General features: G+C 48.0%; 2 protein-coding genes across 10 annotated transcripts; both read left to right on the forward strand.

Annotated features, from left to right (window-relative positions):
* Nucleotides 1–5,679: 5,679 nt before the first annotated feature.
* LOC112435719 (B-type lectin plumieribetin-like) lies at nucleotides 5,680–7,297 on the forward strand. The gene is made up of 3 exons (XM_024804624.2): nucleotides 5,680–5,738; nucleotides 5,948–6,041; nucleotides 6,944–7,297. The coding sequence occupies exons 2-3, from the start codon at nucleotides 5,952–5,954 to the stop codon at nucleotides 7,184–7,186; spliced, it is 333 nt and encodes a 110-aa protein (XP_024660392.1). The 5' UTR covers nucleotides 5,680–5,738; nucleotides 5,948–5,951; the 3' UTR covers nucleotides 7,187–7,297.
* A 7,385-nt stretch (nucleotides 7,298–14,682) lies between these two features.
* Nucleotides 14,683–60,424, forward strand: psda (pleckstrin and Sec7 domain containing a). 9 transcript variants are annotated; one of them, XM_076891380.1, is made up of 21 exons: nucleotides 14,683–14,853; nucleotides 14,947–15,603; nucleotides 22,233–24,731; nucleotides 25,139–25,241; nucleotides 27,220–27,494; nucleotides 27,572–27,840; nucleotides 28,683–28,917; nucleotides 28,994–29,253; nucleotides 37,443–37,613; nucleotides 43,576–43,773; nucleotides 45,179–45,259; nucleotides 45,683–45,795; nucleotides 45,871–45,929; nucleotides 46,987–47,076; nucleotides 53,321–53,364; nucleotides 54,101–54,291; nucleotides 54,387–54,457; nucleotides 54,987–55,144; nucleotides 55,286–55,430; nucleotides 55,513–55,656; nucleotides 56,495–60,424. In XM_076891380.1, the coding sequence occupies exons 3-21, from the start codon at nucleotides 22,401–22,403 to the stop codon at nucleotides 56,816–56,818; spliced, it is 5,262 nt and encodes a 1,753-aa protein (XP_076747495.1). In that variant the 5' UTR covers nucleotides 14,683–14,853; nucleotides 14,947–15,603; nucleotides 22,233–22,400; the 3' UTR covers nucleotides 56,819–60,424. The 9 variants fall into 9 exon arrangements, with proteins under 9 accessions (XP_076747495.1, XP_014269274.2, XP_014269275.2 ...); XM_014413788.3 differs by having other exon boundaries at nucleotides 37,443–37,580; XM_014413789.3 differs by lacking the exon at nucleotides 37,443–37,613.
* The last annotated feature ends 524 nt before the right edge of the window (nucleotides 60,425–60,948 follow it).

Consider the following 60,948-nt stretch of genomic DNA (forward strand, 5'->3'; position numbering starts at 1 on the left):
TTTGATCAGTGGTTGTTGATCAAAGGTCATGGAAATTTGCATATTCATGATGAGCTGACCTCTCAGCCCGTTGTTCTTTCACTGCGCTGGTTTCAGTCATTGTGCAAATGTCCTGTTTGTAAGGTTGGAAACCTGCAGTCAGCTGAGACTGAAGAACTTGGATGAGTGACAAAATGTTTCTCCCACTGAAAACATCCAGATGAACAGAATCAACTCTTTGGGATTTACTTACCTGGATGATGCATCAAGGTGATGGCTTTGTCCAAACGGTTTCACGCTGACAGCCAGATGCTTAAGATTGTTCCGGGGTTTCATTGGTTCTCCAAACTAACATCAGTTTGACTTTCAAAACTGCAAAGCTCCTTCCAACAACCGAACACAAGTCAAGTTTAGCATCTAAAGTGCAGACAACAGTCAGAACCTGTGCTCAAGTCAAATACCAGGAAAGTGACCCCTTCATTCACTGGAGTAAACCCCAACATACAAGCACTGAACCAGTCGATGCAAGTCTGTTTGAACTCAACCAGGGGTGAATTTCTATCAATAACAAAGAGCCAAGGATCAATCGGTCACACAAACTCTTCCACCAGGATAAGGTGGAGGAGTGATACATCAAGTAAAGTCTGCCTAAAGCTGAGTGCACTGCTGGTCAGTCTGCTAAGCAGCAAACATAGAGCCTGTGTTTCTGCTCCGTTCATCAATGTGTTTACTGTATCCAAGCTTAGTGTACATAAAGTCAATTCTTCTTTTGGTCATCTTTTATGGAAATATTTTGATTTGCTGGCATCTCCTGGTCTCCTGATGTGGAATTGATGACTGTGAAATGCTGGCCTTTCTGTCTACCACGCGAGCTATGACAAAGCATCATTACCGCAGTGCAAATTCTGCCGAGTCCAGATGTAAAGCAGGCGATGAGAGAACTACAGCACTGTCCTCAAATCACAGATGCATTTCACATCTTTGCAAGGAGTTTCAACAAGGCTTAAGTCTGTTTGCTCTCAACATGCAACAGCGTGTTATGTGTGCAAACAGAGGGACTCATAAATATCAACAATGAATACACTGCAGCCCCCTTACCTCACACTGGAAGCTCCAACCATCTCACTTTGCTGATGAACACAGTGTACACGCCCAGAGTGAGAAAAGAGCCGCCTGTGGTCGTGGACGTTGTAGTGTGGGCACAGGAGGCTGTTCCAATGCTATGGGCTGCTTGGAGTGCACACCATGGAGCATTTTCAGACAACATCTGGGGACTGTGTGGACATAGAGGAATATACTGAGGGTGTGATGTTCGTTTATCAAATCAGGACTGCTTGGCAGTAAATGTCTTGTATTACAACCGGACAGAGTTCGACTCTGTTCTTTTGGCAGTTTCTGATCATACTAATCAGTCACGCTGAGTATGAGGATGTTTTTGGCAGCCTTGAAAACTTGCCATCTGAAGTTTTGTGCACTGATGTCTCTTTTTCAGTTAATCAGAGATATCCTTCATACTAAGCCAGGCAGTTTACCTGCAGTGCAGGTGTGACAACAACCTCGGGATGAGGAAGAACAATGCAGTTTCCATCCTGGTCACAGACACTGGATCAGTTAATTTTCCAGCCATCTATCCCTTCTCCTCCACTTATCCTTGTCAGGGTTGTGGGGGTGCTGGAGCCTTTCCCAGCTGAACTTTCAGTTTGATTGGATTTAGTTAGTTTGTATATTATTTAGCTGGAGTGTGTTTGTGATCAGATATGTGTGAGGTGTGTTAGAATAACTGAAGTATTTCACCGTATAGGTTTTTTGTAGCTGGGCCGTGTCGGGGGGAAGTCTTTTATTGGTGGTGGTATGACCGGCATCTATTTAAGGAGGTTTTTTTGAGAGGCTGGGTTGTTCGTCTTTAGATGTGTCGCTGTTGAGAGTGTTAAACCTCTGTATTTGTTTAAGACAAACATATTCAGAGCTCTGAAAGGCGTTTGAAGGCTCGTGTGGTTGTTTTCTCCCATCTGGTCCCCTTCACATTACCTTGCGACCGTTACAGCACCATTCTTAGGAGCTGTGACAGACTCTGAAATCACAAAAACAGACAGGCCTGGAGCTCATGGTGACTGGTGTGTAGCATTGCCAGTGAATGACAATCCAGTTAAGTCCAAGATAGACAGAGAATTTCTCACAATCACTCTCAGACGGAAGAAGTAGTCATTCGGGTGACGTGCGCCATTTTCCCAAAGCCTCCTGGGAAGAAATGTCAATAAGAAAATAGAACATGTCACAAAAGCACCGATAGAAGTTAATGAAACCCCTGCAGCTGTTTGAGGCTAGTTGGTTGCAGCCACTGAGCAACAGCTTGAACCTTCTGCGAATCCATGGGTAAACCATAGAAGAGTGTGGCAGGGGGGTGGTCTCTGGCCTGCTGGCAGTGGAGGGGTGGTGCGGTGAGACTAGTGACTCTCTCCTTATATATAGTGTTGGCAGAAACTGTGTGTGTGCAGTGGAGGACGCTGCGAGACGAGCAGACTCCTGGCTCGAGTTGTGCCTAAAAGAGCTGTTGAACAAAATAAAGGAACCCAAACACGCCGATATGCACTGTCGGTCCGATCATTGCCACAAAGAGTTAATGAAGCCGAAGAAGGGGGTGGAGCTTTGATGGCGGGCACATTTCTCCAGCTCACAGACTAGCTGGTGTTCGAACTGTCTGTTAAGCACCACCCTAAGATGACTAACATGGTCTTCTTGGGACCAGAGTAGATCAAAATGTAATCCAAATATGCCAACGGCCACCAGCCTAGCATGTCACGAAAGACATTGTTAATCAGATGTTGCAAGACAGCAGGGTATTAAATCCAGTTCTTTGTATTCTTTACGGCAAAGAAAGACACGGCTCAAAGTGGTCATAGCTCAAAAAACGATCTTTAATTTGACATATTCCAGAATATGGAGACTGTTTTCACCCCCTCTACGGGTAACATATATCCGGTCTTAACACTATTCTTGGGCAATTTAAATAACACAGATATCCTGCAAACTATTCCTAAAGTCCTTCTCATTACTCTTCATTACTTTTATGCTCACATTTAACGTGTGTCCAACGAGCTTTTAGTCTCCTAAGCAACATTTCCTGGAGCTGTGGTTCTCTGTGCTTCTTGTGAGTTCCCCTTTCTGATGGTTGGTTTCTGGATTCTCACCAACCCCTCCGTGGTTTCGCTCTGGTTCTGGAATCTTCTCCTGTAAAGTCAGAAAACAAAACGCCTCCCTCTGCTACGCCTCAATAATCTACTGTGTTCATCTAATGTTCCCTTAATTATTCAAAGTTGGTTCAAAATATCCCGTTCTGGGCTCTATCCTTTATATTAACTTTACTTAATCTCAATGCTCTTTATGTGTGTGAGCAACACTTTTAATTGTATTAAACCCACCCAGGGTCAGATATACACCATCACCATATCAGCATAAATCTCCACTAGAAAGCACACTCCAAAATTTTTGTCTATCAGGGTTTACGCCCCTTTTTGCTTCAAGCAAAAACGTGCAAAAGTTACAGCTAATGACAGTTAGACAAGTTTCCGTTATCTGCAACATTTTGTTTCAGCCGTCGCACCCCAACACGTTTCCTGTTGACTTATTCATGGCTTATCTTTAACACCTTCTGCATCACTAGTTGCTAAGCAAAGACAAAGCAAGACGTGTTCCACCTTTACCCTAGAAAATAAATCTATGTGATGTTTGTGTATGTAAGCCTGTTATGCATCCATTCACTACACTCCACGCCATCCCTGCAGCATATCAGTTCAGACGGTCACGCTGAATGAAGCTTTTGACCTTCTTAGGGCTGAGTTACAACTCATATGAGCACGATTGCAATATGTGTGTAAAACATCATTTATATACTCTTCAATGTTTAACCTTTGCCACCCTCATAAGAAATAGGTGTTTCCTGTTTTTGGCTCGCTCCTCTCTTATCCGTTCATGGACTACAGTTCAGCATTCAGCACAAGAGAGTGGACAGCTTCCAGTACCTGGGTGTCCACATCACTCAGGACCTGTCATGGTCCTGTCACATTAACACCCTGGTTACGAAAACCTGTCAGCGTCTCGGTACATATAGGGGGTCATAGGGGTGAGCGGGGGTAGGTTAGAGTGTATCTCCGAACCTCGGAGAGATCATGGAAGACTTGAGGAATCTTCTCCAGATCAATGGGCTCTGAAGGGGGTAGTTTTGCGGGATCCATTCTGGTCTCAGGGTTGAAACAGCTTTGTAAACAGCGGGGACCCCAGCCCAGGATCTGACACGATGACCAGGAGATATGGGGGTTGTGCCGACAGAACCAGGGATAGCCCAGGATGGGCGTGCGTATGGGCTGCGTTTGGTACTGGAGCGGGTAGGGTTGAAGGGGGGTCGACTGAGGCTAATGGGATATGAAGTTGAGAAGCGAGATTCTGAAGTTTTAAAAGTAGAGATCGTGTCTGTCTCCTGAATCCAAACTGGAAGCTGGTTCCACAGAAGAGGGGCCTGAAAACTGAAGGCTCTGCCTCCCATTCTACTTTTAAATACTCTAGGAACAACAAGTAGGCCTGCAGAGCGAGAGCGAAGTGCTCTAATAGGGTGATATGGTACTACAAGGTCATTAAGACAAGATGGGGCCTGATTATTTAAGACCTTGTATGTGAGGAGCAGGATTTTGAATTCTGGATTTAACAGGAAGCCAAAACAGGAGAAATCTGCTCTCTCTTTCTAGTCCCTGTCAGGACTCTTGCTGCAGCATTTTGGATCAGCTGAAGGCTTTTCAGGGAGTTTTTAGGACTTCCTGATAATAATGAATTACAGTCGTCCAGCCTGGAAGTAATAAATGCATGAACTAGTTTTTCAGCGTCACTCTGAGACAGGATATTTCTAACTTTAGAGATGTTGCACAAATGGAAGAAAGCAGTCTTACATATTTGTTTAATATGTGCGTTGAAGGACATGTCCTGGTCAAACATGACTCCAAGGTTCCTCACAGCGTTACTGGAGGCCAAGGTGATGCCAAATGTATTCTGCAGCAGGACAACGACCCCAAACACACAGCCAAAGTCATTAAGAACTATCTTCAGTGTAAAGAAGAACAAGAAGTACTGGAAGTGATGCTCTGGCCCCCACAGAGCCCTGATCTCAACATCATTGTGTGTGTCTGGGATTACATGAAGGATGTGAGGAAGCCTACATCCACAGAATATCTGTGCTTAGTTCTCTGAGATGTTTGGATCAACTCACCAGCCGAGTTTCTTCAAAAACTGTGTGCAAATGTACTTAGAAGAAGGCAAAGGGTGGTCACACCAGGTACTGGTTTGATTTAGATTTCTCTTTTGTTCATTTACTGTATTTTGTTGACTGATGAAAATACACGATGAACACTTCCATTATTGAAAGCATGTTTACAACTTTTCTTTCTCACCTGCCTAAAACTTTTGCCCAGTAATGTAAATTTAGAGTGTGTGAAAGATTTTCAGTGTCCTGTATAAAAGTGTGTGGACGTGTGGGTTTCAGCATGAAGAAATCTGTTGTCAGAGGTAATTCTAGGTAACATATCCTCATATTTTACTTTCTTTTAAAAGAATTTCCAAGGAAGAAGGAATAAAAAAACCTGACTTTCTTGATGTCCCCATCTCCCCTCCCATCACCCTTTGCTGCTATCAAACAGTATAAATGAGGCTCTGCTCTGTCGCTGCAGCACGTTCAGCATCTGATTCTCCCACTGACGTTTCTGCGTTCATAGCCGGTGAGTTACAGCTTTGTACATAAATGCAGCAGCTGTAAGAATTAATCTTGCCTGGGGTTTGTAGCTGCAGGCATTAGATCTTTTGGTAAAATAAACTGAAATATGGTGCAGGCTCATTTACACGCATTAAAATTCACAGAGTTTCTGATTTGAACTGAAATCTGTAAAATGTCTCTTAAATGAAAATAACTGTAACTTCTGTCCTTTAGAATCATGAGTAAGAACTCCATCAGCACTAACCAGGAGATGCGTAAAGGCGAGTCCCTCGTCAGTGTAAATGGAGACTTCAAAGCCATCCTACAGGTGGGAAAATGTGACCTTGTCCTCATCAGTTTATGATTACATGGCCCAAAAACACAGCTGATAACATTAAAAGTTGACAGCTGGTCTTTAACGTGCAGATATAGAAAGAGATCAGCTTTACTGGCCACTTTTTCCTGGCTAGAAAACTTTTCTTTTGATAATGATTTTTTAGTGAAGTTTATGAAAACCCTTCCTGAGAAAATGGCAATAAAACGAATCTATGAATAAAAGAGCCCTAATGATGAGATTTCACCAAAACAAAGAGATTTATTTATTTATTTATTTATTGTCATTGTCAGAGAACAATGAAATTGCGTTTGGAGCTTCCGTACAACCCGTAAATAAAATAATGAAGAAAATAATAAATACCTCTTAAAACCCAAGTGTAAATATTTAACCCAGTGTGACTCCAGTGCAATAAGACAATCCTTAACAACAACATGAGAACATGACAGTAATGTTCATAAGAAATTCAGACAAAGACATGAGAAAACATGACAAAAACAACAATGCAACCCGTTCAATATTTGATGTCAGATAGATAGTTATCTATTTAAGAAAGATGCACCAATGCAGACCAGTTCAGTACTATTAAGAAGTTGGATATGATTATTGTCCATGAGAGGGGGGCAGAGAGTTCAGGAGCCTCACAGCCTGTGGATACAGGCTGTTGGCCAATCTGGATGTTCTGGATGATCAGGAAGTTAGGAATAAAGAAATAAAGAGAAGTGGGAAGTCTCAGACGCTGACAATTACATCTGAATATTCACTTAACACCTGATTTGCTGAAAGCTGCACAGCTATTCTACCTTGTTTTAACGAATCGTATCGTCGTCCATATGATTTGTAGCTCACAGTATAAACGTTCAAACTGATCCGCTCTCTTTGCTTCCACTTTGCAGGAAGATGGCAACTTTGTCGTCTACAAGTGGTCTCCTATCTGGGCCACAGGCACAAACGGCAAAAACCCTGCGCGGCTCCTCCTGCAGTCGGATTCCAACCTGGTCCTGTACACCCAGGACGATAAACCAGTTTGGAGCTCTGGAACCGCCATTAACGCCGACATCAGGACGATGCGCCTGACCCTGACCAACGATGGTCGTCTGGTTGTTACAAGGAATGGAGCACAAATCTGGTGCTCTTAAAGCTCACGATGTCATTCAGAGATCCAGACTAAAGGCGTGATGTCCTGAGAGCCGCGCGCTCTGTTTCACATCCGAATAAAAGCTCTGTGATGTTTCTGCTGTGTGTGTGTTACTGTCTCAGTCAGATGAACTCTCAGCACGTTATCATCGTCTGTTTAAAACAAGCGTCCAGTAAAGCTCACAGAATAGACGTAGTATTAAATCTGTGTTACCTGCTGACTGGAAAACGTCTGTTTCCAGGACAGCAACAAAAATCTAACTGTTCTCTGTGTGGACCCACAGCGGGCAGGTGTGGGCGGGGCCAACCTGCAGGCTCCAGGTGTGCGTGTGCTGACACATACAGGCAACTGAGAAGGAGTTCTGTGGGCTCATTGGAAGCTTTTAAAATCTCAAATCTGACCGTGTGGTGGCGTTCTCACCTGTACTGTAGATAACACAGGTGAGTTTTACAAATTTCTCTTCCATCCAGTCGGGGGAGCCAAACGTCTGCCTGTCAGAGCCCCTGAAACTCAGATGTGTGTCAGTGAATCTGCACGTCTTCTTGCTTTGGTCACATTTAGTTTCCAGTGGTTGTAAACACATGCGTCACTAACAGGTAACTTCCTGCACTGCTGAGATTAGTGTAACAGCAGCACCGCATGTGGTGGATGTTTCTGAGGCCGTGTGCACCATCCCTGCTGGAGGTGACATCATCCTCCTTCTTATAGTTTGTTTCTGTCTTCCTGAAAAGGACACACACGGTATCACACACATGTGATCAGTCATGACAGCTCAGAGCTCAGCGTTCACAAGTGTGATTTGATTGATTTCACACAATAAACTGAACTGGTGGATTCGTGCAGTCACGTAGATCAGACTACAGCAGCACTACAACCTGCCTCTCACAGGTAGTTTTTCACAGACATGAAACTTTTAGTTTCCTGTGTAAATCTGCTGACGGCTCATGAAGTCCTCGGGCCTCAAAGATTCTGCAAAAACAATAAAAACCTCCCAATCAGGACGCAATGGGTCTGTGAGGAAGGTCTGTGACTGACGAGCTTCACAGTCAGAAGGCGAAGCTTTGCACGGCTTCATGAGACACATGAAGGTTACTGCAGATGAAAAACAGCTGAGTGTGGGGGGCAGGTGGGAGTTTTAATGATGTGTTTCGCTCGTCAGCCTGAACACTTTGAGTTCATCAGGTTTCATCAGCACCTGAAATGATTTCACTCTCATTTTGTTCCAAAGTCAAAAATGTTTCTGGGAGGACAAAACCACAGAAGAAGAGTCCAGATGTGCACAGGTGGGTGTCAGACTTACACAGGTAAACGTGCACAGCTAACAAACCAGGAGAGAGTCCATGAAGACCTCATCACACAGCAAATCCAGCATGTCCAAATTAACACTGTCGGATTTGATTTCAAGACTATTAAAGTGTCTATATGGGTCCACACCAGAGAGTGTTAATTTAACTCTTTTTGGAGAGTTGGTACGTTAACTCTGATTTAGTGTTAAACACCAAATCTGTCTGGAGTTGATAATTTAACACTTGGTGTTAAGAGTTTATATATTAACTCTCAAAGAGTATTTTAGTTTAACTACGTAAGAGTTATCTTCTAATTCACTCTAAAAAGTGGGAATTTTACTGTTCTGAACTTCTAGAAATTTCTTTTGGAAATAAACATTTACTAAAAAGATGCAATGGTTTTTGAAAAACATTTATTCTGAACTGTGCACCACAATTTCAAAACATTTTCTGAAAGATGTAACAGTGTACATGTTCTCACTTTCATTAGAATTTTGTTTATCAAAAGGTCTGACATGGTAAATGCAAATAACAGCATTCTCATCACTTATTGCTTCAATACAATATGCATGTCCTTCATTCATCCCTTTGTGGAACTTCAACGCACTTCTGCTCTCCCCCATATTCCATCTTCACAAGCATATCCTGTGTGGAGATTGAATAAAAATTAGTTGACACTAATTAATGGCACAAATAATCCAGTAAACAATTGCAGCACAGTAAAAAAAAAAAGGAATCCTCTTTGAGCCATTACTTGTGTAAAGTATTTTCCCAAAAGACAAGGACACAGGCAACAGGTAATACTGAACTAAATGTAAAACCTCAACCTTTTTCATTTTTACCTAAACCGTGTGCACAAAACTCTGGAGGGATCTATGCTAACGTAGAATCGAGTCAGGACGTCAGCTACTGCTGTTTGCTCGGTTTTTTTATGGGCGATCGTTTTCAGGCTTCAAGTAGGACCATTATACCAACATTTCACATTCTACACATTGTTTTAGGCGTATTTGACCAAAAGTTTGACTGAAAATTCACATGCAAGCTTTTTTCAAGGCTGTGGTATTTGCCTGCAAACAATACCTTTCAGCTAGCTAAAACAGAATATTATGCTATCAGCGAGCAACATGGCTAATGCCTTTCACACAGCTTTGTCTCAACTCCAAAGAGCCACAGAAGTAAAAGCTCATAATAATTGAAACAATCTTTGAAAAAATGACTTACCAAGCATGGCAAACAACTCAAATATGTAGAGCAAAATGTTCTGAAACGGCTTCACTTCAGCTTCGATTGGAGCCGTGCTGGGGGCGGAGTCTGTGAATTTACTCTGTTGGTGTCATAGCCCCTGTAGGAGTTCAGAGTTAAGAGGTCAAGAGTTAATGTTTCCATTGTAACACCTCCAGATTTGACAGAGAAACACTCATTTTTAACACTCGATTTTAACTACTATCATTTTACACCTCAGAGTTACATTAAAAGAATGTGACTCTGCTTAGAGTAAAATTAACTCTACTTTTGCAAGAAGACTATTAACACCAAAACATTTAACACTTTTGAATTTGCTGTGCACAAGCTGGTTCTCTGATTGGCTGGCTGTCCATTTAGGTCTTCCACAGCAGACACGCTCTGCCGGCGCTGTGTCCATTAAACCAGCTGAAGTGGCGCGCTAAGGACTGATGATGTCATTCAGAGAAGCATTGCTGTGGATTCCTGCTGTTTCCATCTTTTATCTACAGTCTGTGGAAGTCTCTGTTGATTTCTGGAAGCTTCAGTGTCACTATGGAAACGGTGATGAGCCACAGCATGGTAGAGAGTCAAAGGTTAATAATAAGTATTGATTGCATGCACAGTGGTGAGTGAAGAAGAAACACTGAGTGCATCATGTGTAAGCTGGGTCAGGGTCACCTGTCCCACCTGCATGCTTTATCAAAAGGGAACGTTTTCATCTGAAAAGCAGCCTGATGTGCTGCATGAGCGCAGTCACTGCTGCAGTTTCTTCTTCATCCCAGCAGAGGGCGTCATTTCTCTGCTGGGACAGAGGACAGGGAGAAATCAGCAGAAGCCTTCATCCTGATGGCCGTGACGCTCAGCAGCAGCCGGCTGTGATCAGCCTGTGATCGATTTATTTATTGATGGCAAAAACTTTATACATTTTAATGATCGTAAGACGGAAGCGATCCTATTTGTTCAAAATCGTTTTTCTGACGCTCCAGATGTTGATCTTCCCGCTTTGACTTTACATTTAAAGAGTTCGATCACAAATCTCGGAGTAAAAATTGATTCTGCACTTGCCTTTGATGGTCACGTATACGCGGTGGTGAAATCAGCGTTCTGTCACCTCAGACGTTTAAGCCTCTTCTTTCCAAGCCTGACTTGGAAATTGTTATTCACGCCTTTATTACTTCACGTTTGGATTATTGCAATTCTCTTTTAATAGGGGTTGGGCAGGGCACTTTGTCACGCTTGCAACTAGTGCAAAATGCCGCGGCATGATTTTTAACTGGCAGGAGGAAATTCTACCACATGACTCCGGTTTTGGCCTCTTTACATTGGCTTCCAATTGAATCTAGGATCCGTTTTAGAGTCCTTTAATTGGTTTTTAAATCTCTAAATGGTCCTGCACCTGTTTATTTGTCTGATTTGTTGAATGTTGGGCTAGTTAATAGGTATGTCTTCATTGTCATCTGTTGGAATTTTATTTTGAAATGATGCTTCCTGTAATGCTACGGAGAGAGTTCACATTGGTGTGAATGTTCCGGTAAAAAGCCGATGCTCCACGTGTGAGTATTCCTCCGTCTAAATAATAAGTATCTTCAGCGTTCATGCAGAATCTGCTGGGAGACCCGTCTCTGGAAACATTGAAGCCCCATGTTCGCTCCGGTCAGCTGAGCAGCTGTTGCTTTCTGTCCCAAAGTCACGGCTGACACTTAGACCGAGCGGCTCTGCTGCGGCTCCGATGCTTTAGAATAGCCTTCCTCTCCATATTAAACACGGACCAGTGCCAGTTTTTAAGTCCAGGTTAAAAACGTATTTTTCATTTTTTTCCCCCATACATACATACATACATACATACATACATATATATATATATATATATATATATATATATATATATATATATATATATATATATATATATATATATATGTGTGTATATATATATATATATATATATATATATATATATATGTATACATATATACATATATGCTGTACCAGATCATTACGTCATATCTGGAGAAAATAAAAAAAAGTGAAATAGAGGAAATAGAGGCACTGCTGGGACACCTGAGCAGCGCTGTGTGACGTGGAAACAGGTTCAGGAACGTTATCCCAGTGGATCCCAGTGGATCCCAGTGGATCCCAGGACACTAGGTTTCCGTTATGAATATGCTAACATACAAAGGTCTACCTGTCCCAGGTTTTTTTAGGAAACAATTTTATTATTAAAAGAAGTAATTTTAGAGGTGAAAGACAGGTGTATACAAAAACTTGTTTTTACATGAGACCAACGTCTGACAAATAATTTTAGGATTCATATTAAACAGAATAAAGAAGAAAACATCCACAAGTCTAAAAGCAGCAGGATAAACACAGTTTATTCGAGCTTTTATTTTGAAAGTTAAGCGTACGCGTAATCGGTTGTAGGCGTGTCTTCCGCTCGGGCCTGTCTGACGTAGCTCAACGACCCGTTACGTCACCAAAGATGCGGAAGTTGGAGTCACCGTGGAGAACGTAAACTAATGTCAAGCAAGCGCCTGAAAAAGCGAGCAAAGAGCGGCGGAAGCGCGAGAACAAGGAGCCGAGCGGACTCTTCACCTCCGGCTGGACTTTCACTGCTTCCGCCATGGAACCTAGTTCACTTAGCTAGCCGTTACAGTTACTACTCCCGCACTTCGCCGTTACAGACAGCGTTACCGTGAAATGGAGCGAGCGGGTGACCCGGAGTCCGCCGCGGTGCCGCCGAGCTGCTGCAGGGGTCTCTGAAAGCTGCAGACCCCGCTGCATCCCATCGTATCCCGGAGGTAAGTGGACTGCGTGCGAATCTCCTTTGAAAAACATGACATTTTGAGATGATTCCCTCATGAATGAAATTTAACAAGCGGGAGAACAAAGCTGGGGGTCTGCCCCCGGGGCAGTAGCACCTGCCCATTATTCCGGGGTACGTTTGACCCCACAAACAGTGTTTCCCTCAGTCACATTTCTACTTTTACAACCCTCCCCGCGCCTCTTCACAAGGATGGTCCACCCTGCCGAGCGGTGCCAACAGCGATGCCAGGCTCTTGGAAAAGTCGACATTTCAGATCATTCAGGGCTGCTGAGTCGATTAAGTGCATGCCGGACATGAAAATGTCTGCCTGTGATGTAAATGAAAGGTTTAGTATGACACGCAGGGATGTGAAGTGTGGATTTTACTGGGGGGAGTGGTAAAAACACACATTTCTGAAAGGAGTTTGGGCTGCTGCCGACAACAGCCGGAACCAGAGCTCTAAAAAAGCAGCAAAAACCGACCCTTTGTTCTTGAAAAGGCTTCTTGCTGTAAAATAAAGTCCCAGCGAGCATGTTTAAGTTGTGTGGATCAGATTTGAGGTCATTTAAAGAGAAACTGCAGCGGGTCCCCGTGTTTATTCGTGTGGATGTGGACAGGCGAACAGTGTTCAGGCTGTCAGTGCTCGCCTTGAAGCTGCTAACAAACCCAAACAGTGTTCGTGAAAGTGGAAGACTCGAACACGATGAGGTCATTTCTGAAGTTGTTGCGTGCTTCAGTCGTTGCTGCGTTTCATCCCTACAAACTGCACGAGTTATTTTCAGTTTCTCTTTGATGCTTCTCATTTCATCTCACAAATAAAAGCAGGAACTCTATCGCACGTTTCACGTCTTCACTTCAACGTGAAATTATTAGCTTAACGCTTTTTAAAGTAATCCAGCACACAGCAGGCCTCATCACGATCACTGATATCAGGATAGAACAGCTCTGTGATTATTATTATTATTATTATTATTATTATTACACGGAGAGTTAGAAAGTCTTTAAGCAGAGGGGAGCAGAGAAAAGACCTCAGCCCGAACATCTCCAGCCTCATCCAGCTTCTTCCCCTTCAACAGATAAACTGAATTAATTTTAGAAGCGATTCTTGTATCCCAACATTTCATTTTACCTGTAAAAACCAGACGTGCATCTTCAGTATGACTTTATTCTGAAAGGTGAAGTTATGTAAAAATCTACCACTTTTAAAATGTTACATTTCTACTGATAGTTTTTTTTTAAAGACTTATGAGGAAATAATAATGTTTTAAGTGACTTGTTGTGGCCCACAGGCAGTAATCTTAGGAGCCCACAGTGAGAATCACTGACCTAAGGTTGGATTTTTATTTTCACGAGAGTGAATTTATTGAAACGAGAGAACGTTTGGAGTGCAGGAGGTGTGGGACCTGACAGCTGACGAGGCACTAATGAGTCCACGGGACGATGACGGGGCTTAAAGGTACAGCAGCGCGTCGTCAGCATAGCAGCGAATATCCTGTGTATCCTGGTCAGCAGTAGTCTAAGCACAGATGGCCTCCACGTGGCAGCCTGGTCAGGTGAACCACCTCAGCTGGGTCCTTCAGACGTGGAGGACTGAGCTGCACATCCTGTCTCCGCCCCTCAGAAGAAGCTCATTTCTGACACTTGCACCCGTCCTTCTGTCACCACCCTAAGCCCGTGGTCATAGATCAGGGTAGGAACGTGGTTCGACGAGTAGCCGGACAGCTTCGGCTTCACTCTCAGGTCATGGCTGTACGAGTCTGTCTGCTCAGCTGTTCCCTCACCCACGAGCAGAACCCAGAGATGCTCCCAAATAGGCAGCTGAGGACTCGGAGGTTCTCATTCTCATTACAGCTGCTTCGCATTGAGCTGCAAAACACCGCAGAGCGAGGCAAGACCACCCAGCCAGAAACCATCCTGCACCTTTGTTTTAAGAATGCGGAGCGATAATAAACAAGTTCCTCTGAAAGTGAGCTCTTGGAGGACGCCGTGCTTTACAGGAGAAAACGATTACACTGCTGTCGGTCTAAGCGGAGGCAGAGACGATGCTCAGGTCTACAAGAACGAGCACTCAACACACACCGAACTCGCTGATATCAGACAACAGGATCACTGTAGTGTGTCACGCAAAAGTAACTAATGCTGCAAAAACTCATGTTTAACTTATAATTGAACCTATAATTTCAGCTGTTACAAAAGGCGTCGGCACCTCAACAAGGTTTCAGGAAACGGGAGATTAAAAATGATGAATGATAACAGGAAAAAACAAGTGTATATTTTTGTGAGTTTGGGATATTCTTCATCCTGAAACTGGATCCAGAGTGGAGCCGACCAGCACTCCCAGCAGCTGCGACACAGGTAAGAGGACCCGTGCAGCTTGGCTCAGATTATTTTGCAGCTGCGTATTGAGTGAATCTGTAACCTTCTGCTTGTTGCTCCTTTGTTTCCCAGCTGTCTCCGCGAGTAACGTCCTCGCCTCGTCTCTGGAGGGGGTCGGCAGGAGAGACTCAAACAGGCCACGAATGTATAAACGTACCAGCTTGATGTGTGTATGTGCTGAGAGCACGGCACGTGGTCACTGGGCTGTCAGAAGAGCGCCCCCTGTGGAGCAGCTGCAGTTTTCCCCTGCAGGTGTACGCTGATGTAACGCAAAGAGTGATGAGGTCACAGGCTGTGGGCCGGTCCCGCTGCAGTGACGTGTGACATCACAGTTTAATCAGCCTGTAATTCTGCACATTATCCTGATACTGGACACCCCCCGCTCCCCGTGCTCCCCCCACCTTTCCTAAGCTGCCATCTGTCACAGCTGCCCGTCATTGGCTGTGAAGGAGCCGGGTCTGCGGATGGCGGAGCGCCCGATTGGCTGGCAGACTGTCTGGAAGGAGGAGGGGTAGGCGGGGCGTCAGCTGATTACAGGAGATGGGAAGTAGAGGTGGAGGAAGACGAGGAAGAGGAGGAGCTGAGCGCAGTCTGTAAATCCACGATGAGCCGGCGCTGCTGCAGACAACAAGTGTTCAGAGAGGAAGAGGAGGCCGAAGGAGGATAAAACCAGCTGTAGCACGCAGAGAGGCGGGTTACCACGGCAACTGCCGCAGCGAGGACACACAGGTAAGGTTACAGCGGCAGGCGTGTGTGTGTACGTGTGGTTTTATGTGGTGGATTGAGCTGTGTGTGGTGGGAGGAGGAGGAGGGAATCCTATTAGCAGAGTCCAGGAAAAGAAGGACTAAGAGTGCTTATCACACACACACACACACACACACACACACACACACACACACACACACACACACACTCTGACAGCATGTCAGGTATCTCACACTCTTTATATCTCAGGTATGAAGTAATCTGACCTTTCACTGCAGTAAAACTTTGTAAAAATACTCTGAAACAAGTAAAAGTACTTCGTGGTTAACTCTGGGAGGAGAGCTCAGGGTGTCTGAACGCTCCACAAACAAAGGCAGTTTGTACCACAGCAGCATGTAAGACACGATTATTGAACGCTCTCATCCATGTAGAGTCCAAAAAATCATTTTAAAGGTCATATTTCAAGGAGCTGCTGCAGTTATCAGGAGACTTTACCTCCCAGCGGACAGAAGCTTCCTCGGTTGGTCGATTAGTTCGTGTAATCGTGAGACTTTGGTTTTAACAGGAAGGAAGAACAGCAGCTGGTGGCTTCAGACAGAGTTCACAAAGAATGAACTTCTGTGAACTTTAACATATAATAATGTGCAAGAGATTTATTAAGCTGCAAACAGACATGAACTGCACAATGCAGACACAAACAAGCTTTAGTGTGAGCAGCTGTCAGCTCTGTGAGGATCCTCAGGAAGACGTCTCCTCAGCTGAGGGCGGCTCTGCGGAGGCCCGTCCGTGACTGATGGTGTCCTGCTGTGTGGTGTCAGATCCAGGTGTGCTTTCTCTGCACTGACAGTGTGTTTGCATCGTTGTCATGCTGGAACAGGAAGCTGCTGTCAGTCAGATGTTCCCAGATGTTCCTGCGTGGTGGATCAGACTCTGTGATTCATCAGTTTATCAAAGATCTCCAACAGCTCTGACTGAGCTGCAGCTGAAACCATGACAGAGCCTCCACCCAGCTTCACAGATGGCTGCAGACTCCAGGTTGCCTTCATTAAGAACAGCTTCTCGATCAGCTGAAGGTCCAGATCATCTCTCAGGTCCTGTTCAGCTGCTGTCGAGTTTTTATGGCCTCCCACTTCCTCTTCTGTCCACTTTCCTCAGGGTTTTGAGGACACACTGACACCATGCTGAGATGTGCAGAGTTTCAGCTGACAGCTCTTTGGAATCACCATGTTGGAGACAAAATCCTGTTTTCATGAGAAGCTGTGATATCGTTGGCATTTTTGACAGATTTGGTAAAGAAACTGGAACAGATGATGAGTTTGTGAGACAGGCTGATGCTAACTAACTGCACCTCTGCTCAGGTGTGTGGGATTCACTGTCATTCCTGTGAGAAAGCTCCCGTACAAGGACTGAACAGGAGAGGAAAAGCAGCCAATGTCCACAGAAGAACTTTAAGGAGCTTCAGGAAGCTCGAGAGCTGCTCAGCAGACCTGAGGGGTGGCTCAAGACTTTTGCACAGCTCTGTGTGGCACATTTGAACAGGCCTGGGAAACAAAGTCGTTTCCAGTCGTCTGGTTTAGAAACTATTGCTTGGCTGCTAAAAGTGTGGTTGGGGCCCCTTTGAGTGGCCGTTAGATAAAAGCGAGGGGGCGATAATAAAATCACCAAAACGGTTTGAAGGCAAAGTGAAACTAGCAGCAGTAATTATTCAAATATATGGAATCAGGAAGTCAAAGTTGGACCACGAACAGGTGAAACAGACAAATCCTTATCAATAATTATTGATCGGTGCACAGCAGCAGTTTAACACACGGCTGCAGTTAGAGAAGCAGAACAAAGTTGACCCCTGACCCTCGTCCTTTCCTCTCGGTTATCTCTGTGAGCGAGGATCGGCAGCGTCAGTGCAAGAGCGGCTGTAAACTGAGGTCAGAGTTCAGGAGCTGCTGCTGCTTTGTGTTTCCTCTGCAGCCAGACTTTTGTCAACGACAGCAGGAAGCAACACTCGGAGCCTCTTTTACCTCCTCTGACCTTTGACCGGAGAGCTCAGGGTGAGGATCGCAGTCAGTGAGGAAGGACTCGCACGCGCTCGTGCTTCAAGTCGTTCCAGCTGAGAGCCGGCGACGTGTCGGGCGCTCGCAGCAGCTGCAGGAATTAAAGTCACGTTCTGCTTTTAATTGGCTGCAGATATAAAACTTTCCGGCTGCTAAATGCGAGCCAGGCGTCTGGAAAATGACTTCACAGAGACAGCAACAGTTTGCAGAGCTGCAGCTCACAGAGACCTTCTCAGTGACGCCGTCAGCGTGAGCGCCTCCTTCCATGCGTCGTTTGAACTTCAGTGTTTATGTCCTCTGAAGCACATGTGTGTCCAGGTCAGCGAGTCGGAGAACAGTGGGCTCCTCTCACTGTGACCACAAACCTGAAGCTCCGCCTCCTCAGAAAGTCTGTTAGTACATCTGCCTCACAGCAGCCACGTTATTGGCTGGATAAGATAAAAATTAGCTGAGGTGAAGCCGAATAGACGGCTGAGAGCTATGGCCGCCTGTGGTGCCGTCCACCTGTCAGTCAAAGAGGCCACGCCCCTAACAACACAGACTTTAATCCAGGTGAGCTATGAAAACATCCTCCCCTCGTACAGCTGTTATGAAGGAGGAAATGACCCACACACAGTCTGTGGATCAGGCTGTAAACATGTTTATGTCTGCTGTGAAGGTCTGTGGGGACGGACTCACTGCTGCCTCTGCTGGACCTCAGAGGAACTGCAGGTTTGGCACGAGTTGTGTACCTGTGATGATGTTGCTTATTAAAAGGAGCACCGCCCCCCTGGTCACACCTGTCCATGAAGCAGGTTTGGAGGGATGATCCAGTGTTTTTGTTCAGGACAGGAAGCTGATTGTCTTGAAGCTGCTTTGGTGCAGAGACGAGGCTTCAGCTTGATTTCTGCTGAGAAGGAAAGAAAATCGGATTGGCTGCAGTTCTGGAAGAACTGTGATTTCTTCAGGTGGACGTTAGAGGAACTGCAGATTTCACAGCGAAACCCATCTCACCGGATTCGTCCGGTGCTGGAGGTGATGAAAGTGGACGTGACGGTGATGAGGACTGATGCGTGAGCAGCAGAGGAGTCAGATTCAATAAAGGCAGAGAGCTGCTTAGAGAGGTTTGGGGGGCGCTTAAGCAGCTCTCTGATGTTCCTCTGCAGGAAAGACAAAGCGCCCTTTGATCGCGCTCCGAAGCAAAAACCTGACACGGCGTCCTGTAGCAGGTTACATCACTCAGGTGTCAGGATTATTTGGAGCTGATGCTCGTTGTGAAGACGAGAGTAGCAGTTTGTTACCAGAAACGCCGTCGCAAAAAGGACGAACCGCCGATCAGATTGTTATTAATGTGTTGATCGTTACAGCGCCGTCGCTTCTCTGTGGACGTGAACACGTCGGTGCAGAAACACGGGACCTGAGTATGACATAACCCGAGGGCAGCACTTACATCTGATTAAAGCACTGCTGGACCCTGTCAGCCTCAGATGCAGGTTTTACCCTCTGATAGCTGTAAATGCCGCTGATCACGCCACGGAGTCGCTCTCCTCGCTCTCCTCGCCCTAAAGCATCATTCCTGCTCTCCGTTCATCACAGAGCAACGTCTTCCTGCTCTACAGTTTGATGTGGATTTGATGAGTTTGTCCTGTTTTCCTGTTCGTGGTGAACGTGTTTTAATAATGATCGGAACGCTCAGTTTTTTTCTACTCCTGGGTTTATATGATGTCATAGAGAGTGGGTATCTTGTATGGTCATCTCGGGACCAAAGGAGTCACCCACTGAGTTGGTAGCCATTGTGGAATTTCCACAGATTCATCTCAGAGGTCTGCAGGACATGAAAACTGCAGGTATAGATGTGATTAAAGTTCTCATTTTAAAAGGAGGCTTAAAAACACTCAGCTCCACTGATGGCTCCTCCCACCAGACCTCTGAGTGAACGCCATGGTAATTCTGACCGTGGACGCTTCTGTTCAGCCTGATTTAAGTAGCAGGCCACCGCTTTTATAAATCTCTGCTCTCAGACCTCCGGTTAGTGAGGGGCAGCCAGGAGAGGCGAGGAAGCACCGAGTTAAGACAAAGAAGGATTATTTTGAACCATGAATCATGCTAAGCTGCTGCGGTAGGAGCTAGAAACGAGCCGACAGGTCGCCTTGTTGTTTCTGAGAGGAGACGCGCACTGACTCGCATCTCAGCACCAACATCTGCTCCACATCCGCCGTGCTGCTCGTGCACGCCGCCGTGGCGCACGCTCTAAAGTTCACTCAGCAGAATAACAAAGTTCAGGTTCTTTGTTCTGGATCTACTCGAGATCAGGAGATCAGAGCAGCAACACTTTGTGTGTGTGTGTCATTTCCTCTGACAGAAACCAGCAAAACTGGTTTTTAAGCCGTTTCACACCCCCACACGTGCCAGCAAGGCGCACGATTGCAGGACGCACACGCGTGTGGAAGACGCTTGCAGGTGAACGCCGACGACACTGAAAGGGACCGAAATGACCTTTCGACCCTCTGCTCAGCACGTGTCACGCCTGATCAGCATCTCAAACGTCTCCTGTACGCCACTGTTTCCTGCAGCCTCTTGTGTTTTCATGTGACCTCTCCTCGTGATCTAAACTGCTGACCTACATCAGCGAGCAGCACAGAAGCTCAGATTTACTGTAAAATGTGGAACAGGCGAGCGGCGACGACACAGATAGGAGCTGTAAAAAGCCGAGAATAGAAGCACGAGCGGCCTCAGTGAGGTGGTTAAATGGAGCGTGATGGAAGGAGCGGGCTGTGTAAAACACGCCGGTCTGCGCAGACGTTCCTCCGGACACGCTCAGGAGGAGCGGTCACAGAGGTCACGGTGTGGCTGCCGACTCCTCACCTGAACACCCGTCAAGCTGCTTCTGCTCCTCCCTTTAACAGACGAGCTGAACTCACGTGTCAGTCGCAGCCTGCTCGCCCACGCGCTCCTGCCGCCCCGTTGGAGGACGGCCAAGGGCAAGAGAGCACATGTAGATACCAGAGAACTGAGAAGGGCAGCAGCTTGTCTTTCTCAGCTGATAATGAGCCACACTGCACAGCAAACACCTTCCTCACCCCTTTGATCGAAGGTTTCACTCCCAAGATCTCCCTGAGGCCACGCAGAGCCTCCTCACCCCTCAGCTCCTGTTTAGTCACAGTGACGTGCCGCACATCATCCTCACCGACCGACCAAACAAGTACATGTAAACTTTAAGACTTTGAGTTTTTCGCTCCAAACATTCAAACGCTCCTTCCTTCTACGATGAGCTCTGTGCATGAGCAGTAATCCTGTGACTGCTATAAACAGTTTATCACAGCGTTTTTCTTCTTCTAGATCTTTATGACATCGTACAGAGGGGATACCCCCATATGGTAATTTCAGAAGCCCCGCCCATGTGCTGTTGAAACGGGGGGTGGGGGTTAAACGGCCTACTTCAGACAGAGGATTATCTGAGGAGCTGAATTATGGCAACGTATGATATAAAGAACCTCAAATCATGCAAAGCTGTTGTGGTCGAATCCACATTTGGTGCTTCTGTAACCAAATTGTGAGCCAGAACCTAGAACCCCTCCAAGGTTCCCCCAGAACCTCCTGAAGGACTGAAACCATGAGCGTTTGGCGACGGTCTCCCTCGGAGTCGGCCTGGTGCACCCTGGAGGAGAGGAGCTGTTGTTTTGACAGCGTTGCTTTCATTTTTCTGTCCCTGAGGTTCGTGCTAGATAAAACCTCCTGTTGTGTTGCTCTCTGCCGGGTCTCCTCTTTGTGGGCCCGGCGTTCTTTGAAAAATGCATTTTAATCTCAAGGAAATGCTTCTAAAATAAAGTTTAAATATATATTTTTTTAAAAAAGAAGTGTGAGCGTTATCAGAGAATTTCCCGCTCTGAGTTTTTTCCTGACATTGTCTGAAATTCACTCGTTCTCATCCAGTTTCCACACATTCACCTTCCTAACCCACACTGTGGGGCTGGACTCTGCTTCTGATGACTAAAACATGAGGTGTTTGGTTTCTAGCAGTGAACCAGTCTGAGGACACTGTGACCTAAATACAGGATTGGGTGAGAACTGATGAAGCGTGAGGTCAAACATGATCATCAGCCTGAAGCTGTGCAGTTAGTGGGGTGGAAAACGTCTTTCTGTCACACTTTACATGCAAATTTCATGTGGTACAGTCGAAACCATATGATTGGTAGCTTCTAGTGACATCTGCAACTGTTATAGTTACATAATAACTACTTCCTGTTGATGATGATCATTCTGCGATGCTCAAAGCATTCACCCAGGAAAAGCCTCAAATTCAGTTTGTTTGTACTTTCTTGGTTTGGAAAAGATCTTTTTTTTCAGTCTCCAAGTTTTAGGAATGCTAGGTGTCTTTAACCTCTTAACATCCACTTTGTCGCTGTGGACCAATCCAGACTTGGAGCTAAGGGTTCGGCTTATGCCTAAACAAAACCCAACCCTGCAGAGGTTGGCCTAGTGGGTGAAGTGGATGATTTGATATCTTGAGGAAATGGAAGGTTTAAAACAGCAAAGCTTAAATGATCAAACCTTTATGGATTCAACCCTTGTAGAGGATAAACTGGAATATTAACTTTGAACTCTGTCTGTGTTTCTTGCTGCAGGTCGAAGAGAAGATGTGCAGCTGCAGGATGGAACTGGTACCCCAGTCCTGCCCCTCACCAAAGACTAGATGAATTCTGTGCTGGACACCAACAAGTCTAAGGACCTTTTGGACTTGTAGCACAGGTCCACAGCAGGGAACTCTGGAGCGTTTTAAAGGAAGGGCAGATATGTCCCAGGCCGGTAAGGTCCTCCACCTGTACGTCGAGGTGAGGTCTGTTGCTGAGGAGGAAGGTAAGGTGCCGGGCCGAGGAGATGATGGTTCCAGTCATCTGATGCTTCAATGTCCAGATGTTCTCCCTCACTCTCAGAGGAGCTCTGCCTACTCCAGCCGGAACCCCAGTCCGGATCTCTCTCCGATACAGCACCACATGGGGGGCGAGAACCACAGCTTGCCTCTCTCAAAGACCTCCTCCAGGCAGTCGGTCAACTTCCGGTCGAACGCCCAGCTTCAAGAAGATGCACTGCATGACAGGTTTGGGCAGTTACTTGAAGTCCTTACACCGGGAATGACCGTTCCACGCCACCACGGCTCACTTGGACACATCTGTTCCTCAGACATGGATCCCCACCAGAGGAGGGTGTTTATCTCACCATCATCAACATCCTCTGGGAGGCTGACTGTGCCCTCCACACCAGTCAGCGGTCGCAGGTACTGCGAGGTCCCAGGGGTGGAGGGCAATGAGGGGAGGAAATCCGTGGTGTCGTTTAGCTACATAGAGAAAGCAAACGTGCACAACACGGCCGCCCGCCGAAATTCTCTGTCTCATAATGAGCCGGACAGTCCTTTCAAGGAAATGGGAAGCAGGAAGGTGCTGCCCGCTCACCTTCGGAAGAGGCTCAGCGATCCAATGTCGTACAATGGTTACCTGTCACAGAGCCACACCTGCCCGGCTCAGAGTCCAGCCCCACGGGGCTCACCTTACCTGCAGAGAGCTAACCTGGACTCAGTGGCCAGAGGTGCCACCTACAGGGCCCTTGAGGAGTTTGGATCTCCAGAGCTTATGCGCAGATTTGGAGGTCACCGATTTGAGAACAGCAGCCCCTCCCTGCCTCGGCATTATCAGCCTTCTCGCTGCCAGTCCTGGGGGGGCTCACCTGACCTGCCCCGCAGCACCCTCACCCTGCCGTGCAAGACCCAGCTCATGGAACTGGACAGGACCCTCTCCCGTAGTCCAGTGAACGGATTACCCAGAAGTCCTGCCTCCAACCATCTGTGTGCCCACACTAGCTGCTGGTCTTACTCTGCAGATCCAGCTGCTAAACTGCACTCCAATGGCCCGACTCAGAGCAAACCCAGGCCGTGGATGGGAGACGAGAGCCCTAGACACTCAAGTAAATTTCACCCACCGTTACCTGCAGGGAGGCCCACAGACATCCAGCATGAGGTTCAAACTAACGTATTACCTGCCAGCACTTCCTGCACACCTGGGACCTCTCATCACAGCGCCCATAATGCTAACACTACCAACACCAGCCAAAAAGCCACAGACGGGATAGACAGCAGCTCAAGCAATAAACTGAATTTAACCAGCAGGAGTCCCTACAGGTTGTCACGCTGCAGCAGAGCGAGTGACGCAGCCAGCGATGTCGGCGGCAGGAGGAGTGCCTCCCCATCCTCAAACCTCGATGTGGCTTCTAAGTTAGCTCTGGAGGCCAGCAGACTTTCCAGCATTTTTGCAGAGAGACGAACTCCGACTCCTCCTGAGTCTTTTCGGCCCGAGAGTCCCAAGACTGCACGGAAAGAATCACAACCGTACTCCGCCCTTTATGGACGGAGCTCCCCTGAGCTTTTACAGGTGGATCCCTGGAACCACAGCCGGAAAACTGACAAGGAAGTACCTCACACTAAACCAGGACGAATCTCCCCAGTCTCGTCACAGAAAGGCCTCTCCTCACCAGCATCGCCAGCCATGCCTGCTAGATTGTACCGTGCAGCTGCCTCTCAGTCACCTGAACTGGACCCACGGCAGAAACGGAGCGCATCACCTACTAAGGACATGTCCTCCCTGCACCGCTACCAGCCGCCACAGTACACCGGAGACCACAGGTCACCTGGCGTGGAGCGAAGACAGTACGATCACCTGTCTGAGAGATCACCCAGAGACAGCCCTGAAATCACCAGGAAACCTGTCTCCAGACCGACCGTGGAAGCTTTGCCTGTGAGCTGGACCTCCAGGCAGCAGGAGTGGATGGAGGACAGGAGCGAACTCAAAGAAAACTACCGTCAGGCACCTCCCAGAGTTTACGTTTCACACAAAGACGAGAGTCGTGAAAAGGATGGGGGCGATAAAGGGGTGAAGACATCGGGGCAGGAGCAGCAGAGGCTGGGTGTGGGCGTGACCAAGGATCAGACAGAGGACGTCCAGGACCACAGCGGCGGTGCCGGGCCGTCCTCTCACAGCTCCAGTGGAGTGACGGGGAGCCTGAGGGACAGTCTGTCCCCGGAGACCTCGAGCCAGTCGAGCCACGATACGGCAGACGGTGGCTCCGGGATGCAGGTCGGATGGATGGGAGGGGGAGGAGGGTGTGGTTGTGTAAGAGGAGGTCATCAAGTAGAGTGTGTGTTGAGTCAGTGAGCTCCAGTAAGTCGTCATCTTCACCTCGACTGCAATAAATCGATAATGAAAGCAAAGTAAAACTGCAGCTTTCACTTTGATTCAGCGACTTGTCTTTGTTTCCGTCGCGCACGTTTCCTCCCGCTGTGCTGAAACAGGACCGGCCTAACGTTTACATAATGATGATTTTTGCTTTAGACTGTCACAGCAATTAAAGCACAAAAGCTTCTGCACCAGCTCAAACTCTGCTTCTCTTTAATGTGTCAGCGAACGGCACGTATCCAACGCACCGCTGCTTCCTTCCCGTGTTTATAAACACATGTAAACATGCTACTTCCTGTCCGTTTCAGTCAGACGTCGGATCAGCAACAGCTCTGTCCTCCAGGTCGCAGAAGATCGCCCAGGCCAAGTGGGAGTTCCTGTTCGGAAGCCAGAAGAGCCGCTGCAGTAAAGGTGCGGTAGGCAGTTCCTACATGACCTTTGACCTCAGGTCCTACACCGTGGACCAAATCCGCATAAACTCTATCAGAAAGAAGCCGCTTCTGTCCATGTTGGGTCCAGACTCTGTTTCTCAGTATGGACGTGTTTATGTCAGCAGACACACATTATTATAAACTCTAACATCTGTAAATGTCAGATTAATTTTATTGCGTCCAGTCGTAGGACGACACACAACGCTCCACCAATGCATTCTTAGATTTCAATAATTCACTCAGTCAGCTAATTTTATGTCTCAGTTTCTCAGAGTGTAAACTGGAATATTAAACAGGTGGGAGCATGAGCACTGACACCTGGACGGGTTAAAACAGTAGTGTTGTTGGAGGTCACCTGCTGAGTGACGGTGTTGGTGGGCTTTCTGAAGCAGGCGGGGCGTCTGCAGGTAAATACCAGTGTTGATGGCGGCTCTTTACTAATGACTGTTTATGAAGCGCAGACGTGTGCAGCAGGTGTGTGTTTCTGGCATCACACTGTAAATGTTACAGCATATATAATTTAACAGCAGCCCTTAAGTGAAGCCACACCCACCTCTTCGTAGATACCACAGCAGGTAAATACGACCTTACAGGCTTTGTGTTCTTCCAACCGTCTGACAGCACCGATGCTGGGACTGCTCGTAGTGGTGCAGCAGCAGCAACAGTGTGCTGATGACCCGGAGTCTGTTTGCAGCAGGTTAAAGGGCCGTTCTGTCTTTTCTCTGCTGCTGTGGAGTAAACACGGAGCTCCCGGAGTTCCCAGCGTCTTCTAAGCCAATTAGCCGAAGCTGCAGCTTAACGTAAGCTCAGAGGGGTTTTACAGAGAGTACAACTGTGCTCACAGGTGCTGCTACACATCACCGCTTCCTGTTCTGTACGTTCTCACTTAAAACCGGGCGTCAGCCCTAAACGACACAGAACCGAGTCTTAAAGTTTGCGCTGGCGTGCTCTGAGCTGCAGCTCCGATCGTGTCGGTGTAACTCTGAGCTCCAACAGGTCGTTGTAGACAGTTTGATATTGATAAAGTCAAGTCTCAACATGGAACACAGCTTATCTGGAGTCCTTCTGTGTATAAACTGATCTAATTTGTTTGCACTCGTACGTTTCTGTAGTGAAATATCAGAAACGGGTCCAAATCCAGGGTTTTAGTGCTGGTTCCTCTGTGTTAAACTTTATTCACACCATGATCCATCAAAGTTTCACGAGGATATCTGCTGGACTCAAACAGCTTATCCTTCACCACCGATCGAGGAGCGCAGGAGCAACCCTGGGTTTTTTAACCATTACAGCCATCCAACAGGCGCATCATTAGGAACAGCTACTTTTAACACTACTGATATTTACTCTGGACTCTGAGTTAACTTCAATAATTACTTCCTCCAAACCATCAACGTGTCTTTTAGACCCCATTCCTACAAAGCTGCTCAAAGACGTCCTGCCATTAATTAATGCTTCGATCTTAAATATGATCAACCTATCTCTAATAATCAGCTATGTACCACAGGCCTTCAAGCTGGCTGCAGTTACACCTTTACTCAAAAAGCATCTCTAGACCCAGCAGTCTTAGCTCATTACAGGCCAATCTCCAACCAGATCTCTGCCTCTTTTAAACAGCATGTCTGTATCCTGTAACCGGGTTGAGTTGAGCAAAGGACGACCGGATGCAGAACCTCGTTCTGAGGTTACATCCAGTTAAAACGCCGTTTTTCCTTCCCGCTGTCGCTAAGTGTTTGCTCACATGGCGTTGTTGATTGTTGGGGTTTCTCTGTGTTATTGCAGGTCAGTACTTTGCAATATGAACACCTTGAAGTTGCCTCTAAGATTTGGTAATAAACTAGAATTGGATAAAAATAACAGAAAACTGGGGACCAATCAGAGTTTAGCTTCAACACTTCGTAGGACCTGTTTTGTGCTCTTTGACACTTGGCGTTATGAACATCTGCTTTTTCCTCCCGTAGACGCTCCGTCCACGACGCCTCCGACCAGCAGCTCGCCCAGTCCCACCCCACCCTCTTCCCTCCATCTGAAACCAGCCAATCAGAGGAGGGGGCGGGAAACCGAGGGACAAAAGCTGTCTCATCACGAGGTCCAGCAGATCGAGGTGGAACTGGTGACCGCCGACCCTCGAGGCTCCTCCCCCAAGACTGGCATCATCCGGCGAACCCTCAAATACTCGGAGACGGACCTGGACGCCGTGCCTCTGCGCTGCTACCGTGAGACCGACCTGGACGAGGTGCGTGCGCCTCCACCTGTTTGCATCTCACCTGGTTCCTTTTAAAATACGTTATCATCATCTCTCGTATGGTGTAGGTAATGCGGGCGGAGGCAGCCGAGGAGGCGGACTCGGCCTTCGGGAGTAACCGCAGTGTCCTCGGAAACTCCAATTTTAACCCCGCTGACCCCTCCCCAAAATCTCGCTCAGGTGGAAGGAAGGAGGTTGATGGGGAGGAGGAGGAAGACGAGGAAGATGAGGAAGAAGGAGGAGTGGTGAGCTGGGCCAGCGTCAGGATGCAGGGAGACCGACAGAGACAGAAAGCCATGAAGGAGGAGGAGGAGGTGCTCAGCCTGCTGCTGAAGGGGTGAGAGGGCGAGGAAAGGGGGGAGGGGGGGTGAGCTTTAGTGAAGCAGCTTGTTTCATAGTCGAGCTGTTAGAGTAACTGATTACTCAAAGACTTGGCGATGTAAGCTCAGATTGTTGTTTTCAGGCTTGTTTGCATCGAGCTCATTTACACCACGAACCCTCGAAGCTTTACTGAACTCTGCTTTTCTCTCTTCTGCAGCCGCTGCATCGCTTTTACTCCAGTCTGCTGTCTGTTTGCACACGGCTGCATTTACCTGTACAAATATGCACGTTTTCTGTTTATTGGCTGCGTTATAAACTTTATAAACTACGACTTTCATCAGGGTTTCTGCTCATGTTCAAAGCTCCGCCCTGCCTGCGTGAATAATCACACGAGACGCTGCTACACAGAAATGAAGGATTTATTATCCGACAACCACAAAAGTTGTGTTCAGCTGTAAATCCTGGAAGAAGCTTTTCTCCTGTCAGATTAAACATAACAGTAAAGTCCTGACTTCCTGTATCTTACTTTTCTGGCCTATGACAGGCCACGTTTTAAAATGTCACGCAGTGGGCCGTCTATTTGACCCCCCTGCTTTATATTCAGAGCTGCAGCTGAGGAAGAAGGGCTGCCTGTGTAGGAGGCAGTTGTCTCTCCTGCTTCTTTCATCCTCTTTAACGCACATGCGTGTAAACTGAGAGGCCGTGTGCAGGCTTTTCCTCCTCAGATTCCTCCCGCTCGGCTTTTTAAACTTTTCTTTGATCCCAGTTGGGTCTGATGAGGAGACTCGGCGTGAGCGTCTGAAAGCCAGGATTAAACACGCAGTCAGGCTTTAACACGGTTTAACTCTTCTTCCTCAGGTCGCCCGAGTCCTCCGACAGCCACGGGGGCCTCAAGTCTCCGATCTCCATCGGCAGCCCCCGCCGACCTTCCGACAGCAACCTGGACTCCTTCAGCCGCCACTTCGAGAGCATCATGGAGTCCCACCGGGCCAAGGGCACGTCGTACAGCAGCCTGGACAGCGTGGACCTGCTGACCTCGGGATCCACGTCCGTATTCACCTTCGACCTCCCCACCCTCACGCCAGAGATCCAGGTAGGACGCAGAAAGGAGGCGGGTCGCGGCTTCCTGTGCGCAGCAGGACATAACGCTGTCTCGTCTGTGTGTTCAGAGTCAGATCTGCGAGAGCGCCAAGCAGATTATCGAGCTCAGCTTCGCCCCGCTGGCCCGTCCGGACCCGTCCGCCGCCTCTGAAACGTCTCGCTCCGAACTTGCACTCTGCGCCTCGGGGGCGGGGCTCCGAGGAGGCTCCAAGGACGACGGCGGCCCTCCGGTCAGGTCCAAGTCGGAGAGAGAGTCGTGGCGTCGCTCCATCCTCAAAGACGGCTTCAGGAAGGCGAGCTCGACACCAGCGCTCCACAGCAGCATCAGGTGAGTCGGAGCGCTCGCTCGTTCTGCGGCCGACCAGACGAGGAGACGAGCTCCTGGTTAGTGTCAGTGTGTGTGTGTGTGTGTGTGTGTGTGTGTGTTGTAGCACTTTCTGGATGCTGTGCAAACGTGATCTGCAGATTAAAGTGATGAGAGCTGAAAACTGCTGCAGGGACTCAGATCAGCCACAAGGTGGCAGCACAGCTCTGTGTGTGTGTGTGTGTGTGTGTGTGTGTGTGTGTGTGTGTGTGTGTGTGTGTGTGTCATACAGATGGAGAGTGCAGACATTTGCTCGGCTCTGTTTGGCGCTTTGCTGAGTCGGGACATTTTTCCGTTTCTTTTTTTAACCCTCTGGCTCTGCAGCTGTTTTTAACCTCGTTTTATTTTCCTCCAGTTAATCCTCAGATTAAAAGCCTAAAAAACCAGCAGCAGCTTTCAGCCTCGTTTACCTCACGCACTTCACTTAATGAGGCACGAGGTGAGCTGAACTAAAGGGACATCAAATGTTTCATTAAATAAACAAAATCCCCAAACGTCTCATGCACCACCGCCCTGAGATCATGCTAAATCAGCTGAAAAATCATCCTCTCGATAAAGCTCGCTGCAGAGCGAGCTCACAGCTCGATAGCAACAAAGAAACAGGAAGTCAGTGGCTATTTTGTGATATTATTAAAGGATAACGTGTGGCGTGATTGCTCAGGTCACCTGACAGCAGCGGCTCGACTCAGCGCTGAAGCTGCTTTTCCTCTGGTTGCTGCTGCCTGCAGGGGTGATGGTTGAACTTCTGTCCATGCAGCATGCAACACGCACAGCTCGACCCGACTGAGTCGCAGGCTGACTGCAGGCTGCTCCCACAGGACGATGAGCGACACGTTTCCACGGCGCTCTCCTTTGCTCCGTGCTCTGCGTGGAGAACAAAGATGGCGTATTTGATGCTCGCCGAGCGGTTTTGGTTGCACATCCTCTCGTGCTCCACTTCCAGCTTTATACGGTTACTTTCCTTTAAACCAAACCACGGCGGTCACATGACGCGGGTCCCATCAGCTGATGGAGTGTGGTCAGCTGAAGCGTGTCCCGCTGCATCCATTGTGTTGCAGCAGTGCATCCCTCTAAACCAGTTCAGCACTTGATGCATTAAACTCATCCTGACAGCTGATGTTTCATTTGTTTATCAGGATGATTAATAAGGCAAAAACAAACAGATTTGATTAGACCAGCATCACCTGCCTCCACCACCTCCTGTCCCAGCATGCTTCTCTGTTACACCGCCTCTCTGCGTGTCCTCCTTCACTGCTCCCTCTTCTCCTCCCTCCTCTGCACATGCTCAGACAGTCTCAGCCTCTGTGGCTCTGAGCGGTCTGAACATCTGAACACCTTCATCTTTAAACCTTCTCGTTCTCTCTTTGTCTCGCTTCCACCGACTTTCCTTCATCTTCTCTCCAGAGCACGCCTCCACCTCTCCAGGCTCTCCTCCGCCCGCTCTCGCTGCAGATCGCAGTGTTGTCTGCAGACTCCTGCCTGACGTCACCTGTCAGTCTGTTCGTCAGCGCTGCAGACAGGAAGGAGCTCAGAGCAGATCCCTGATGTAATCCCACCCCCACCTGTCACTCCTGCTCCACACCTCGGTTCTCGTGTCCTGCACCACCCTCACGTACTTCCTCTCTCTGCAGCCAATCATCTGCTTCCTCCTGACCTTAAACATCACATGTTACCGTCACGTTTGCTTTAATTACAACTTACCAAAATACAACATCTGACTGTTGCCGTGTCCGTACCCGCATCGTTGCAGCTCACTCTAATTTTGCAGATTTCCTGCAGATCTTCACAGTTTCACACGTTCACCTGCTTTGGGCTGCTTGAACCACTCATTTTACTTTTTAACAAATGATAAAACATTTCATTTCCTGCTCAGTTTATTTTGACTAAGCGTCATTTGCAGTTGCTGTTTGTGTTGGCTGCAGCACGGCTGTTAAATTGAACCGTTAGTTCTATTTTTCTCCAGATTAGTTGAGCTAATCTGCCCACGTGCAGCTCGGCTCCTGAAGGATTACGACCTGGAGCGTTTGTATTCCTGCTCGGGCTCCAGCGGAGTGCAGGATACCAGCATTCAGGTGGAAATGAGCAGAATATGGATTTAAATTCTGGGGCGGGATAAAATCGGGTAGCTCGCTCCCGCCCGTTGTTGGCTTCAGCGGAAGAATTCGTACGTTTTCTTGCTTTCGTGTTGTTGAAACGTCGCTCTGCTCACGAACACGTTCAAACATCTGAGGAGTAAAATGGAAACAGCCGGCCTGCTGCTGGGAGCTTTCCCAGCACGAGCTGGAGGAGCTCGCCGTTTTCCTTCTTGGCCTCGCGCCACGGCTTCTGCTGGGTGTGGACGAATTCAGACGCAGTCAAAAACTTTATTGTTCTCAGCAGAAACTCACATCGCGCTGCAGCGAGCGAGGAATTCAGACTTGGACATGAAAACAGGATCACGGCCGAAGCTTCGTATCCTTGTCCCCGCTCATCGAGTCCAGGCGCCTTCACGCTCACATGCGCGAAGGACCTCTGTGCGTCGTATCCTAAGAGGACATGATGCATTCCAGCACTACAGCCCCCGCCCCCCTGCCCCCCGCCATAAATCTAATCCTAATCTGCAGCTTCAAACAGCCTCATGTGGGAGGTCTGTCCTCACAGGGATAGGTGTAAAAACACACACACACACACACACACACACACACACACACACACACACACACACACACACACACACACACACACACACACACACACACACATCAGCCTATAGATGGAAATTCCAGATGGGTTCAGGAAGGGTGGAAGTAAAGACCTCCCACTCCTGTCTGAAAACTAGAAACAGTCTGAAATGTTTTCAGTAAAGCCTCCTCCTCCTCCTCCTCCTCGATGTCATTCATGTGGATGTTTTCCATCTGTTGTTTGTGTGTTCAGACCTTTGACCTCTGACCTGCTTCCCCTCGGTTCGTGGTGATGCTTCTGCCGTGGAGCTACGTCCCTTGCTGTTACTGTGAGCTGAAACACATTCGTGTGCGGCTGTAAATACTCTGAGTTGTGTGTCTTCAGATGGATTCTGATAACCGTGGTGCAGAGCGGCGGCTGCACGCTCTTTTCAACGACTCTACGATCAACTTTCAGCTGGAAGGTTTAAAGATGTGATGTGGGTCGAGCGCAGCAGCAGGCTGTGCACAGATGTAGCCTCACAGTGTGACCTGCTGTTTAAACACTTCCACCAATCAGAGCCGTCGCTGTTTCGGTTTGTGTGCAGTGTAGTCGTGTTTCTGCGACGTTGTGAATAAAACGCACTTTAGTTGAAGCGAGGCTGACGTGGTGCAGACGAGTGATGGTTACAGGGTCGTGGCTCATATTGAAGATGTGTGAGCAGCGTTTGGACGAGGTGTAGCTTCTGGTCCCGCCCCGCCGAGCTCTGCATGAGTGACACACACACTGTACCCCTGTATGTGTGTGTATATAAATGCTGTACTGAGTTCAGTTTAATGAGTAAATTCTGAATTTATCTTATTCGTGTGAACATTAAAGACAAGTTGCTGCTCGCGCTCAGCTGAAATCCTCATGTTCCAAGTTTCTCCTTAAGCTTTCAGTCACGTTCATGCGGCGCCTCGATGAGGCTGAAGTTTATCGAGCCGCTGAAAACTTCCAGGATGGTGAGACGAGACAAAGAGAGGAAGAGGGGAAGGAGAGGACAGAGGGGGGAGGGCGAGGAGCCGAGGAGGAGGAGGGGCGTCCTGGGTCAAACGGGGGAGGAAGCGCATACCTCCTTCCCCTCAGTGCTGGAAAATAAGCCAGCTGATGGACGAGAGAGGCAGCACGAGGAGACGGGCCAGCGGAGAGGAGAAAGAGGGAAAGTTGTGAAGAGGAGCCGCGCCGAGGTTTCAAAAGTGTGGAAGAAAGAAGAGGAGGACTGGAAGCAGACGGATCAGAGAGGAGGCGCTGCTGCTGGAGGATTTCCTTACCGAGGCGCCGAATGAAGGGGAGAACTGGGAGCAGATGATGTCATAGCTTAATGATGTCATCAGATTAACGTGTGGGTGACGTCGCTTCGTTTCCCTCGACAACAGCTCGGCGTGGTTCGGAGGCGTCGATGTGGATGTTGTTTGATCGACGGCTGCTCTCTCACAGGCTCTGTGTGAGAGTGGGCGGGGCCGTGTCGTAATGGCGAGATACATCCTGTGCTGGGGGGGCGGGGCTCTGGAGGACAGGTACATGTATGCCTCGCCCTACCCGGCTGTGTACAGGTGAGGTTAAAGCTTCCTGTGTCTGAAACATGAGATCAGTGATGTCATTGATCTGTAAACATGTCAGCAGGGAATTTATCCTTTTAAATTTATTATTTATTAATTTGTTATTGACAAAAATGACAAAGTTAAATGTTGTCAGCAGGAAACAACACCACAGCATAAGGTCAAAGAGATGATCTGTTCTGGTGTGTGATTGGTCTCCGGCTGTTTTTGAGTGATGCTGAGGTTTAAAACCAGTGCATGCAGATGCCAAACCCTGCAGTTCCTCTACCGTCCAGCAGGGGCAGCAGCGAGTCAGTCCCCACGGACTCCCATGTTAAAACTGGTACACGAACTGTTATTGGCTCTGTAGATAACAATGGCTCGCATTATTAGGGGCGTGGCCTCTTTGAGCTGCTAGGTGTCTGCTAGCTTCACCTGAGCTGGAGGTGTTTGCGGAGTGCACAGTGAGATGTGAGGATTTGATTTGGATGTTGCTAATTCGCAGACGTCCGTGTCTGAGCGAAGCTCCCATACAGTCTGTGGCTGCTAGCGTCCGTCTACCAGAAGCTTCATATCGCCCGTCTTTCACATAAACACAGATTTATTCTAGCGTCGCAAACGAAAACACCGGCAGCGCTGCAGAAATGGATACCACTGTAGAGTTACGCCCTCCCTGAGCCTGCTTCTTCCTGTCAGTTTTTCCTTCCTGCTGTCACCAAATGTGTGCTGATAGTCTGTTATTGCAGGTCTTTACCTCACTGTATAAAGCACCTTGAGGTGACTGCTGTTGTGATTTGAGCTACAGAAAAAAAGTGAACGAGAATCAGCTGAGTCTTGGGTCTTGTTGTGATTGGTTAACTGTTTTCATGAGTGGAAGTTGTTTCAAAGACGTCGTGAGCTGCAGTTTATCTGTAAAACCAACAGCGGCCTGTTAAAAATGTTCACTGAGGGTAAGCTCAGTCTGTCGATGACTTTCTGAACTTGTGCGGTTGTGCAGAGAGGGATCTGGGCTGGCCTGCTGTTAGACGCCCCTCAGTCCTGTCGCCGTCTCCCAGGACTTCAGCCTGTTCGTTTTTTTTGTTCCACTGATGCAACTCTGTGAAACGTCCCCACGCCGTCGCCGCGCGCTCTCCGCAGCAGTGTTTGTCAGTCGTTGCTGTGTGTCAGGGTACACGAGGAGAGGAAGGAGGCTGGGAGGAGACGCGTGCCGTCCGCCCGCCAGTTTTAACCTCTGCTCAGCCGTTACCGTGCAGCACGCCTTCCTCTGTATTTTCACTCGTTCTGATTCAGTTCTTTCATAATGTGGGCTGTTTGTTTGATTCACAGGAGATTTCACATATAAATAAAAAAGAGGCGGTGCAGGACTCGGGCGTCACGTACCGAGTTTACAGTACAGCTGCTGGTACCAGCCAGCCCAGCAGGAGGCGCTCTTAGGAAACCTGCCCGGTAACTGCAGGTCAGGCTGGAGCTTTACATTCAGTTACAAGTAAAACGACTGTTTAGCTACAGTGTTGCGTTGGGATTTGCTTCATGGCGCGCTGTTGTCCGTCAGTTTGGTTCAGCTGACGTGACAGATGAAGCTTTGATCTGAGCTCGAGTCACCTGTGGACGGATTGATTTTGGCCCAGCAGGAGAAGAATCCTTTCATTCCCACATTTATTTTATTGACTGAAACTTTCTGTGTGCCGTCCCGGCTAGAGCTGAACCGACAGTTTACTTTAACCTCGTGAGCAGCGGTCACCACCAAAGATGGCGCCGTGGATGTCCTGATGGTCGGACGCTGTGGTGGGCGGGGTTTTGGGGCACGTCCGGGCTGTGGCACCTCGGTCCTTGTTGCTGAACTGAAGTTTCTGAACTGAACTAAAGAGCGAGTGAGCTGTTTGCGACGGGGACACACGGCTGAGAAGCAAAGGGGTGTGTTTGATATGTGACGCATCATCGTGATGGTTTAAAACCAGTCAGCTGAGTCGCTTTAAGGACTTCAGGACATTTCTAACACGGACTCAGGCTCTCGTTCACCGTACGTTCAGTTTTTATTCGTGTTTCACTAAAATGTGTTTTCACATCTATTTTAACCTGGATGTTAAAACCCTAAAAACACTAAAACTGTGGATTTGACACAGTGTGGTTTTAGAAACTTCACATTATGGAACCAAAACAAACCGGTGCTTGTGTGATGTGCTGCACGCACTGACCATCAGCCAGTCTGATATATGAAAGCTTTGCAAACTGCGGCCCACTCTGCCGTTTGTGTGTGCAGGTTAAAGGCAGACCGTCCTTGGACTTTACAAAGTTTTCCTTCAATCAAAGAAACCTAAATGTTCACATTAAAAGTCACTCGGAGCGCTCAAAGGTTTATTCTAGTAAAGCTCTCATTCCTCAGATGTTGGTTTCAGTCACAAAAGCTAACTTGCAGCTCGTGCAGCCTCTCAGTGTTTTGTGTGAACTATGTAGGACACTGAGGCTTTTCCTGCAACACATCTTTTTAGGAGTCCCTTCCCGATGCTGTGAGTGCCTTTGGTCCAGTCTTCACAGCCTGGGTTTGAATTCGTGAGGGCGTGACCTTCACTCCTTTAACAGCCTGACGTGAGCCTCAGGTTTATCTCTCAGGGTGCTGATGGAGGAGTTCGTCGCATGTTTCTGGGCTTGCTTCGGTTTTCCTGTTAAACTGTGTGATCTGACTCAGCAGGAACTCGGCTCTGCTCTGAGGCTTCGCTTCGCATCGCTTCAAACAGACTCCATAATGAACCTTTCTGCGATTTTTACTGGGTCCAGACGTTCCTGCTGAATAAAAGTCCCTGCAGGCAGAGGATCTCCTCTGGAGTTTGCAGGAAGTTTGCTGTTTTAACTTTCCAGCTGAGCATCCATTATAGATCAAGCGCTGGATTCGTGGTGAGGCCTGAGCGGGACATGTGACGGCTGAGCTGTTTTTACCTCCATCTGAGGAAAGCCTCACGCTTTCACTGAGGTGTCTCATCGTCCTCGGGTTACAGGACGACGTTTGGGTTTGTTTCAGACTGATTGAGGATAAAGTCTGGCACATGTTGCCATGGCAGTGTTTCCAAACCGGATCACTAAATCTGGACGGGTTTGATGACCACGTCTGGACGCGAGGCTAAGCTATTGGCTGCATGTTAGCATTGCTCAGACACAGATATCTGCTAATCAGTAACATCCAAATCAAATTTCACTGTGCAGCCCAACTGAAGCTCCGCCTCCTCACACAGTCTGTACAGTAGCCTCACAGCAGCCATATTATTGGTCACGTGATGTCATTAAAAAAGCTCCAACAGTATAAACACAATGCAGAGGTCCAGTTCAGGTGAAGCTAGCACACAGCTAGCAGCTACAGCTGCCTGTCAGTCAAAGAGGCCACGCCCCTGATGGTGCAAACTCGCTGGGCCGTTGTTACTACAGAGACGAGCAGTTTGTGTATCAGCCTGTAAACGTGTTTGTCTGTGGGGACTGACTCACTGCTGCCTCTGCTGGACACCAGAGGGACTGCAGTCTCCTTTTTAACGAGTAATCATATAATGCGCTCAGAAACATTTTGAGGACCGTAAACGTGCGTCATTCTGAACTGTGAACCAGTCGGTCTGTGAGCTGTTTGTAGACGCTTTCCATCGGCGCTGCTTTGGGGTCTGCATGTGGGCTTTGTTGACATGAACACAAACACTGATTAACAGCAGGCTAACTCTTTAAACCTGGGCTCCGAGAGCCTCATGTTCGTGTCGGCTGGCTGTCACTCAGCGCCTGTTTGTGGTTTGGTTGTTGTGGTGTGAGTCTGACTGACACGCCCTGGAAAATAACAGCGTTTCTGCCTTTCTCTGCATTCCTGCTTTCCTCCCGTCCGGCCTTTCGTTTTCGAGCTTTCTGTCTTGTTTTTTCGCTCTGCTGCTCGGTGACTCATTGTTCTAAGCCTCTCTGTCTCAGCTGGTGGATCAAACCAGTCTCAGCTCAGATGGGGGGAGCGCCAGGTGTCCAGATTGGGCCTGATGAAAAATGGAAATGGACGTTTTCAACAACAAGGATCTGGGCGTGCATCCTAATGCTGTCATCCATCTCCACCTGGTATGGAAACAGAGAATCTGCACGTCACAGGAGGTCATTTACATTTAAGTTCTCAAAGTTTTCAATATCCCCCTTCCTGCTGTAGTTCTTCTCTCTGATGTTTAGTTCAGTAAATTCATCATTTATTAGAGAACAGGACAACACAGAGAAACAGACCGCTGCTCTGTGCTTTAAGTGAAAGCTTTACAGCATCACAAATTAATAACAATTATTATCAGAGCTGCTGCTTTTCCATTAGAGAGGACTCACGGTTCTGATTTACAGGTCCAGTCTGTCATTTGTGAAACATGTTTAACAGAAACACCGAGTGCTGTGCACCTGATGCTCTAGTTATTAAAGCTAAAGCTTTAATGATGTGTTAATAAAAATAAAGGAGAGTACATTTTGAATCCATAACTATTACAGTATCATGATAATCCTGTAATACTGCTGTGACAGTCACAGGATGGATCAGTCACACTGAGTTTAAGAAGCATCAGCAATAAAATAACATCAACTCTGACATCATCAGTAGGGATGGGAATCGAAACCCGGTTCTTGTTGAGAACCGGTTCCCACTGTTTCAGTTCCTTGGAGTTGTTTGCCATTTTTGCAAACGATTCCCTTATCGATTCCAGTCGCCCCGAATGACGTCACCACGTTGCGGAGCGTCATTTACCTGGCAGGAAACACGGCGGCTCAAACGCTCAAAAGTTTGGTTATACTTTACGAGAACGGATGACAACAGGGCAACTTGCAATACTTGCAAAGTAGATATTTCATTTAAGGGAGGAAACACTACGAATATGCAAAAGCATTTGCTCACAAAACGATGACCTTAAATGAATGTCGTGTTTTTAATTCCAGACTCGTGAATCTCAACCCAGCAGCAGCGGTAACGTTTGCACGTCCTCTCCCGTTAATGCGGCAGGTAAATAATCAACTAACATATTATGTTAGCGCGATCTGCCTTATTACAAACCTGCCATCACTGTGCATTTAGTGACCATGATGAGAGAGACAGAGTCTGGCTCAGATGCTGGCAGTTCTCGCTGCACTCTACCGGTAGCGTCTCCTTTCAGGCCAGGATAGACGAATGTCACCGAGCAGTGACTCAGTTTGTGGTCAAAGGCTTGCACCCGTTTGCCACAGCAGATGATTTTCAGTAAGTGAATGTGTTTAATTGTAGGCAGGGACAAGAGAGGATATAAAACAAAGTTCTAAGCTAATCGACCTTAGTGTTCTCCTTTTTTAAAAAGAATCGATAAAGAATCGAAAATGGAATCGTGAAAATCTTATCAGTACTCATCCCTACTCATCAGTGTAATCAAACCTTCGGCCATTTTTAATGAAACGCAGGCGTTCAAATGCTTTTCTCTCAAAATGAACGTGAGCTGATGACACATTGCGGTCATCGACGAGTTGAGGCTGCTGGATGCAGGCTGATGTGCGTCAGTAACGATGAGCCGCCGTAGCTGAACGAGGACGTTTGTTACTTCACAGCAGACGTGACGACAAACCCGAGCGTGTTCTTCCTGCTGACTCGAGACTCGGCTTTTGTAAAAGCAGCTGCGCTTTCTGTGAAGCGTGTTGGCGGCGGCAGAGCAGGCCGTCGTCTGCCTGCCGTTGACCTTGAACTCGGTCGGTGGAAGTGGGCGGAGCACTCAGAGATGCACTGAAAGAATTTCCTGGCGTCCTGTTGAGCGAGGTTCCCCGGCCGCTGGTTATTTCTGTCCGGGATGAGTGGGCTGCATCGGCGAGTGTGGGAGGGACTCGCCGACAGAAACATCCGGACTCACATTCCCTCCGTTCACCAGGAAATACTACTGATGCAGCTCTGAGTCTGAGGCGCTCGCAGTCCTGCCATTGGCTGTAACAGCAGCGCCCTGTAATCATGTACTCCTACATGATGTTTGAGTAATCAGAGTAAATGTCAAACAAAACAAACTGAAGCTGTAGGAAAAATAAAACATGTTGCAGTGATCCGGCGCAGCGAGCTGCCGCGGCGCAGCCCTGCGCTCTCCTCGTCGTGTCGGTTGTTTTATTGTATTTTCTGTTTTCTGGCCCGCGTCTGGTTTTGGTTCTGACTCGTGTGCTTCTGGTTATCGTGTTGCAGGGATCAGGCGGTGCTTTCTGTACCCGGCGGTGTTGTGTGGTCACGTTTTCTTATTCTGACCTTTTGTCTTTATTGTATGAGACGTGTTTTACTGTCGTGTTTATTTGGACGTTCAGTATGTTTTTCTGTTTTTAATATTAGAAGCTCTTCCTGTAATGTGTCGTGCTCCAGGAGATTCGATTGCACTTCAAGTGTTTTTCTGTTTTATTTCTGTGGTCGTGTAGCTGTGTAGTTGTGTTTCCTGTGGTTTGTCCCAGCTTTGTATTCGGCTGCATTTGGTGTGTTTTCTTTCTGGAGAGGCTCTCGGCGTCGTTGTGTTTCTCTGTAATCTCTGACAAACATGCCTTTGCTGCTTTCTGATCCATCATACTTACAGGGATAACTGAATGAATTATTATGTTATGAGACAACCTTTAGTTGCCTGCAGGCCTGCTGACCGCCCGGTCCAGTAAAGGGAAGCTCATTAAGGGAAGTAGATGTAGTCCACACGGTGGTTTGACCACTTCCCACTTTCAGACTCTCATTCAAAACTCTGACTTCATTTCCTCTTCGTGCCTGAGGTTTTTTTTATGTTTTAAAAAGTGCGTTTATGTAAAGAGCAACTGCGAGCGAAGAACGGCCGATGGACAACGGACACATTCCCACGACGACGGCGGCAGATAGGTGCGTTAAATTAAAAGTATTCCTGCTCAGCTTGGTGACGTTTGCGCACACGAGGCCGTATCGATCCTTCAGGAGAGGCTGGTCGATGCAGCAGCAAACACTCGGGTTATAAATAGACTGCAGGCTGGAGAAGGAAACACAGCCGCACACGGCGCATTAACGTGTTTGCAGTTAGATGTGCCCCGTCTCTCACGTTCAAATGCTGACGCTGGCTGGGAGCATTTGCACTGAGCACTGGTTGAACTGGATGTTTGTGTGTTGGATGTTACTGAAGGAGGATATCAGGTGTTATCAAAGCGGACGGAGAGCGTCTCCTCAGTTTGAATGAATTCTGTATTTTTATCTCCAGAGTAACAGACAAGTACCTGCTCGAGTTTTCGCTCCACACCCAAAAAGAAGCTGATAAAAACAGAAACCGCTGCTCGCCGCCCGCCGCCACCTGTTTCCATAATTTATCACTTTTTTCAGGAATAACCTCTTCAGTGTCTCCGCCTACGTATGTAAAAGGAAGCTTTTCCCACTCTGTGACCTGCTAAATGTCACACCGCATTAGCTGCTAACAGTTCCTGTTTGCAGGGTAACCATGGCAACAGAAAGCAATCGCTGTATTCATGCTGATGCTCAAAATGTGACACGTGAGCGAGATGTGAGGTCACAAAGACACTGAGGTTCACGGAGTCATCGTCTTCGCTCCGCGCTGACGGTTTCATGATCGATCTATAAATCCGTGTCCTGGAACATCCGCTGATCGTTTGTTGCTTCATTTTTATTTTCTGGTGCCTCTGAGAGCGTGATGTCACCCGTGATCGATTCCTCGCTGGCAAGCTGCTGCTCCCGGCTCCCTCGTGCCGGGTTGTGGCGTCCCTGATGTCATTCGGCTGCTCCCGACTCGGCTGCTCCCGACTCGACTCCTCCACGTTGGGTGCAGCCAGCGGTTCTGGAGCTCCTCCGTGAGCGGAGCCTCGCTCTAACAGAACCTGCGGCAGGTGGAGAGCTGGTTGGTGAGGTACGGCGAGCAGAGCCAGCTGCGAGCGCAGCCTCAGCAGACCCAGGCTGACCCAGGCTGACCAGAGTGGGCTAGCTAGCCTTGCCTGGTGGGCTCGCACTCAAAGCTGTCTCTTCAAACTGGACTTCATAAGGACGTGTATCTCACATATCTAGCATTAGAAAGAAGCTCGTTCTCAGGCTGTATCTGCTCACTACACTCGTACTCTGACATCATACAGTATTGTTAAGCCTTCAGATACCGTTACCACACACACTCTGCTGCACACACACATTTATGGACTTTCTTAGACCAAACCTGTGAATCTTCATTAACAGCTGCCTTCTTCTGCTGATATGGTAATTCCTACTGTCGCCTTCTTATTCCAGTTTTAAACTTCCTATAATAATTCAAAAATCTTCTATTATTAGTAACTCGATCCAATCTTAATGTTGTTAAACTTTCAGTCCGCTCTCTTGGGTCGATGATCACTAATACTGTCCTCTCCTGTCTCATCTCTTGTTCTGTTCCACCCTCTCTTAAAACTGCAACGATAACTCTCCGTCTCCGGACTATAAACTCTCTATTTGTAAATCACGTCTCAGAACTGCAGGCCCTTCATTATTACTTGGGCTTACTCTATTGTTACCTTGTTTAGTTTTATAGTTTTATTTGTTTATATGTTTTTATTTTGCTGTATAATCTAACACTGTCTTATTATTATTGTTATTGTATATGAAGGACACCATAAGTTTGATTTTCATAAAGTTTTGTTTTTAACTGAACATGATGCTGCCAGTTCTGAATAACTACAACTTCCTCTGGGATGTGAAACATCCAAACATCCAACCAAGCATCCATCCAAACAACCGAGCATCCATCCATCCACCGAACCGAGCATCCATCCAACTATCTGTCCAGCCAACCGAACATCCAAACATCCAACCGAGCATCCATCCATCCAACCGAGCATCCATCCATCCAACCGAGCATCCATCCATCCAAACAACCAACTGAGCATCCATCCATCCAAACAACCAACCGAGCATCCATCCATCCAAACATCCAACCGAGCATCCATCCATCCATCCACCGAACCGAGCATCCATCCAACTATCTGTCCAGCCAACCGAACATCCAAACATCCAACTGAGCATCCATCCATCCAAACATCCAACCGAGCATCCATCCATCCACCGAACCGAGCATCCATCCAACTATCTGTCCAGCCAACCGAACATCCAAACAACCAAGCATCCATCCATCCATCCATCCACCTAACAGAACGTCCATCCAATTATCCGTCCAGCCAACCGAACATCCAAACATCCAAACAACCATCCGTCTGTCCTTCCGTACACCCAACCAACCCCCCTCTAAAGCTCGGGTGTCAGACTCTTGAAAAGGTGTCCCTGTTGCAACACACCTGACTAAAATTAAAAGGTCATTAGACTAATTAACTTGACTGCATGCTGAGGTGGCAGTTCAGCCTTTTGATTCATGTTACAGAAGCTGATGAGTGAACGAACACGGTGCAATAAAAGAACTTTTAGAAGTACATTTTTCCAAACACTTATATTTATTTAAATTTACTTCAGTAGGGTTAGGGGTCGCCACCATGCAGTCTAGTTCATTAGAGTCTTGCTAATGACCTTTTAATTTTAGTCAGGTGTGTTGCAGCAGGGATACGTTTTCACTCCCCGAGGCCTGGGGTTTGACACCCCTGCTCTAAAGTGTTTCTGAGTTTTGGAAGTTGAACTGCGTCTTTTACTTGGAGTTTCTCCATATTGATGTGCGTCTCCGTTAACATCCCTCCGACCTGTACGTTCGGGTATAAGCCTGTCACAGAGATGTGGAATGCAGTAATCTTTAAAAGCTTGTAGTCTGGTCACTGAGCTGAGTCTAAGTTCAGTGACTGTTGGGGAGCAGGCTGATTCCAGGCAAAGGGTTTGAGTTTCCCCCTCCAACTGTCCACAGTTGGGTGTTATTCCTCCTTACCCTGAAGCTGAAACTTTTAAGGGATCTTTTCCTCTCCTGCTCAGCTGAGCCTTAAATCCAACAGATTTCCTCACATTAAACCAGAGTCCTCCTCGTGTTTGTCACATTTAAGATAAACTCCAAGTGTTTTTGTGTCGCGTGTTTGCGTCACAGGAGGAACTCTGAGAACAGGAACCAGAAATCATTTTGTCCTTCAGTGAAAAAGGATCTGAAAGTCCTGAAGCATGAATCTCCTTTTGTGTTTATGTTGTCAGGGAGCGTCCAGTGAATCGACCGCCCGAGCTGCTCTACCCGCAGGCCGATGTGGCGGAGCGCCTGGCACTCGGCGGCAGTGACGACACGCTGGCCAACGGCATGAAGCCCGACCTGGAGGCAGCTAAACGTCTCGCCAAACGCCTCTACAACCTGGAGGGCTTCAGGAAGTCTGACGTCGCTCGCCAGCTCAGCAAGAAGTCAGTGTGTGTGTGTGTGTGTGTGTGTGTGTGTGTTAAAACTTTGGGCTCGCAGAGTAACGTGAAGAGCAGGGGACTTCATGCAGAACAGTTGATGAATTAAATTTTATTTACACAGCGCCAAATCACAACAACCGTCGCCTCAAGGTGCTTTATATTGTAAGGCAGACCCTACAATAACACATACAGAGAAAAACCCAACAATCATGTGACCCCCTATGAGCAGCACTTTGGCGACAGTGGGAAGGAAAAACTCCCTTTTAACAGGAAGAAACCTCCGACAGAACCAGGCTCAGGGAGGGGCGGGGCCATCTGCTGTGATTGGTTGGGGTGAGAGAAGGAAGACAGGATAAAGACATGCTGTGGAAGAGAGACAGAGGTTAATAACAGATATGATTCAGTGCAGAGAGGTCTGTTAATACATAGTGAGTGAGAAAGGTGACTGGAAAGGAAAAACTCAATGCATCATGGGAATCCCCGGCAGCCTACGTCTATTGCAGCATAACTAAGGGAGGATTCAGGGTCACCTGGTCCAGCCCTAACTATATGCTTTAGCAAAAAGGAAAGTTTGAAGCCTAATCTTGAAAGTAGAGATAGTGTCTGTCTCCTGAATCCAAACTGGAAGCTGGTTCCACAGAAGAGGGGCCTGAAAACTGAAGGCTCTGCCTCCCATTCTACTTTTAAATACTCTAGGAACAACAAGTAGGCCTGCAGAGCGAGAGCGAAGTGCTCTAATAGGGTGATATGGTACTACAAGGTCATTAAGACAAGATGGGGCCTGATTATTTAAGACCTTGTATGTGAGGAGCAGGATTTTGAATTCTGGATTTAACAGGAAGCCAAAACAGGAGAAATCTGCTCTCTCTTTCTAGTCCCTGTCAGGACTCTTGCTGCAGCATTTTGGATCAGCTGAAGGCTTTCAGGGAGTTTTAGTGTGTGGCCTTTACAGCAGTACACCTGCACACAGAGCTGGTTCACAACATTACATTTTTTCACATCCAACAAAAACAGGAATTTCCAGCGTGCAGTGAACATATCACGGCCTCCTGCTGGTCACACTGCAGCGACTCAACCAGCTAACCGATGTTGTCACCGTGCAGTTAGCGCGGTGAGATTCAGCAGAGCTAATGTCCTGATTTCACTTCCTTGAGTCTGAGTGACACGTCACGGGACGAGCTAGTCGAGCTTTACTGTTACTTCCTGGTTCCAGGTTTAATATAAACATGCAGATTTTTACTTCCTGTTCACCTTTCAGGTAAAGTTCTGGTTTGCAGGTGGAGGTTTAATGCTCTGTTCTTTTCTGTAATATCCTGTCACAGAAATAAGGCAGCCGGTGTAGTGATACAGTGATAATCCTTAGTAAAACGTGCTCGTGTTACACCAACACGCCTGCTTCTCTCTGCAGTAATGAGTTCAGTCAGATGGTGGCCGAGGAATATCTCACCAACTTTGACTTCATGGGTCTGACCATCGACCAGGCGCTCAGGTGAGTCCCGCTTCCTGTCCGTGTGTATTTCAGAGCGTGCAGACGCGATTGTCTTACATTCGCTCACTGGCAGCACCTCCCGTCGCTCTGCGGTTCTTTAATGTTTATGCAACTGCGCGATGGCCTCCTGAACATCTGCAGGAGGTCCAGATGTTCATATGAACCAGTCACGGTGTGCCGTGGCGTGCAGTCGGTCACTTCCTGCGTGCTCTGCTGTCACCTTTCTGATGGAGAAGCTCAGAGTTTAAACGCGGAACTTTTTCTGACTTCATCCTAAATTCTGTCAGTTTACAGCAGGACTGGCACTATCACAGGGCTTAATGTGAAAAACCTGTGCAGTGGGTGTGTCTGTGTTCATCTCACCTGTTCAGGTGTTCTGGTGACATCATAATGAGCTTCTTTAACATCTGTTTCTTCGTTCAGGATGTTTCTGAGGCAGTTTGCTCTGATGGGGGAAACTCAGGAGAGAGAGAGAGTCCTCGCTCATTTCTCCAGGAGGTACAGACAGTGCAACTCGGAGAGCCTGACCAGCGAAGGTACCGTCAGTCCTACCTGTCCTCTTTCACCTGTCCTACCCGTCTGACCCCTCTGTCTGTCGCTCTGTCCCACAGACAGCGTCCACACTCTGACCTGTGCCATCATGCTGCTGAACACGGACCTGCACGGAAACGTGAGTGAACCCGAGCCGTCGGCTGATTGGTCGTTACGTTTAATAGGAACTCCTAATCTGGTCGATTGAAAGCACGTCGGCGTCATCTGCCACTCGAGCGTTCCCGCGAGTTTCCTCCTGTTTCATGTCACCTGCTGCTTCCTTGTTGGTGTGACATACAGGAAATATTAAAGTTCAGTGTGAATTTCATCAATAACAAATTAATAAACGGAAAAAATAATAAAATGATAAATATTTGTTTCCAGAATTTCATTATAATGATATCATTTGAAAAATGTTAAAAAAGGAAAGTTTTATAAAAATGTGAATAAATATAAAAATGAGTAAAGAAATATTCGGAGACGTTAATGTGAAAATCCACTTTGTGTTATTATTGAAATATTGATCTAAAAATGTGACAAATATATGAAAATACTAACAAATAACTGACTGACTCGTCATCACTGAGGAGCGCCGCGGGCTCATCGGGCTCATTCTTCATTTCTGCTAATGAACTTTTTTAAGGAAGTGCTGACTTTTACTGCGGCAACATGCCTGCACGTTTCCTCTGACCGTTACAGCAGGAGTGACAGGAAGACGGTCTCCGCTGCCCCCCTCGCGTTAAACCCGACTCTAGCACCGAATAGAAGGGTTTAACTCCACCTGTGCGGCTTTTATATCAGGTGGAACCGTTTCTGTTTCCAGAGCGTTCTCAGCGCTCCCGTCAGCATCAGCGAGGCGTCCTTTGGTTTGTGGGGTCAGATCCGACCCACAGCTGTTTTAACTTTGGGTAATTTGGGGTAAGACTAGCTTTGCTGCTAACACGGGTGACTTACTGTGTGCTGAGCGGGGACGAGTCGTCCAAGCTCAGCGAGCTGATCTGCTAACCAGCCGATGATTTCACATCCCGAGCTAACGTCACAGATCAGCTGACTGTGTGTTCATGTTCAGTCTGTCACAATCACATCTGAGGTGTGTGTGTGTGTGTGTGTGTGTGTGTGTGTGTGTGTGTGTGTGTGTGTGTGTGTGCGTGCGTGTGTGTGTGTGTGCGCGCGTGTGCGTGTGCGTGTGCGTGCAGAACGTGGGCAAGAGGATGTCCTGCAGCCAGTTCATCTCCAACCTGGAAGGACTCAACAACGGAAAAGATTTTCCCAAAGATCTGCTCAAGGTACGACACACACACACACACACACACACACACGCCTATGACTGATTAAAAGACTGCAGCAAGTCCAGCACGCTTCGAGCGCCGGGATGGATGGCCACCGGCCTGCGATGACATCACTGTTGGTGCTTGCAGCTACCGAGCCCACAGACCAGAACGATGCTTACACAAGTGTGAACCCTTAAATGGGCCGCTCCAGCCCAGTGGAGTGCTCGGATTTCAGACCTGTCCCTGTAATGTGGACGCGTCCTCAGCGTGAGGAGTTCAAAGTGACATCGGACTACACAGAGACACTAAAGCATGAGCGCGCACACATCCTTGTTTCCATTCCCTGTGAGGACATTACATTCTTCCAGCCTTACACTAGTCTTCAGCGTTAAATTGGATGATGGGCACTGTGAGGACTGGCTTGGTGTCCTGAGGAGGAGGTGAAGTCCCCGCAGCGATTCTTGGTTTGTGGCCGTCAGAGCAGAAAAAGGAGAGAGATGCATTAATTTTACTTCTTATGGCCGCCAGGCAGAACGAGTGTGCGTGTGCGCGCGTTCGTGGATACGTGTGTGTCAGTCTCCCACTCTTTTGTTTCCGTCTCAGTTTTTCCATCTCAGCCTCGGAGCGATCAACGTGAATCTGCGTCACCTCTTCACCTCCACCATCATCATCATCGTCGTTGCTCTGTGTTAACGTGTGTGCTGAGTGTTTTCTTGCCTTCAGCTTGGCACTGGTTGGATGGCTGCTTGTTGATGAAGCGCTGAGTGTGTGGGCAGCAGCACCGACTGACTGGCTGAGAGCAGAAAACAGTGAATGTCGAATATTTATGAGACAAAAACATGAATTATCTGCAGTCAGAGAGGAAGGAAAGTCCTCGCGCTGTCCACAGCAGAAGCGCTCTGTATTTGGGACAGTTTGTAAGAAAGGAAACGGATGATCAGATTCAAAGCTCAAGCTCAGACAGTAACACAGTTTACTTCAGTAATAGTCCCAACAGGTGAACAAACACCACAGAAACATCTTTAAATATTCACAGAGCCACAGACGTTGTCCTGGATTGTTTTGTGGTCATTTTTCACTCAGAGTGTCGTTCCGCGTCTCTTTGTGGTCGTTCTGCGTCTCTTTGTGGTCGTTCTGCGTCTCTTTGTGGTCGTTCTGCGTCTCTTTTTGGTCGTTCTGCGTCTCTTTGTGGTCGTTCTGCGTCTCTTTGTGGTCGTTCTGCGTCTCTTTTTGGTCGTTCTGCGTCTCTTTGTGGTCGTTCTGCGTCTGTTTGTGGTCGTTCAGCGTCTCGTTGTGGTCGTTATTTGTCTCGTTGTGGTCGTTATGTTTCTTTTTGGTCGTTCTGCGTCTCGTTGTGGTCGTTCAGTGTCTCGTTGTGGTCGTTATTTGTCTCGTTGTGGTCGTTCTGTTTCTTTTTGGTCGTTCTGCGTCTCGTTGTGGTCGTTCTGCGTCTCGTTGTGGTCGTTCTGCGTCTCGTTGTGGTCGTTCTGCGTCTCGTTGTGGTCGTTATGTTTCTTTTTGGTCGTTCTGCGTCTCTTTGTGGTCGTTCTGCGTCTGTTTGTGGTCGTTCAGCGTCTCGTTGTGGTCGTTATTTGTCTCGTTGTGGTCGTTATGTTTCTTTTTGGTCGTTCAGCGTCTCGTTGTGGTCGTTATTTGTCTCGTTGTGGTCGTTATGTTTCTTTTTGGTCGTTCTGCGTCTCGTTGTGGTCGTTATGTTTCTTTTTGGTCGTTCTGCGTCTCGTTATGTTTCTTTTTGGTCGTTCTGCGTCTCTTTGTGGTCGTTCTGCGTCTCTTTGTGGTCGTTCTGCGTCTCGTTGTGGTCGTTATGTTTCTTTTTGGTCGTTCTGCGTCTCGTTGTGGTCGTTCTGCGTCTCGTTGTGGTCGTTCTGCGTCTCGTTGTGGTCGTTATATTTCTTTTTGGTCGTTCTGCGTCTCGTTGTGGTCGTTCTGTTTCTTTTTGGTCGTTCTGCGTCTCGTTGTGGTCGTTCTGCGTCTCGTTGTGGTCGTTCTGCGTCTCGTTGTGGTCGTTCTGCGTCTCGTTGTGGTCGTTCTGCGTCTCGTTGTGGTCGTTCTGCGTCTCGTTGTGGTCGTTCTGCGTCTCGTTGTGGTCGTTCTGCGTCTGTTTGTGGTCGTTCAGTGTCTCGTTGTGGTCGTTATGTTTCTTTTTGGTCGTTCTGTCTCTTTGTGGTCGTTCTGCGTCTGTTTGTGGTCGTTCAGCGTCTCGTTGTGGTCGTTATTTGTCTCGTTGTGGTCGTTATGTTTCTTTTTGGTCGTTCTGCGTCTCTTTGTGGTCGTTCTGTCTCTTTGTGGTCGTTCTGCGTCTGTTTGTGGTCGTTCTGCGTCTCTTTGTGGTCGTTCTGCGTCTCTTTGTGGTCGTTCTGCGTCTCTTTGTGGTCGTTCTGCGTCTCTTTGTGGTCGTTCTGCGTCTCTTTGTGGTCGTTCTGCGTCTCGTTGTGGTCGTTCTGCGTCTCTTTGTGGTCGTTCTGCGTCTCGTTGTGGTCGTTCTGCGTCTCGTTGTGGTCGTTATGTTTCTTTTTGGTCGTTCTGCGTCTCTTTGTGGTCGTTATGTTTCTTTTTGGTCGTTCTGCGTCTCTTTGTGGTCGTTCTGCGTCTCTTTGTGGTCGTTCTGCGTCTCTTTGTGGTCGTTCTGCGTCTCTTTGTGGTCGTTCTGCGTCTCTTTGTGGTCGTTCTGCGTCTCTTTGTGGTCGTTCTGCGTCTCTTTGTGGTCGTTCTGCGTCTCTTTGTGGTCGTTCTGCGTCTCTTTGTGGTCGTTATGTTTCTTTTTGGTCGTTCTGCGTCTCGTTGTGGTCGTTCTGCGTCTCTTTGTGGTCTCCTGGTCTCGGCGGCACAGCGAAGGTCAGAGAAGCGCTGATGCTAACGGGCATCAGTGTTAGCATAGTAGGGTCGTTTTAGGCTCGGGTGGAGGAAGCTGCCTCTCTTCATCACGGCGCTGTGAAAACGGTTTCCACAGTTCAACATTCAGATCCTGAGTGTGCTTTTACTGAAGTTGAGCTAAAACTGATTCTGTATTGATTATTGATTTTATTGGGCGTGAATGTGATTGGTGTCTTCGCTCACACGTCGTCGGCTCGCTGTCATATTTTTCACGTTCAGCTGAATTTGAGTTTTTGTTGCTGATCGTCTCTCAGCTGCATTTACATTCAGCTCTGTGAACCCACCGTGACTGACAGCTCCAAGGAGGACAGAAGGCGGGCTGAAGCTCCCATCCCTGGCCTCCGATTGGCTGCTGCAGCTGAGGGAAAATGCGCATTGCGAGAGCGAGGGAAAAAAGAGAGAGGGAGACAGAGGAGGAGGAGGAGGAGGGAGAGCGAGCAAACAGTCCTCAACAGTTCAGTGTCTCAGTGGGGAGGAGGAAGAGAAGACGAAGAAGAGGAGGACGAGTGAGCTCACCTGACCTGACAGAGGGATTCTCCTGCAGGAGGAAATCAAGTGAATGAGGAGGAGGAGAAGAGTGGGAGTGAAGTTGGAGGACGAAGAGATCAAGAGAGATGTGAGGAGGAGGAAGGAGGGATTCTCTCTCTTCATCAGAGTGCAACAGGAGAACCTCCTTTCTCTGCTTTTTTTCTCCTCATTAGCCTCTCCTGTGCCTCCACCTCCGCCCTCCGTCCGTCCGTCCGTCCTCCATCAGGGAGCTGGAGGAAGCTGACGTCAGTTTTGGGGGTGCTCTCTCTCTCTCCTTGTCTGCCTGTGTGGGTGTGCTCGCTCGCCCAGCCTCCCTGCTTTTCCTCTTTTCTTTTTTGGATGTGAGAGCGAGCTGATGCCTCTCCTCCGTCACGCAGCTTTATTTGCAGTCCAGGGATTCTCCTCCGCTAACAGCACCTCCACGGCCGCTGCATCAGGAGGCTCAACAGCAGCACAGACCCCCCAAAATCCAGGACGAGCTCAGAGCTGTGGTTCGGATGATTTTCATGTCACTGCCTCTGAATCGCTGATGGATTAGACACACACACACCACACACACACACACACCACACACACACACACACACACACACACACACTCTCAGACAGTCTGGAGTGTGCGTGTTTGGAGGCAGATGTGTCGACGGCTGACAGCAACTTTAAAGTCTCAAATTTTCAGTTTTAATTGATTTTGAATTTGATCAAATGTATAAAAACTGTAAAACCCTTTAAAAAAATATTAATTTGTAGAAAACGTCAAACGTTTGATGTTGATTGTCTGAATCGCTCATTTCTGCAGCTAAAATTTTCTGCTTTAAATGAATTGCAGTCCAAACATATTAAAGCTAATTGTAAACAGTTATTTATGAAATAGTTTATCAGACATCGGCATAAATGTGATTTATTTTCAAAATAAAATGATTTTAGCTTTCCTAAACAGAAATATGAGTTCGTGCACAAAAAGGCTCATTTTAGCCTTAAAGCCAACATTAATGTCATCTTGTTTGATTTAAAATAGCAAGAATGAAACATTTTGAGTGATAGAAAGTCGTCCCTCAGTTTGGAAATCACAGCCCTGGGACTAAACTATCGTACGTTTGACTCGTAACTGCAGATTCCAGTGCGTTCCAGGCACAGAGGAGTCCACAGGTTTGTTTCTTGGCAGCGTCCTCCTGCTTTCGTGCTTTTGGCTCTGAACACCTGAGCGAGGCTCCGGCCGGCAGCCAGCAGGATCATGAGGCTGATGAAGAGCTGCTGTGTTTTTATGCATAATGAATAGAGCCGGATCCATAATGCAGCAGGCCGAGCTCGCAGAGGCACCATCCATCCAGCCGCTCGTCAGTGGCCGTCATTAGCCCGTCTCTATTTTACACACCCTCACCTCCTCGCTTCCTTGGCTTCTTCCTGCACTCATCTACAGTCTGGAAGCTCGTGACGTGGGTTCGAGTCTGAAGCGACGCAGACCGGCGGTCATCAACGGGCTGGACTTTGTTAGATCCGCCGCGCCGTTCCGTGGAAGCGGTGAATGCTGGCCCAAGGATCTTCTGTACAGGAAACATAAAAAGTTTGGACTTTTTTTATCTGTTGGATCCCGACTCAAACCGCCCAGATGATCGGCGTCAACAGCATCCACTCCACGGGCCGCATGCGCTCGCGCTCGCTGTGCTCGGTCCGGAGCGGGCGGGACTCGAGGGACAACGACCCGTTCAGGTATCCCAGGACCCCCCGCTCCCGCTCCCTCAAACCGCTGGCCTTCCCCGACCTGCTGGGAAAAACCCAGGATGGGCAGCAGCACCCGCAGAGCCGCAAGAAGAAGGTAGAGCCGGAGACACACCTGTGAACCTTTACCTGAACCTGTACCTAAGTTACCCCGTTTAAAAACCTGTGAAGGTTTGTTTTCGTCCTGAAGACGCTCTCCTGACGTGACACACGTTTACAAACCTCTATGAAAGCAATCCTCTGCGCCGACCGCTTCACATTACACCTGTGTTCATCCCTTTGTGATGACATCAGCTGTTTCTTCATATTTCATTGGCTGGTTTTTGTTATTATTGTCGTTGTTGTCGGTCCGTGTCAGACACACATTTATGTTTAGTTCATTAAAATTTTCTTCACGTCTCTGTAATAATGGACAAAGGCCCCTCAGCAGGCTTCCACAATCCGGCCAATCAGAAGAAAGTGGGTTGTCGGTACGGAGTGGGGCTTAAAGGGGGAGGGGCTATACCAGCTGTTTTCAGGCACAGGGTGAACCGAGACTGGGATCAGATACAGATCGATGCTCGAGGGAAAGCGCCTCCACACAGGAAGTGACCCGCTCCTTCCTAAGTTGCTGCCGGCTGGTCCATACTGCACACGCCAGCCTCTGGTTGCCTGGGCAACTAGCTAATTTAAGTACCAGCGGCTCATATGTCAATCAGCTCTCACTGCTAGCTGCTTCAGTCGCGCACATCAAAATATCCCACTTCCTGTCACCAGCGATTATTTTGCTCGCAGGTGCTCGTATGAGGCTGAGTGTCAGCGGCGGTCTCAGGTGATGGCGTGGTTTCCTGTGTGGACGGCCCTTTAAACAGGTAGCACTGGACCAGGTTTGATCGCCCAAGGAAACTCGTCTCCGTTAAAAATGATGACCAGAGCCATTAAATCCACACAGCCAATCAGCACCTGGCTTTTAGGCCATGTGACCATCTTTAGTCTGAGCACGTGAAAAATGTGGATTAAATACTGAATGTCCTATCAAGTAATCAGATTACTGTGAATCCTGAAATCCATATGAGCTCTTCATGTCGTGTGTGTGTGTGTGTGTGTGTGTGTGTGTGTGTGTGTGTGTGTTTCTGCAGACGCTGTACAGCTCCATCAAGAACGAGAGGCTGCAGTGGACCATGTGAGTTTCTGCTTCGACACACAGCATGTACAAACATCTCCACTGTGTGTGTGTGTGTGTGTGTGTGTGTGTGTGTGTGTGTGTGTGTGTGTGTGTGTGTGTGTCCCTGCTGCCCTGACTCCCTTATTTAAGCCTCTGTTGCTGTGGTAACCGTTCCCTGCTTCATTCCTGACTGTAATTACAGGTCAGCATCCCAACGCCCATGCCTGACTGTGGACACACACACACACACACTCATAAATACATAGATTTACTGGGTGTCTGTATCCGTTCAGCATCTGTCCGCCCTCGTGTTCAGCCTGTTCTTTCTCCTAAACTGTTTCCTTCCTGTGTGACATTCAGCTTCTTTCTGATAAATAACGTATTTATTCAGGTCACGTTTAACATTCATGCTGTTATGAAGAGAAATCATCTAAAAATCTCTGCCATCAAACAGCTGACGACTTTCAGCAGGTTCGAAAACTTCTGTTAAAATGATAACCTGGCGAAATGGATCCACTGAGAGGATGAAACTGATCGACAGGCTGACACAGGAAATGAGGTCATTTATTCATTTATGAGAATTAAAGAAAATGAAGTGCGAGGTGACGGTAAGCGGAAAACATGAACCCGACGGGATGATGGAAGAGAACGGTGTTACCCGAGCGAGTCGTTAGCAATGAAACGTAAACACGCTCTGCGATGGCGACGAGGACGAGCTGACGCAGGCTCTTTTAAACTGTTTCCTCTCTTGAAGTGATGAAGAGGAGTTGAGGAAGTCCATGTCGGAGTTGGCGGACATTCGAACAGACTCTGCCTCCCACACCATGAAACGCCTCGGGAGTAGCGGAAACCCGCTGGTGGGCGTGGCCCATCAGGCCGATGGCGAGCTGTACAAGAGCGGCTTCCTGGTCCGCAAAGTCCACGCCGACCCCGACGGGAAGAGAAGTACACCGCTCCTCCTCCTTCAGTTTTCAGTTTTGCCACGCCCCCTGTCAGCTGATCTCTCACTTCCTGTTTGTTTGGTGTTTGTGCTGTTGCAGCGCCGCGGGGGAAGAGGGGGTGGAAGTCCTTCTACGCCATGCTGAAGGGCATGGTCCTCTACCTGCAGAAGGTAAGCGTCTGCACTACGTTTCCCAGCAGCCCCTCTCTCTGTTTGTGTCCCCGGGTCAGGCGCAGGACAGGAAACGCAGCGAGCTGATTAGGCGTCAGCCTGTTTTTCTATCTGCACGGATTCCAGAGCGGCAGTTTTTAACGTCTCCGCCCACCGCCGCGTTCATCTTTAACTTTAGAGCTTTGATTAAAATATCTGAACTAGTGAGGCCTGCTTTACACACTGCCGCACAAAAGTAAGTGGACGGGTTAAACTATAAAGCGTGAGTACCCGTCCACATACTTATGGACTCCTCGCAGCTCCACTTTAACATGAAAACACAGATTTTTGTGCCATGAGAACTTTTTCTCTGAAACTTTGTCAGAGCTTTGAAAGAACCGTTTCAGTTTCAAAGATTTCTTTTTAACTCCTTTAATCAGAAACGGCGAGCGTTTATAGCGAGACAGTCGAGCTGGAATGTGGTGAGCATCGCGTTTAAGCGTCTTTCATGTTTGAGTTTCTGGAGAGCTGACGCCAATCTGATCCGCAGGACGAGTACCGAGCTGAGAAGGAGCTGACGGAGGAGGACGTGAAGAACGCCGTGTCCATCCATCACTCTCTGGCCATGCGGGCTGCCGATTACAGCAAGAGGCCCAACGTGTTCTACCTGCGGACCGCCGACTGGAGGGTCTTCCTGTTCCAGGCCCCGTAAGCACCTCAGTCTGTCTGTGTTAAGGGAGAGGGGGGAGGAGGGTTTCCAAGCAGCTTGCAGGCAGTACAAGAAGGACAAACAGCTTAAACTAAACCGGACGAGACAGGAAGTTACGGTGTTTCCTGTGTTTCCTGCAGGAACGCTGAGCAGATGCAGTCGTGGATCACGCGCATCAACGTAGTTGCGGCCATGTTTTCTGCTCCCCCGTTCCCGGCCGCGATCGGGTCCCAGAAGAAGTTCAGCCGTCCTCTACTGCCGGGATCCAACACTAAACTGTCACAGGTAAAAACGCCGTCGCCGTCCTTTTCAGCTCCGCCCACTTTCACCAGACTCACACCTCTTCCCCCACCCTCTGTCCCGACAGGAGGAGCAGGTCAAATCTCACGAGAACCGTTTCAGGGCGGTGTCCTCTGAGCTGTCTGACCTCACCGCCGCTACGCCGGACCGAAAGGTGAAAGGTCGTGAGCTGGAGGAGCAGAAACTCCGACAGGAGTACCTGGAGTTTGAGGTGAGGAGGTTAAAATAACCCGCAGGAAGTATTTCAGTACTTGTATTCAGTACTGAATCTGCACCTTATTATGGAGGACCAAAGCTGCCAAAAATAAATGTTTACAAAATAATTTTTAAATGCATTTCAATGAAATACGATATTCATTAAAAATAGTTAGCAGTTAAATTAAAACAAAGAAGTTAATTAATTAATTAATGATTTCGTAGAAAAAATTATTCCAGGCCAAGTATGGAGGACCAGAGATGCCAAAGTCCAAGTTAATTAGATTCACTACCTTATTCTTGTTTTTGACTTTTGATTTTTTTGATCGAGTCACTTATTTGTGGGTTTTTTGTTTTATTTTTGATTTTTGATTTTTTGTTTGCGGTTTTGGTCCTCCGTACCTTGGAACCAAACCCAGACGTTATTGGAGCAGACGATAACCGGAGTCGTGCTTTGTTTGTGGCGGCGTTTCATCTTCGTCTCGTGTTTTTTGTCTCCGGCTGAATGCGAAGCCGTAAAATGTCTTCTGCCTCGCGTCTGCTCGTCTTCGTCACAGACGGTCGCTGCATCAGTCTGTCGGGTGTCGAACAGGCTGCACACACTCCAGCACGCCGTGTTCTTAGAGGAAGGAACACAGCGCCGTTTTCCTGCCCCCTTCACACACAAGGTTTCGCCCTGATGTCACATAACAACAGAGATGCTGGAAAACCGGAGAGAAGCACCGTTATTATTAATAATAATAATAATAATGATGATTTATCAGGTCAGACTCTGAAAAGCCCCCTGATTGGTCCTCGTTAGACCCAGAACGGCACTTTCGTTGTTCACATCTCCTCCTTCTTCTCTCCCACAGAAAACCCGGTACGGTACGTACGCCATGCTGCTTCGGGCCAAGCTGGCGAGCGGCGATGAGGACCTTTCCGCCTTTGAGGCTCGGCTGTTTGATGACGGCGGCCTGCAGAGGGCGCACTCCAGCCCCTCGCTGCCCCAGGACACCACCAACAAGGAAAAGACCCGCAGCTCCAAGACGTCAAAGAGCCTGAAGGTCACGTCCTCCTCGACCTCCAAGGCCGGCGGCAGCAGCAGCAGGGAGGCGAGCAAGAAGAAGAACGGCGGTGGGAGCGGCCAGCGGGCGGAGCTGGAGAAACAGAGCAGCAAACAGGAGGAGGCGCCGTAAAGGGGTGAGGACGGCGTCGTGTAAGTGTCATGTAGCTGGAGACGGACACGGAGCATCATGGGTAGCAGGCTGACATCCTCCTTTAAACCTTTTCTGTTAAACCTCAGTCGCCTGATTGGCCGAGACGTTCGAGGTCCGCGGGAGAGGAGACGCCTGTCAGGTCTGAGGGCGACCCGATGGGCGAGTCGTCCAGGAAACACTAACACGGTTCATCGCTCAGCCGTCCCTTTATTTCCCATAGGCCTCAGCAGGAACGGACAGCTGCAGACTTTCAGAATAAAAGCTTTACTTCCTGCTGGAGTGTGAGTAGCCGCTCAGCTTTCAGCTGCAGCGGGAACTTTTTATTTTAGTCCTCGACCTCACCGCCGCCGCTCTGCTTCTCCCATTAACCCACAGGAGAGCGGGTTGCCATGTCGACGTTATGTGACGGACAGAGTGCGTGGGACTGTTGCCATGGCAACCGAGCAAAGGGGACAAGAGAGCGAGAGATAAACAAACAAACAAAGGGAGCGGCCACACAGGAACGCCGAACCTCCTCGTCCTCTGCACTCCACTGAGCGCGTGCGAGTGTGTGTGTGTGTGAGTGTGCACAGTAATCACAGTAGTGCTGCGTTGATGTGTAAATACAGCCTGAACATGCTGGATGGAGACGGGTTTTTAGTTTTTCTGACTTCTGCTGGAAAAAAACAGGCTGTACGGAAGACCATTAGTGACAAAAATCTGCTGAGGGAACAAAATAAAACTTCAGGAGTTCACACTGCAGAGAGCCAGGTGTCTTATTTATTCAGATTTTGATGTTTTGTTGTTTGTACTACTTGAAAATCTTTAACTTTAAAAACCACAAGTTAAAAATCTCAGTGTGAACTTTTAAATAAAAATATGAGGATAAATTTAAATTTAAGAGAGAAATTTTGGAAAATCGAACATTTTTGGTGAGAGTATGTTTAATTTTTTCTCTTGTTGAAAAAGTCGGATTTGTTTTGCAGCTGGTTTCACTCTGTGGGTTTTGTCACTAATGGGCTTCCATAGTTTCTGTGTGTGCTGGAGTCCGTCCACCTCATCGTCATGAGGACGGTGTTCTTCTTCATGTAAATCTCATTTAACATGTTTGTAAAGTGCTGTGGACCAAACAGGTGACAGGTGGATTCGGTCACATGACCGTAGGAGAGGAGGAGTTGAGAGTTATTATTGTGTAAACCTTTCTCGTCGTTGACATCCAGGAAGAAGCACCTGACAGCTTTCTGTTAAAGAGCCGTTTGTTTCAAATCCTGACCAGCGTGCTGATGTTCAGCAGCAGTTTCCTCTTTCAGCCACCAGGGGTCGCCAGAGTGCTGTAAGCGTCCACCAACATGTTCTTCACTGGCGGAGGTCGTCAGTCAGGGTGTTAATGTGACAGCGTGGTCTCGTCTGAGCTCAACGCTGTGTGGAAATGTTGTTTCCCACTTTGAGAGTTTAGATTACAGCCCAGAGCGTCTCTGACACCATGACTGAAAACGAGATGTGTGCCAAAAACTGAACATTAGTCCTGAATCACAGTGTTGATGGACGTGCGTTCAACCAGAGGGATCTAATCTGCTCTGTTTACATCCAGGTTCTGAGAATATTATAAATAATCTACACAATCCTAACGTCTCCCTCTGATCCGGTGAAGATGACTTCCTGTTCAGTAGGTACTCTTTTAATTCTGAAATAAGTGCTGACCTTTATTTTTTAGACAGTAAAATCTGTGACTTCAGGTGGATTTGAATATTGGCACTCTGTGACTTCTGTACCTCAGCAGGTCTGAAGCTCAGGAACAGGAAGTTTTTTTTATGTAAAGCTGCAGAGTTTGCACGATGCAGCTCATCAGGCTGACAGTGACAGGGAAGGCCTCCAGGTGGCAGCAGAGGATCAATGTTGAACTCTAACGTCAGGGAAAAACTCTGAAGCTTGTTTCTGTCACTGTTGGCCACGTAATGCTGGAACCGCCGGCGTCGTCTGTGGAGGAAACTCGAGGCTGTGGAAAAAAGAGAAAAAGGGGAAACGGCAGCTTCCACGCTGAAATCAGGAAAAACGTTCTGGACTATTATCTCCAGAACAAGCGTCTCCACGCTGTGTTTCAGCTGCAGGTACAACGCCACAGAGGGAACATTTCAAAGGTACCGAACAGAAATCAGTTCTTTGTGAACATTTTTACCTCATAACATGAAACCCGGGTCACTGGGAGTCTTCATGTGACTGAAAACAAGGAAAAAAACGCTTTTAGGTATTCTGGACACAAGAAGTCCGCTCAGTTTAAGCTGGCGTCTTTGGAAAAACCTGAATCCATCCTGAGTTTTAACCTGCATTCTGTCTAATGTCCAGCAGGGGGCGGCTTGTATAGAAGTGAACTTGTGGTCTCAGTTGCAGCTTTCAGGTCTTTGTTTATAAAACAGACTCATCGTAGTTTTGTCCGTGTTTGAGGTTTGCTCCCCTCGCCTTCTCGCAGTTCCCGACGTGAGGCTGGAAGATTCAGCTGGGGGCGTCTGTGGCATCAGCTAACAGGGCACTGCTGCAGAGCTGTGATTGGTCCATACCAGGAACACAGCCTGTAGTTAAAAGATGGACGGCGCTCTGGGGAACGAGTCATGTTTGGAGCACTTTTGAGGAACTGCGGCTCTGAATTGTTCGGCTCGTTCGCGACGCTCTCGTCTCGTTGGCCCGTCTCTGAGCACAGCTCCGCCGGTACCTTTGAAATGGCTCCGAACTCTCTGCTGATTCCTGAAGAGTCAGCATCCGTTTGAAAATCCATCCTTCTTCTCTTCAACATCAACACGCCTACGGCTGCAGGAATCATTTTTCCATATGTAGATGCAGCGTGATCTTTCAGATTAGGATGAAGGATGAGGAGGAGGTCGGGGTGGATGGAGGGTGAACAAAGCCCTCGGGTCTTCTGAGCTCTGGTTGAGGTTTAGGAAACCATTTTGGTTCAGTGTACATAAATCGTTTGTGGCTTTTTCCTGAGCCTGGACCTGGAGCTGCGCGCAGGTGACCGCCGGGCGGCAGGATTTGGGTCAGCGATGCCGTGGATCTCCGTGCGGAGAAATCGCTGCTTCGCCTGCTAACTTTTCTCGTTTCTGCTCCCGCGGTGCCGACTCCTATTTATCTCCCACATATCCTGTAACACTCCGTGTATTTCCGCACTGTGCAACGTGAAGCAGCGTAGGATGACTTTGTGTGAGCGTCGCGGCCGCTTTCAGCTCTTCGTCTGTGTCCTGTAAATAAATGTTCGCATTAACCTCGAGAAGCCATATCGTAGTTGGGCTGGACGCCTAGCTAGCACTCGCTGCGTTTTAGAGCACTTTGGTTTAGATATTTTAGAGTGACGCAGAGGTTGAGCCTCCTCAGAGAGGCGGCGCCATTAATTTATTCTGCTCGTCTCTCGAAGGACGACAAACTAGTTCCTGTGAAAACTTGCTTTGTTTTTGGGCTTTGCTGCGGCCTGAATGTTCGCCGCCGGCTCGCCGATTAGTATCTGTACATACGCTGTCACTTCCTGTGAGGTTTGGTATTAGTGAAACGCAAACAACTTGTTTGTATCATCCTGAAGGCTTCGAGGCAAAAAATAAAGAGATTTTCAAAAGAAAACATCGACGTTGAGTGTTTTTATTCAAAGGATCGTGAAGAGCTCCGTGCGAGTCACGGCTCCTCTGACTCGGTAGGCGTGGCTGGGATTTGAACCCAGCACCTTCGGTTTACAGGCTCACGTTTTAAGCTGCAGAACCTTGGTGCAACCTCACCTCATGCACCGACTTCAAGGAGCTGTGACAGTCCAGCCCCTTCGATGTGAAAACACTCTTAATGATTGTTATCTGCTTAATGTCTCCTCTTAGTAGTTTTAACATGATTCCTGTCATCTGTATGCAGACGCTGTCATTTCTATTAAAACCCGCCTCTCTTTTACTATTCAGCCATTTTCTGGAAGCCTGCCGAGGGGCAGCACCCGTTGGTTTCAAAGTTTGAAAGGCTTCTGGTGCCTCGCTGGTTATCAAAAGCTCCAGCTGCTAACTCAGAAACAACTGTTGAAAACGACCTTAGAAGAAATGTTTATATTCATGAGCATTTTTACATTAATAGAAGAATGAACAACAGTGAGGAATTATTCATTCAAC

Source organism: Maylandia zebra, linkage group LG13 (assembly GCF_041146795.1).
Source record: "Maylandia zebra isolate NMK-2024a linkage group LG13, Mzebra_GT3a, whole genome shotgun sequence".
NCBI lineage: Eukaryota > Metazoa > Chordata > Actinopteri > Cichliformes > Cichlidae > Maylandia > Maylandia zebra.

Coding starts and splice junctions, on each gene's coding strand:
- LOC112435719 (XM_024804624.2), top strand. CDS start 5,952: ATGAGTAAGAACTCCATCAGCACTAACCAGGAGATGCGTAAAGGCGAG. Junction 6,042..6,943: donor ACTTCAAAGCCATCCTACAG/GTGGGAAAATGT, acceptor TCCACTTTGCAG/GAAGATGGCAACTTTGTCGT.
- psda (XM_076891380.1), top strand. CDS start 22,401: ATGTCCCAGGCCGGTAAGGTCCTCCACCTGTACGTCGAGGTGAGGTCT. Junction 27,841..28,682: donor CTCAGCCTGCTGCTGAAGGG/GTGAGAGGGCGA, acceptor CTTCTTCCTCAG/GTCGCCCGAGTCCTCCGACA. Junction 55,431..55,512: donor CCAACACTAAACTGTCACAG/GTAAAAACGCCG, acceptor CTGTCCCGACAG/GAGGAGCAGGTCAAATCTCA.